Source organism: Mauremys mutica, unplaced genomic scaffold (genome assembly GCF_020497125.1).
Source record: "Mauremys mutica isolate MM-2020 ecotype Southern unplaced genomic scaffold, ASM2049712v1 Super-Scaffold_1559, whole genome shotgun sequence".
NCBI classification, from domain to species: domain Eukaryota; kingdom Metazoa; phylum Chordata; order Testudines; family Geoemydidae; genus Mauremys; species Mauremys mutica.
This window is the reverse complement of record NW_025423353.1, coordinates 442,128-513,026: the sequence shown is the minus strand read 5'-3', so window position 1 is coordinate 513,026 and position 70,899 is coordinate 442,128. Positions and strand designations below refer to the sequence as shown.

The window sequence follows — 70,899 nt, the reverse complement described above, 5'->3', positions numbered from 1 at the left end:
CTTCTTGTCCACTGTAATCCCCAGCTCCTTTTCTGCAGAACTGCCACTTAGCCAGTCTGCCCCCAGCCTGTAGCGGTGCATGGGACTCTTCCATCCTAAATGTAGGAATCTGCACTTGTCCTTGTTGAACCTCATCAGATTTCTTTTGGCCCAATCCTCCAATTTGTCTAGGTCACTCTGGACCCAAACCCTACCCTCCAGCACTTGGATTCTTTATGTGCTTTCACAGAGCGAAGAGCACATGTTCCGTGATTTCATACAGCAGAGTTTTATGCTATAGGGAGCTTTCCCTGTGTGGATCAACATAGACACACACTGTGACCCTTCTCAGGGTGCTGAGGGCCGTGAGTGTCCTTGTGGCCACCTGCCACGAGGAAGAGGGACTTTTGCATTTGGCAGCTGGATGTTAATGACCAAACTCACCAGCCTGTCAGACAGTCAAGCACCCTCCTCTGAGCTACAGCAACCTTGACAGTTGACAATAAAGGCACCTTAACCCCTCAGTTCCTTCAATGTGTCCCCCTCTGGGGTCCAGCTCCAATCACCAGATACTCGGGGTATGTCTATACTATCTGCCGAATTGGCGGGCAGCGACTGATCCAGCGGGGGTGGGGGGGGGGTGATCTATCACGTCTAGTGTAGATGCAATAAATGGATCCTCGAGTAATCTTCTGTCGACCACTGTACTCCAGCTCAGTGAGAGGCGCAGGCAGAGTCTACTGGGGAGCTGCAGCAGTCGACTCACCGCGATGAAGACACTATGGTAAGTTGATCTAAGTACATCGACTTCAGCTACGTTATTCATGTAGCTGAAGTTGCGTAACTTAGATTGATTCCCTCCCCTAGAGTAGACCAGGGCTCAGAAAAATCCCAGATCCTCTCTGCCCGAAGCAATGGTACATCCCAGGTTACCAGTTTTACTGTAGCCCACTGCTACTGGATCACACACAGCACTTGAGCACAGTTATTGAACAAAGGGAAATTTCTTTAACAAGGGACAGAGATTTAAACAAACAAATGTGAATGATGGAAACCAACTGTTACCAACAAAACAAAATCACAAAATGCAACCTACACTTTTTAATAGTTACCTTTCCTACCTAAGTAGATTGAAGTGTGAGGTGACAGTCTATTGCAGTGACTGCTAGTCCCTAGGAGCCAGGCCCTGCCTTTCTTGAAGCACCACTGGTCATTAGTGATCTCCTTGGTGAATGGACCTAGGAGATCACTAATGACCAGTTATAAAATGAATCAGTCTTTTGTGTATATTCACAGAAAGGACCATTTCCTCATTGTCATATTGTTGTTTACACTTCCACAGAGTTTCGCTGTCTATAATTTGTCTTTGATAGTTTTCCATTTCTCTTTGAAGTCTGGCCCTGAAGTATTTTTGCTGCAGGATGGCACTTTTAAGTCTGCTATTGTGTGTCCAGGGAGGTTGAAGTGTTCTACAGGTTTTTGTATATTGCTTATGCTCCAATACGTATTTTAGTCTATAAGGTACCACAGGGCTCTCTGTCACTTTTTACATCTCCTTCCAGGGTCATAGAGGCTGAAATGACACTTTTTTCCTGCCCCTGCTCCTCTTCATTTAAATGTCATATGAAAAGTTCCCATGATAACTGCTCTTCAGCACAACACGAGAACAAGTGGCAATGATAGAATCTGTAACACCGGTGACTCTAACAATAACTTTGCAATAGGAGGAATGGTATAAATGTGACGCTCCCTGGTTCCTGATAGGAAGGGCACACTAGAATTACTCATGGGAGAATGGAGTTGATAGAAAGGACAAATGAGTCCACCTCAAAGAGGTCAAACTGCAAAATGCAAAAATGGGCCACTCACTCATCTGGACAAGCTGAGGGATATCGGTGCTTCAAACGGCTTGTAAAAGTGGGAATCAGGAAAGTATTAAAGTAGTGATAGCCCTAGAGGTTTTTATGGTATTGATGCCCCTTGCAGATTCTCTGATGGCTCACATGGGCTCAGTGACAAGACAAGGTTTTCCCACACTCACTGCTTCCATTGGGTCGCATACCTGTGTGGATTCTCTGATGGCAATTAAGCTGCTGGCGGTGAATGAAGTTTTTTCCACAATCACTGCATACATAGGGCCTCTCTCCTGTGTGGATTCTGAGATGGGTAAGAAGGTATGATCTGTGACTGAAGGTTTTCCCACACTCACTGCATACATAGGGCCTCTCTCCTGTGTGGATTCTCTGATGCCCAGTAAGGTTTGAGCTGCGAGTGAAGCTTTTCCCACACTCACTGCATTCATAGGGCCTCTCCCCTGTGTGGAGTCTCTTATGAACAACAAGATGTGATCTGTAAGTGAAGGTTTTCCCACACTCACTGCATTCAAAGGGCCTCTCCCCTGTGTGGATTCTCTGATGTTGAGAAAGGGCTGAGCTGATAGAGAAGCTTTTTCCACACTCATGGCATTCATAGGGCCTCTCCCCTGTGTGGATTCTCTGATGTTGAGAAAGGTTTGAGCTGCTAGTGAAGGTTTTCCCACACTCACAGCATTCATAGGGCCTGTTCCCCGTGTGGATTCTCTGATGTTTAGAAAGGCTTGAGCTGCTAGTGAAGGTTTTCCCACACTCACAGCATTCATAGGGTCTCTTCCCTGTGTGGATTATCTGATGTTTAGAAAGGTCTGAGCTGGTAATAAAGCTTTTCCCACACTCACAGCATTCATAGGGCCTCTCCCCTGTGTGGATTCTCTGATGTTTAGAAAGGGCTGAGCTGCTAGTGAAGCTTTTCCCACACTCACGGCATTCATAGGGCCTCTCCCCTGTGTGGAGTCTCTTATGAACAACAAGATTTGATCTGTAAGTGAAGGTTTTTCCACACTCAGTGCATGTATTTTTCCTCTTTCCGCTCAGGATTTCCTGCTGGGTTGTGGTTTCCTTGACGCTCTTCTTTGTTCCCCAACAGGAAATAAATTTACCCATTTTCTCCTCTGGCTGGTTTCCTTGCTCTCTTTCTGGTCTGTGCTGAATCTCACAGGATTTTCCCTTCTCATGACTCCAGGACACGTTCCTTTTCGATCTTTGCGATAATTCTCTGTGTTTAGCCACTTTCTCAACATTTTCCTGCTGAGAATTCTGCTCCTCTTTCTCACCTACCATTGCGTCACCTGCTGTGATAAGAGACAGAAACCTCAGACAGGGATGGAAAGGGGAAGGCCAAACCAATACAAGTGCTGGAGAGAGGTCAAATAAAAACAAGAACTGAACTCCTCCAAACTCTTCCCTAAAGAGGAGAGAGGAGGGGATCAATTTGGCCCTCACATCCCATCCAAATTCACAGGGGGAAGGGAGGAAGCTACTGCCTGGTGTCTGCTAGGGTCTACAGGAAGCCATGAGCTATATTTACCCTGAGGATACGATCCTTGCTAGGGACAATAATGAACTGAGAAACCTTCCAAAGGCATTGTAGGGCATCCCAGATGTTTCCTTCAGGCACTTACAGATTCTGAGTTGGTTTAATATTTCCTCACCTGTGCAGGGAACCCTCAGGATCTCTCTTTCCTCTGAACCCTGGAGGTCTGGGGCCCATGGCTCTTCCCCTTGTTCCAGCTGGGAGATATGAGGTTTGGTAACTGGAAACCCTGCTCAGATGAAAGAAAACAAAGGAGTTCAGTTGATTTCATATGACTGTCATAAAAAACATTATTAATTTAACTTCAGTGCTTAGTGTGAGCTGGTGTGCCTGGGGCAGTCCACACTGAAAATGCCAAGATCAGAGCAGGCTGAAAAAGGGAGAGCAGATGCTCCCAAAACTGGTGGTTAACACGGAAGTTAAATTCACCGATCAGTCACCAACTGTGCTTCTGATCCCCCACACTGGTTATCGAGAAACTAAAAAGAAGACATCACACGGCCCCCTTTACTGCATTCCAGTTCTCTGACTGCCAGTCAGCACCTAGGTCCGGCACAGTGAGAAGTTATTTAAAAACTCTGCTCACATAAACAACGTGTTCTTCTGACCCCAGAGTCAGCCACATTACCAGGTCTGTATAGGTTTGGATCTTACCCAGAATACTATGATGCCAGCCAATCCTTAGCATCTAAACTAAAGGTTTATAAGCAAGAAAGCATCTAAACTAAAGGTTTATTATAAAAGGAGGAAAGAAAAAGGAAGTTGTTAAAATGGGAAAGCAGTCAGATACATTCAGAAATCTATACATCCGGTTCTTAGCAGTATTGGTGAGTTTCTGGCTTGAAAGGCTCTCTGGTACACAGCCACATCATGCAGTCCTTTGTTCCAGGGTTCAGTTTGTAGAGAAGTTGCTCCAGAGGTAGGAAGAGGGATTGAAGACAAAATGGAGATGATGCAGCTGCCCTTTATATTCCTTTCCCCATGTGTCTTCTACTTCCTGTGTCCCAAACACAAGCTTCACAGCACATGGCATAGAAAAGCCTTGGAGGTCTCAGTACACAGGCATACCCCTGCATGTCTTGCTGACTCAATAGGTGTCTCCCCTTGATCCTTTCAATGGGTTCATCGTTGTCACGGAGTGTGGGGGAGTCAGGGCCCTGCACCCCCGGGCTCCCTGCGATTCACCAGGACTCTCAGCCAGCCAGTAAAGCAGAAGGTTTATTTAGCCGACAGGAACACAGTCCAACACAGGTCTTGAAGGCACAGATAACAGGATCCCCCCTGTTAGGTATCTAGCAAAGCAAAAGGCCAGCGCAACCGAATGCCTGACACTCTGTCTCCTAGCAACTGATGGCCTGGGCACCTCCCCTGCAAAGGTGCAACTAAAGGTGTTGGAGACAAAGGGGTCAGGTGACCTCCTGGCCCGGGAAAGAAGCTGAGCAGAGAGGAGGGGCTGGAGGGGGTTGGGCAGACTGGAGCTGGCTGGGGAAGGAAGAGAGGGTCAGACAGGGCTGTGATCCCCAAAGGGGGCTATGGGGCTCCTGGGGCCCCAAGATGGTCCTAACAGGGGGGATCCAGTTATCTGTGCCTGCAAGACCTGTGTTGGACTGTGTTCCTGTCAGCTAAATAAACCTTCTGCTTTACTGGCTGGCTGAGAGTCCTGGTGAATCGCAGGGAGCCCGGGGGTGCAGGGCCCTGACTCCCCCACACTCTGTGACAACTGGTGGCAGGATCCCCCCTGTTAGGTCCATCTTGGGGCCCCAGGAGCCCCATAGCCCCCATTGGGGATCAGAGCCCTGTCTGACCCTCTCTTCTTTCCCCAGCCAGCTCCAGTCTGCCCAACCCCCTCCAGCCCCTCCTCTCTGCTCAGCCCCTTTCCCGGGCCAGGAGGTCACCTGACCCCTTTGTCTCCAACACCTTTAGTTGCACCTTTGCAGGGGAGGTGCCCAGGCCATCAGTTGCTAGGAGACAGAGTGTCAGGCATTCGGTTGCGCTGGCCTTTTGCTTTGCTAGCTACTTAAGAACTGCACCCAGCATTCCCAGCCCCCAGTACGAACAGTCCCACTTTGTCACAATCATACAGCTGATGACCCCGGATGGGCCATCAAACAGGCTGGGCAGCGCTGATGACACTATGTCTGGGGGTGTCACTCAGAAACACTACACAAGTCTGGAATACAGATATACCCTACATATCTATACCTCACAATACAAAGATAGAAACAAGATTATCAAACCTGGAAAATCATAACATTTTCATTGACACCTTACGTGGCATATCTAGCACGATTCATTGCAATTTCATCATATTGGTATTTATAATAAAATAATAATAATATAAATTCTCTCAATTCCATAGAGTGTCACTTAATAAACCAGTGAATTCCCAGGACCGGTTCCCCAGGTGTTTGAAGATGCCGAACACCTTGCTTGTGAGGGACTGAAATACCCACATAAATGTTGGGAACACACAGACAGACACTGTGCAAGTCTGTGCCCCTATGTTCACTCTTCTAGAAAATTATGATCAATTTTGTTGATAGTATGTGTCAGGGCTGAATCTCCACTCTGTCACTCCGAGTGCAGAAAGTGGGGGCCCGCCAGGATTCTAAAAATTAATTTGTGCAACTCTAGGCTTGTATTAAACCCCCAAAGTTACAGCTTTTCTCTGACCTTGGCTTGGTAAATGCTGCCACCACCCAAATGCAAAAAAACCCAAACCCTTGGACCCAGGAAGGAGCACTCTCTTCCCTCTGGGGCACCCTCAAGCCCTTTCACCTCCCCTCCGGGAAAGAGCTGAGAAAGAAAACAAAGGAAATTAGCTGTGGCTACCAGCTAATCAAACAACATGCACAAACCTCTCAGGACACCAAAAAACCAAGCCTGTTCTTAAAAGAGGTAAATATTATTAAAATTGAAAAGGAAAACAGTACATCTGGAACTTAGGTTTTTGCTAGATCTTAAAAGAAACAATTGTTGTAAGCACCCAAAATAGCTTTCTTGGGGGTTCAGCTTAAAGCTTAGACGCAAACAAAAGCATCTGGGATAGCACAGAGGAGCTCCAAAAGCCAAAATAAAAAATATAAACCTGATTGTGTTTGTCTAAACTTCCCTATCCAAATCATTTCTTCTAGGTATGGAAGATGAATTTTCAAACCTGCTTCAAGCCACACACAGCATTGCTACTCCGTGTCGCCTTCTCCAGAGAACAACAGACAAAGGGAAAGTTACTGACCCATTTAAAAAACTTCTAGCCTTTCCATTAGCTCTTTTGGTCAGGTGCCCACTCCTTTTCTTTCACCTGTGGGCTTGTTAACCCTTTACAGGTAAAGCAAGCAGAGAAGTCACACCACCAAGGATTTTACAGCAATCTGGCTGGCTGGGTGTTTATAAAAGGGAGAGCCCTCCCCTCCCCTTCATTTATCACTGTATGGCTTGTGAGGTATCATTTGAAAAGACATAATCTACTGAATAGCCTCCTTAAAATGTGTAGCAACATTGTATGTAAAGTTATGAGATTTTACAGTATGATATTACTGAAAAAGTTGCAACCCTAACCCCAAGTTCGTCAGAGACAGCAAGGCAAACAGCTGGTCAAATAGCCATTCTCCAGGAGGGGGAAGGTGTGAAGAAGACATTTACATTCCATCGCAGGGACCACTTGAAGCTCATATCTATGAGAGCCTGTCACCATGACTCAGCTGAGAACTGGATTTGTTTCTAGTAGAAAGGACTGAATTATAAACAGATGTGAGGAAAATGCATGAGACTCTCTCTCTCCCCCTCCCCTTCCCTCTGCTCATGACAACTCCTGAAGAACTGACTGTGGGCAGCAGGGGCAGGTTAGAGGGATTCCCGGCTGAAAGGAAAACCAGCCTGTCTCAGCAGATGGTGAGAGAAACATTTGTTTTAAATCTGTTTTAGCTTGTTAAGTTAAACATTAGTTTGCGTTTTATCTTGCATTTCTTTTGTAAACAAATCTGATTTTTATGCCTCGTTACTTGTAGTCACTGGAAATCTTTTTTTTTCCTTCCCCAGTAGTTAACAATCTTGGTTTATTGTTTTATCTAACCAGTGTGGTTGGATTAAAGTGTGTTGGAAACTCCATTTGGAATAACAAGGCTGGTGCATGTCATTTTCCATTGATGAAATAACAGATTTCATATGAGCTCCCACTGTTCAGTAGTGTGTTGGACAGGACAAGATGCACATTTCTGGGAGATGTCTGGGAGCAGAGAATTTTCTGGGGTTCTCCGGTGGGGTACTGTAATTCGGGAGTTGCTGACTAGCAGCACTCAAAACTGTGTAGCTGGGAGTGAGTTACATGCTGGAGACTGTGGCTGTGGCTACACTTAGCACTTCAAAGCGCGCTCCCAGCGCTGGGGCTTTGACCACACTGGCGCTTTGCAGCGCCGCAATTTGCAGCGCTGGAGAGGGTGTGTTTTCACACCCTGCTGCAGCGCTGCCAATTTGTAAGTGTAGCCAAGCCCTGTGTGTTACCTGCCCAGGAGTGGCTGCTCTCACAGTAGAGCAGTGTAAAAGGCACCCCAGCCTGGGGAACTGAGGGGACACAGCTGTTCAACAGTCCAGACTGTACTGTGCTTAATGTCACAGACACTCAATTTCAAAGTCTCCTAAAACACATAGAAAGTAAATCCATGTCCCAGAAATCGAAGTCTCCAGAGAGAGGGCAAGTCTCCCTGGCTCTGCTTCTTGCTGACAGACAGGTCCAGAGACAAAGAGAGAGTCCTGGGGAAGCTGGAAACATAAGCGTGGGGCTCAGTGGAGAAAGGGGAGAGGAAGGGCAGGGATATTACTGAATGCAGGATCTCAGCACTACTAAATGTCAGGATAACACATAGTACAGCCCACTGGAAAACATAATCCCAAATTTACATATAAAATGATGGGGTCTAAATTAGTTATTTCCATTGATTTATATAAGGGCAATAAGATATTCTCTGTATTATTGTCTATCCCTTTTTAAATAATTCCTAACATCCTGTTTGCTTTTTTGACTTCCGCTGCACACTGCTGGATGTCTTCAGAGAACTATCCACAATGACAAAAAGATCTTTTTACTGATCAGCTGTAGCTAAATTTGCCCCCATCATATTGTATGTATAGTTGGGGTCGTTTTTCCAATGTGCATTACTTTACATTTATCCACATTAAATTTCATTTGCCATTTTGTTGCCAAATCACTTAGTTTTGTGAGATCTTTTTGAAGTTCTTCACAGTCTGCTTTGGTCTTAATTATCTTGAGCAGTTTAGTAACATCTGCAAACTTTGCCACCTCACTGTTTACCCCTTTCTCCAGATCATTTATGAATAAGTTGAATAGGATTGGTCCTAGGACTGACCCTTGGGGAACACCACTAGTTACTCCTCTTCATTCTGAAAATTTACCATTTATTCCTACCCTTTGTTCCCTGTCTTTTAACTAGTTCTCATTCCATGAAAAGATCTTCCCTCTTATCCCATGATAACTTCATTTATGTAACAGCCTTTGGTGAGAGACCTCGTCAAAGGCTTTCTGGAAATCTAAGTACACTATGTCCACTGGATCCCCCCTTGTCCACGTTTGTTGACACCTTCAAAGAACTCTAACAGACTAGTAAGACATGATTTCCCTTTACAGAAACTATGTTGACTTTTGCCCAACAATTTTTGTTCTTCTATGTGCCTGACAATTTTATTCTTTACTATTGTTTCAACTAATTTGCCTGGCACAGACATTAGACTTACCGATCTGTAATTGCCAGGATCGCCTCTAGAGCCCTTTTTAAATATTGGCGTTACATTAGCAATCTTCCAGTCATTGGGTACAGAAGCTGATTTAAAGGACAGGTTACAAACCATAGCTCATAGTTCCCCAATTTCACATTTGAGTTCCTTCAGAACTCATCGGTAAATACCATCTGGTTCTGGTGACTTGTTACAGTTAAGCTTATCAATTAGTTCCAAAACCTCCTCTAGTGACACTTCAATCTGTGGCAATTCCTCAGATTTGTCACCCACAAAAGGTTTGGGAATCTCCCTAACATCCTCAGCCACGAAGACTGAAGCAAAGAATGCATTTAGTTTCTCCGCAATGACTTTTAAAGGTAATCATTGAAGATATACCAATCTCCTAGAACTGGAAGGGACCTCAAAAGGTCATCGAGTCCAGCCCCCTGCCTTCACTAGCAGGACCAATTTTTTGCCCCAGATCCCTAAGTGGCCTCCTCAAGGATTGAACTCACAACCCTGGGTTTAGCAGGCCAATGCTCAAACCACTGAGCTATCCCTCCCCCCATAAAGACTTTATCATCTTTAAGGGCTCCTTTTGTATCTCAATCGTCCAGGGGCCCCACTGGTTGTTTAGCAAGCTTCCTGCTTTTGATGCAATTAAAAAACATTTTGTTATTGCCTTCTGAGTTTTTGGCTAGCTGTTCCTCAAACTCCTTTTTGGCTTTTCTTATTACATTTTTACACTTAATTTGGCGGTGCTTATGCTCCCTTCTATAGACACCTCACTAGGATTTGACTTCCACTTTTTAAAAGATGCCTTTTTATCTCTCACTGCTTCTTTTACATGGTTAAGCCAAGCCACAGTGGCTCTTCTTAGTTCTTTTGCTGTGCTTTTTAATTTGGGGTATACATTTAAGTTGGGCCTCTAATATTGTGTCTTTGAAAAGCGTCTATGCAGCTTGCAGGGATGAAGAAGTGGGTATTCACCCACGAAAGCTCATGCTGCAAAACGTCTGTTAGTCTATAAGGTGCCACAGGATTCTTTGACAGAACCAGACTAACACGGCTACCCCTCTGATACTTGACACCATGCAAGGCACTGCATTTAGCCGTATGGAGTGGAAATAAATTTCCACCACTTGCATCTGAAGAAGTGGGTATTCACCCACGAAAGCTCATGCTGCAAAACGTCTGTTAGTCTATAAGGTGCCACAGGATTCTTTGACAGAACCAGACTAACACGGCTACCCCTCTGATACTTGACACCATGCAAGGCACTGCATTTAGCCGTATGGAGTGGAAATAAATTTCCACCACTTGCATCTGAAGAAGTGGGTATTCACCCACGAAAGCTCATGCTGCAAAACGTCTGTTAGTCTATAAGGTGCCACAGGATTCTTTGACAGAACCAGACTAACACGGCTACCCCTCTGATACTTGACTCTAGTCACTGTACCTTTTAATTTCTGTTTAACTAGCCCCTCATTTTTGCATAGTTCCCCTTTCTGAAATTAAATGCCACAGTGTTGAGCTGTTCTTCCCACCACAGGAATGTTAAATTTTGTTATATTATGATCACTATTTCCAAGCGGTCCTGTTATACATAAGAACATAAGAAAGGCCGTACCGGGTCAGACCAAAGGTCCATCTAGGCCAGTATCTGTCTACCGACAGTGGCCAATGGCAGGTGCCCCAGAGGGAGTGAACCTAACAGGCAATGATCAAGTGATCTCTCTCCTGCCATCCATCTCCATCCTCTGACGAACAGAGGCTAGGGACACCATTCTTACCCACCCTGGCTAATAGCCATTTATGGACTTAGCCACCATGAATTTATCCAGTCCCCTTTTAAACATTGTTATAGTCCTAGCCTTCACAACCTCCTCAGGTAAGGAGTTCCACAAGTTGACTGTGCGCTGCATGAAGAAGAACTTCCTTTTATTTGTTTTAAACCTGCTGCCTATTAATTTCATTTGGTGACCCCTAGTTCTTGTATTATGGGAATAAGTAAATAACTTTTCCTTATCCACTTTCTCAACATCACTCATGATTTTATATACCTCTATCATGTCCCCCCTTAGTCTTCTCTTTTCCAAACTGAAGAGTCCTAGCCTCTTTAATCTTTCCTCATATGGGACCCTCTCTAAACCCCTAATCTTTTAGTTGCTCTTTTCTGAACCTTTTCTAGTGCTAGAATATCTTTTTTGAGGTGAGGAGACCACATCTGTACACAGTATTCGAGATGTGGGCGTACCATGGATTTATATAAGGGCAATAATATATTCTCAGTCTTATTCTCTATCCCCTTTTTAATGATTCCTAACATCCTGTTTGCTTTTTTGACCGCCTCTGCACACTGCGTGGACATCTTCAGAGAACTATCCACGATAACTCCAAGATCTTTTTCCTGACTCGTTGTAGCTAAATTAGCCCCCATCATGTTGTATGTATAGTTGGGGTTATTTTTTCCAATGTGCATTACTTTACATTTATCCACATTAAATTTCATTTGCCATTTTGTTGCCCAATCACTTAGTTTTGTGAGATCTTTTTGAAGTTCTTCACAATCTGCTTTGGTCTTAACTATCTTGAGTAGTTTAGTATCATCTGCAAACTTTGCCACCTCACTGTTTACCCCTTTCTCCAGATCATTTATGAATAAATTGAATAGGATTGGTCCTAGGACTGACCCTTGGGGAACACCACTAGTTACCCCTCTCCATTCTGAGAATTTACCATTAATTCCTACCCTTTGTTCCCTGTCCATTAACCAGTTCTCAATCCATGAAAGGACCTTTCCTTTTATCCCATGACAGCTTAATTTACGTAACAGCCTTTGGTGAGGGACCTTGTCAAAGGCTTTCTGGAAATCTAAGTACACTATGTCCACTGGATCCCCCTTGTCCACATGTTTGTTGACCCCTTCAAAGAACTCTCATAGATTAGTAAGACACAATTTCCCTTTACAGAAACCATGTTGACTATTGCTCAAGAGTTTATGTTTTTCTATGTGTCTGACAATTTTCTTCTTTACTATTGTTTCAACTAATTTGCCCGGTACCGACGTTAGACTTACCGGTCTGTAATTGCCGGGATCACCCCTAGAGCCCTTTTTAAATATTGGCGTTACATTAGCTAACTTCCAGTCATTGGGTACCGAAGCCGATTTAAAGGACAGGTTACAAACCTTAGTTAATAGTTCCGCAACTTCACATTTGAGTTCTTTCAGAACTCTTGGGTGAATGCCATCTGGTCCCGGTGACTTGTTAATGTTGAGTTTATCAATTAATTCCAAAACCTCCTCTAGTGACACTTCAATCTGTGACAGTTCCTCAGATTTGTCACCTACAAAAGCCAGCTCAGGTTTGGGAATCTCCCTAACATCCTCAGCCGTGAAGACTGAAGCAAAGAATCCATTTAGTTTCTCCGCAATGACTTTATCATCTTTAAGCGCTCCTTTTGAATTTTGATCATCAAGGGGCCCCACTGGTTGTTTAGCAGGCTTCCTGCTTCTGATGTACTTAAAAAACATTTTGTTATTACCTTTGGAGTTTTTGGCTAGCCGTTCTTCAAACTCCTCTTTGGCTTTTCTTATTACACTCTTGCACTTAAGTTGGCAGTGTTTGTGCTCCTTTCTATTTGCCTCACTAGGATTTGACTTCCACTTTTTAAAGGAAGTCTTTTTATCTCTCACTGCTTCTTTTACATGGTTGTTAAGCCACGGTGGCTCTTTTTTAGTTCTTTTACTGTTTTTCTTAATTTGGGGTATACATTGAAGTTGGGCCTCTATTATGGTGTCTTTAAAAAGGGCCCACGCAACTTGCAGGGATTTCACTTTAGTCACTGTACCTTTTAACTTTTGTCTAACTAACCCCCTCATTTTTGTATAGTTCCCCCTTTTGAAATTAAAGGCCACAGTGTTGGGCAGTTGAGATGTTCTTCCCATCACAGGGATGTTGAATGCTATTGTATTATGGTCACTATTTCCAAGCGGTCCTGCTATAGTTACCTCTTGGACCAGCTCCTGCGCTCCACTCAGGATTAAATCTAGAGTCGCCTCTCCCCTTGTGGGTTCCCGTACCAGCTGCTCCATGAAGCAGTCATTTAAAGTATCGAGAAATTTTATCTCTGTATTTCGTCCTGAAGTGAAATGTTCCCAGTCAATATGGGGATAATTGAAATCCCCCACTATTATTGGGTTCTTAATTTTGATAGCCGCTCTAATTTCCCTTAGCATTTCATCATCACTATTACTGTCCTGGTCAGGGGGTCGATAATAGATCCCTACTGTTATATTTTTACTAGAGCATGAAATTTCTATCCATAGAGACTCTATGGAACCTGTGGATTTGCTTAAGATTTTTACTTCATTTGAATCTACACTTTCTTTAACATATAGTGCCACTCCTCCCCCTGCACAGCCTGTTCTGTCCTTCCGATATATTTTGTACCCCGGAATGATTGTGTCCCATTGATTGCTCTCAGTCCACCAGGTTTCTGTGATGCCTATTATATCTATATCCTCCTTTATCACAAGACACTCTAGTTCACCCATCTTATTATTTAGACTTCTGGCATTTGTGTACAAGCACTTTAAAAACTTGTCCCTGTTTATTAGCCTGCCTTTTTCTGATGTGCCAGATTCTTTTTTATGTGACTGTTTATCATCTGATCCGGCCCTTACATTATACTTCTCATTCCTCTGCTCCTGACTATAACCTGGAGATTCTCTATCATCAGACTCTCCCCTAAGAGAAGTCTGTGTCCGATCCACACGCTCCTCTGCAGCAGTCGGCTTTCCCCCATCTCCTAGTTTAAAAACTGCTCTACAACCTTTTTAATGTTTAGTGCCAGCAGTCTGGTTCCACTTTGGTTTAGGTGGAGCCCATCTCTCCTGTATAGGCTCCTCCCATCCCAGAAGTTTCCCCAGTTCCTAATGAACGTGAACCCCTCCTCTCTACACCATCGTCTCATCCACGCATTGACGTGTTACCTCTTGGACAAGATCCTGCACTCCACTCAGGACTAAATGGAGAGTTGCTTCTCCCCTTGCAGGCTCTTGTACCAGCTGCTCTAAGAAACAGTCATTTAAAGTATTGAGAAATTTTGTTTCTGCATTTTGTCCTGAAGTGACATGTACCCAGTCAATATAGGGATAATTGAAATCTCCCACTATTATGGAGTTCTTTATTTTGATAGCCTCTCTAATCTCCCTTCGCATTTCATCCTCACTATCACTGTCTTTGACAGGTGGTCGATAATAGATCTCTATTGTTATATTCTTATTAGAGCACGGAATTACTACTCATAAAGAGTCTATGGAACATGCGGTTTCATTTAAGATTTTTACTTCATTTGAGTCTACATTTTCTTTAACATACAGTGCCACTCCCCTCCCCACCCCCCGAGTATGACCTGCTCTGACCTTCAGATGTATTTTGTACCCTGGAATGATTGTGTCCCATTGATTATCCTCACTCCACCAGGTTTCTGTGATGCCTATTATGTCAATATCCCCTTTTAACACGAGGCACTCTAATTCACCCATCTTATTATTTACGCTTCTAGCATTTGTGTACACGCACTTTAAAAACTTGTCACTGTTTATTTGTCTGCCCTTTTCTGACGTGTCAGATTCTTTTGTGTGTGAATGCTTCTCGTCTGATCTGGCCCCTACTTTATCCTCTTCCAGCCTCTCTTCCTGACTAAAACTAGAAAAATCTCTATCACTACACTCTCCTCTAAGAGAAGTCTCTGTCCGATCCACGTGCTCCTCTGCAGCCATTGGCTTTCCCCGCAGCTCTTAGTTTAAAAACTGCTCTACAACCTTTTTAATTTTAAGTGCCAGCAGTCTGGATCCACTTTGGTTTAGGTGGAGCCCATCCTTCCTGTACAGGCTCTCCATCCCCAAAGTTTCCCCAGTTCCTAATAAATCTAAACCCCATCTCTCTACACCATCATCTCATCCACGCATTGAGACTCCGAAGCTCTGCCTGCCTACCTGGCCCTGCGCGTGGAACTGGGAGCATTTCTGAGAATGCCACCATAGAGGTCCTGGATTTCAGTCTCTTTCCTAGCAGATTAAATTTGGCCTCCAGGATATCTCACTTACCCTTCCCTATGTCATTGGTATCCGCATGTACCATGACCACTGGCTCCTCCCCAGCACTACACATAAATCTATCTAGATGCCTTGAGAAATCCGCAACCTACGCACCAGGCAGGCAAGTCACCATACGGCTCTCCCGGTCATCACAAACCCAGATATCCTTGTTTCTAATGATCGACTCTCCCATTACTAACAGCTGCATTTTCTTAATGACTGGAGTTCCCTCCCCCGGTGAGGTAACCTCAGTGCAAGAGGTTACCCTAACACTATCTGGAAGGAGGGTCCCAACTATGAGAAGCTTTCCCTCTGCTCCCGTTGACTGCTCTCATTCCCTGGGCCTTCCATCCTCCTCAACAGTGCGGGGGCTGTCTGACCGGAGTTGGGACAATTCTATAGTGTCCCGGAAAGCCTTATCAACATACTTCTCTGCCTCCCTTAGCTCCTCCAGTTCCAACACCCTGGCCTCCAAAGCCTCCACACGGTCTCTGAGGGCCAGGAGTGCCTTGCACCAAATGCACACATACATACATAACATAAGAACGGTCGTACCGGGTCAGATCCAAAGGTCCATCTAGCCCAGTATCCTGTCTACCGACAGTGGCCAATGCCAGGTGTCCCAGAGGGAGTGAACCTAACAGGCAATGATCAAGTGATCTCTCTCCTGCCATCCATCTCCATCCTCTGACAAACAGAAGCTAGGGATCCCATTCCTTACCCATCCTGTCTAATAGCCATTTATGGACTTAACCACCATGAATTTATCCAGTTCTCTTTTAAACGCTGTTATAGTCCTAGCCTTCACAACCTCCTCAGGTAAGGAGTTCCACAAGTTGGCTGTGCGCTGCGTGAAGAAGAACTTCCTTTTATTTTCTTTAAACCTGCTGCCTATTAATTTCATCTGGTGACCCCTAGGAAGCTTCTGTTGATTATGCTGCACTTAACCCTCAGTTTTAATTGAGCAAACAGGAGATATCTGACACTGTGGGATACGGCTCCTGTGCTCTGTTCCCAAAGTGTTCCGCAGCAGGGGAGGGTCTCTGGTAATGTGTGTGTCACTGGCATATTGGGGTGATGCTGAAACTGGGCAGAGTAGAGGTGGCATTGTGGGGCTGGCGTAAACCTTCTCTCTCCATTTCCCCTTCCAAGAACCGAGGCGACAGTAACCCTTACCCAGTGAGGTCACATTCTCATAGTTCTCCTGCATGACATCCCAGTAGAGGGCTCTCTGAGTGGGGTCCAGCAGAGCCCACTCTTCCCTGGTGAAATACACAGCCACCTCCTCGAAGGTCACCGGCCCCTGAAAGAGCAAGAGTCCAACACTCAGTACCTGCTGCCCCATTCACAGCCCCACTATTTGTGAGGAGAGGAGCCCATCAAAGGGAAGCCCTGGGTGGATTGCAGTCAACAAAGTCCCACCCCCACCCTGCTCAGAGCATCCCAGAAACATCAGAGTGAGGGGACAAAGAGAGCCCCTTATCTCTCCCAGCAGATCCATCACATACCTACTAGCCACAGACTGATAGAGGAGAGGGAGCCCCTAGCAGGGACCAGGGAGAGATCCCTGGTAGGAAGCCCAACACCCTCCTCATTGTGAGGAGCTGGATATGAAGGGAGGGGAATCTCCCCTAACCCTCACTAGTGGGTGCCCCCTTCATATCTCACAGCAGCCACTGGTTAGTCGGGTCAGGCTCCAGCACTATGAGTCTGGTCAGTTTTCCCAGCCCCATTCAAGTGGGTTATTTTCTGCTCCACAAACTAGAGCATTTACACCTCTGAACCTCATGGGTCTGTTCCTAGAATCTAAGCCACTTATTAAACAACTCCCAGCAGGTCTGTCACACCCTGTCCTCCTCCCTTTCTCCACCCTGTGCATTTCCTGCCCCGCTCCAAACCAGACTGTGCAAACCTTCCCATCTCCGCTGTATTTGGTGTCCATCTCCCTCCTGTAGGAACCCACCAACCCCCCCTCAAAAAAATAATCCCTACCTGAGCTGGCTCCACTGCAGCCATTTCTCTTCCCTGTCCCATGGGAGGATGAGATGAGCTGGAGCGAAACATGGACGTCATTCTGCAGCCCTGGCAGGACGAGAAGGGCAGTTGTGGAGGTTTCAGAACAGGCTTTAGTTAATTTCACATCACAATTCCCCCAGGCCCTTTCCCTCCAGACAGGCATCCTAGACTCTGCCATGCTGGGAACATGCTTGATCTCTTTATTACAGTGTAGACCTGGCCCCTCCTGCCAGGCTAAGCCCACAGAGACATTTTTAACCTCCCTTCTCCCTCCCCTCACCCCGTAACAAAGTCTCTGAACACCAGGCTAGAAAAGAGCAGAACCAAAGGAGTCACTGTGGGGGATTCCCTCGGACACTGACCCCACGGCAGCCACACCCCAGCAGGGGGAATATGGAGTCAGGAACTGGCTTTTCCTCTGTCTGAGCCTTTTCTTGTTCACTGGAAAGTGGTTCTGCCCAGGGATGCTGCAATACATGTGTCTAGGTGGACTAGAGAGCTGGAAATCTCTCCCCCCCCCCCACTCATTTCTCCCACTGCCCCTTTCAGTCTCTCCTTCCCCTGTCCTCTCTCCCTGCCCCTCTCCGGGACAGTCCCATTCCTGGGGGCTTTGCTCTCCCATGGCTGGATTTTCTCCTGGCAATTGCTAATGGGAGGAGAAATGACCAGGGGCTGTTTGTGCAGAGTCACTTTCTTGCCAGTCCCCAGCACTTTCCCTGAGGTCTTTCAATAACCCAGAGTCCGTAGCTCAGAATTTGCATTAACAGGGCCCAGGGCTGCCCTAGGGGCCTAGTACTAGCTGCAGAAAGTCATCCCCTGGGCCAGGCAGAGAAGAAGCTTTAATTAAGGTCACATCCCAGCACAGAACCCCACTGGGGGAGCAGCAGCTGCTAAGCCTGGTCTCCCAGATCACAATGGAGGCTGCAGCATCCGACCCAGGAAGCTGAACCCCAGTATCCTGGGCAGAGAGGGACAGAGCGTTTGAGCAGCTTCCCTCCTTTAGCTCCCTGGGGAGAGCAGCTAATGAGAGCCCCTCCTCACAGGGAGAATTGCTGATCTCATTTGCCCCACTGTCCATCTGGAGTCACTCCTTGTCTTTCCATGCAGTAACTCTGGATTAACAATGGTCTCAGTGAAACCAGATTTCAGAAAGAAGGAGTCCAGAACGCTGTGGAAGAGACCATTGTGTGGCATTTCTAGCCCCTTCCCACCTGCCTCACCCATCAGATCTAGTATAAGGACTCGGGGCACAAATTTTTCCAATGGAACTGGAAGGTCCTGGAGTTTTCAAGATGTTTGATAAGTGGCTAGAAAGTTATCATGGTGACTGGGCCTGACTGGGGAATGCTGGGCAGTGCGTGGAGCCAGGATTCTGGCACAAGCTGATGAGCTAGAAGGAGCATGGTTAGTAGCAGCCCCCAGAGCCTCCATCCAGGGGCCCCCAGACATCCCCAGTACCCAGAGCCCAGACCCCGCAGCCAGAGTCCCACCAGATATTCCCTGGGACCCAACCCCCAAAATCCCTGAACAGGGACTCCAGATACCCCTCAGCACCCCACTGGCCAGAGAACCCCCACCAGACCATCACTGGCAGGTTAGGAATCCTAAAGGTTCCCCCCACCAAGAGCCCCCAACAGCCAGGGACCACCCCCCCAGGGGACCCCTCGCTCGGAATTCAGTCCCTCACTGCCTGCCCAGGATTCCCCTACTGCCTGCCAAGGACCCCACCTGCCCTCCAGCAGGACCTGCCAGGCTGTTTGCCTGGGACCCCCTGATGCTTTACAACGGGACCCCTCCCTCTGCTTGCCGGGCATCCCGACCTAGCGCCTGGCACTCCCCCACCCAGCTCTGTGCATTGGGCACGACTGAGCCCCTGGCACAGCACCAGGCTCCCTCCAGCCCCCTGCCCCGCCTCCCCAAGAGACGCCCACCCTCACTGTTCTGCACCAATGAGTCCCCAGCGATACCCACCTCCAGGACCCACAGCCTCAGGGCTGGGCACATCAGAACCCACCCCCCCAAACCTCCAGAACCCCCTGCCCAGTCACCCAGAGGCCTCCCCCTCCCACAATGCCCCTTCAGCTCCAGCTGCAATCTCCCCACACAGACACCCCATCCCCTACCCCAGCAACAGTTACCTCACTGTGTCTGCTAAGTGGATAGAAAGTTATCACTGCCCCCTGCTGGCCAGTCACCCGGGCAGAGGGATCCCTGGGGGGTGCTGCTTTAACAGGAGAATGGAAGGGCAAGAAAGGTCCATGCCCTGTCACTAGCTACATCTTCGCACTGCGGGAAGCAACCCCTCCCAGAGACCATTTGTCATGGGCTTTGGGATACTTCTGGACCCAGGCTGCACTCAGAGTGACCTCCTCACCCAGTGCCAGCTGGAGAAAAGGAAAGGGTCCAACCGACTCTCCTGTTACCAGCTGGGAACCACTGATCCCCCAAACAGGGGGAGGCCTCTGGATTTGATGGGTATTAAATCCGTTTAGAGAGGAAAGTGGAAAATCAGAGGGATTTTATATCAGTTGTTGATACGAGGTAAAATCTGAGTGTTTCACATCAATATTTGATAACTGAATAGAGAGAAAATGGGCAACATTTGCCAACATTTTATATCCATGTTCAGGAATCTGAGAAAAGGTGTAAATCTGAGATTTTCTTAGTATTTTATAATTAGAGAGACAGGGAAAAATCTCAGGCCATAGTCAATTAGAAATAGACAATTAGAGAAAAAGTGGGGCTTAGGATAATTTTTAGATTTGCAGAGAATACATATCAGAAACTACGCAATTGATAACATGAGAGAAGGGGAGGGATAGCTCAGTGGTTTGAGCATTGAGCTGATAAACCTGGAGTTGTGAGTTCCATCCTTGAGGGGGCCATTTAGGGAACTGGGATAAAAATCTGGGGATTGTTCTTGCTTTGAGCAGGGGGTTGGACTAGATACCTCCTGAGGTCCCTTCCAATCCTGATAGTCTATGAACACCGCTGAGGTCTGAGGGGATTTTATGTTGCTGTTAAATAATTAGAGGGAAAGGGGGGACTGTTGGACTGGATTTTATATTACTATCCAATACATATACACAAAGTGATGGCTCCCCCCCACCATTCCCACGGGCAGCAGGGAGCCCTTTGAGGAGCTGCTTTAAGAGGGCAAAGGGGGGGTGGGGGAGCTGGCAGGTCCCTGGATGAGGGAAGGGGGCAGCAGTGGGGGATGGGCAGGTGACTGGTGGCTGTGGTGGGAGTTGGGGGCAGTAACTGGGAAACCGGGGTCCGGGCAGCCCCCACGGGGGACACGTGCCCCTCCCGCCCTGGCAGAGAACCGGCATCTCACCCCCCCCCCCCACGCCAGGGGCAGCCACGTGCTGGGGACTGACCCAGGGCAACAATTTCCCACCCGGACAAGGACAAATCGCTGCAGGTAAAACGGGGGGGGGGGAACCCCCCATCGGAGAGATTTTAAATGGACATTGGAGACTCATGGAGAGACCGGGGGGGGGGGGAAACAGGGGAGCCGAGAGAGCGGATCATGGGGGGGGGGCGAATCTCCCCGGATGTTACAGCCCGAGCGAGACCCCGAGCGAGACACGGGGCAGAACCGGAGAGACTCTGTACCGGGGGCGAGAAGCGCCAACAGGGACAGGAGCCAATTAACTCCCCGCCCCCCACCCCCGAGCATCCCACCGACCTGCCCCCCCTCGGGCTCCGCCCCCCCCATATCCCGCCCCCCGTAACTCCGCGGCTTCTCCCAGGTTCCCCGGGGCAGAGTCACGTGCCCGCTCCTCCCCCCCGGGGTCTCTCACTCACCGGCTCACACGGAGGCGGCAGCAGCAGCTTTGTTCTCCCGCCCCCAGCGGGGCTCGCACGGAGCATGCGCAGTTCCAGCTGCTGACCCCTCCCTCACCTGGGCTGAAGAGGGCGGACGCGCCCCCGGGGCAGGCTGGGAAATGTAGTTCCGGACTCTCCCTGGACCGGAAGTGACGTCAGCGAGGGAGGCGAAGACGGAGCGCGAACGCGCGCGGGGCGCTGCGGTTCTGCCTGGCTCGTGCGGGGCCGTTGCAGCCTCTCCCGGGCCGGAGAAGGTTTGTGCCGCTGGGACTCTGGGCATGCGCAGATCGCGGCGGGAGAGACCTTCATTAACCCCACCGTGCCCGGCCCGGGCCCCGCCCCCGCTGCGGAGCTGCAGCCTCCAGGTCCCGGGGAGGGTTAGGGGGAAGTGTCGGTGCAGCCCGGACATGGCCGGCGGGGGGGGGGAGCCGGTGACCCCCGAGGAGCGGGGAGAGAAAGGGGGGGGCTGAGATCCCCTCGGATTTACCGCTGCCCCCCCCGTGCGGACCCCCCGCCCCCCCCGCCCCGCCCCCTTTCTCCCTAGAGAGCCACGAGCAGCCCCCAGGGTGACCCCCCCTCCCCCAACCCCTGAGAAGTTCCCTGTCCCCCCCCCCCCCGATTGTGCCCCATTTTCTCTCCCCTTCGCCAGTGCCCAGCTCTCCCTGGGGCTGGGGGGGCTCTGGGGGTGTCTGGGCCCCTGGCCAGGGACTCTGGGGACTGGGGGCCAGGGAAGATCTGGCAGGACCCTGGCTGGGGCTGTGGGGGGGCTGGGGCCCCGGCTGTGGGGTCTGGGCTCTGGGGGGTGTTGAAGGGCCTTAATGGAGAGAAAAGATTGGGTATTAAAGCAGAGAAAGGCCTAACAAGCCCCAATGGCTGGACGGTGAAAAGAGACAAATTCATATTACAACTAAGACACAAATATTCAACAGCGAAGATGATTCACCACAGGAACAAGCTACCAAGGAAATTGGTGGATTCTCCATCTCCTGATGTCATTTAATGAAGACTAGATGCCTTTCTGGAATGTGTTTGCCCCAAAAGTAGCTATTGGGTCATACAGGAGGCCTGTGATATGCAGGGGGTCAGATTAGATGCTCTAATGGTCTCTTCTGGCCATAAAGTCAACAAAACACTCAAATCCCGCCTGGTGCGGGGAGCCAGGTTTGCTCTTCAAATTCTGTCGTTGATACATTTCCAGGCCTGGGAATGTCCCACAACAGCATTGAATGGGAAGCTGCCTGCAGAACAGTTACACTGCACAGAGCTCCTGTGGAGGAGGGGTGGGAATTAGTAACATTTTGAGGATCGTTTGGGAAATGAGCCTTTGCTGACAAGGTTTGTCTCTGTTCATATTTCACCTTCAGGTGTTATGTTGAGGGATCTTTAGTATATTTTTGGGAGGTTAATAACTATCTCCTCAACTTTATTTACTCAACTTAAAAATTGGTGTCACTTGATTTTTGCATCTCCCTGTGACAATACAACTGACACGTGTGGCTTTCTACTGGGGGTCATGATGTTAAAGTTGGGGAATTCAGTCTCTGTACTTCTGGGAGGGGGTGTTGCTTTTTTATAGCTGCCTCACTGCCAGGCACACCGGGCTGTTAGCTGCACCCACTGTCCTTGCCAGGGGCCCCTGCTGAACCCTGGGCGGCTGCACTGCCATGCTGGAGTGACTCTGCAGGTGGAGAAGCTGCTGTGAAGCAATGTAGAGCAGGTGCAGGAAGGAGCCGGGGTCACTATTCACATTCTGAACTGCACAGTTTTCCAAATTTGGGAATAGATTCATAGATTCATAGACTTAAGGTCAGAAGGGACCATTATGATCATCTAGTCTGACCTCCTGCACAATGCAGGCCACAGAATCTCACTCACCCACTCCTGTAACAAACCCCTAACCTATGTCTGAGTTATTGAAGTCCTCAAATCGTGGCTTAAAGACCTCAAGGTGCAGGGAATCTTCCAGCAAGTGACCCCGTGCCCCACGCTGCAGAGGAAAGCGAATGTCCGATAACAATTCTAAGGGGAAGGTGAATGCAGAGCAATGACATTGGAGATACCCAGACCTCCAATGGGGGCAGCGTGGAAATTAATAATGGGAAGATCATTTGCGAAATTAGTCATCACTGACAAGCTTTGTCTCTGTTCCTATTTCACGCTATGGTGTTAGAGGAATCAGTACAGATTTTTTACTATATTAATTAAACACTTAATTTTATTTAACCAAGACAAAAACTTAGTGTCACTTATTTTTTCTCTGTCCTAGCAAGAAAGAATTCAATTTTGTGACTTTCTGGAAAGTGCAGCGAGATTAAATGTGGGGAATTCAGTCTCTGTGTTTGTGAGCTGATGTTTTCCTCTCACAGGTCAGTGCCTGCATTGAAATACCAAGAGGGATATAAGGGCTGGTGTACGCTGGGCACTTCACTGGCAGAGCGACGTCTCTCAGGGTGTGAAACCCCCCCTCCACCCATATAGTTACAGTGACCTAAGCCCTGGTTAGATAGTGCTAAAGAAAAGGAAGAATTGTTCTGTCAATGCAGCTCTTACAGGGATGGGAAAACCTCTCCACTGACTGTCTACTCCAGAGTGCTATAGCAGGTGCCACAGCAGCATTTTAAGTGTAGACAGAGTGAAACTAGATTTAGCTCCAGTTTGCACTGTGGATGCTCAGGCACTAAAACTAGAGTAATCATAACAACAGTGCAGTGCTTGCGTAGTTGACAGGATTTGAACCTACACGGGGCAACCCCAAAGGATTTCTAGTCCATCGCCTTAACCTTTCAGCCACAACTACTTGATATACAATTGTTTCACTACACGATAATTCAGTTCTCACTGAATTGTCACTTCAAATTGTTTGCTCAGACCAGCTTCCCCAGCACACTCATGGCTGCGCATGAGTGTAAGTGTGTCCTTAGGTGAACAGCGAGAATTCCTGCCCATTTCCCTTCCAGCTGGAGCAGGATGAGAGTGTGTTTGTGTTAATGACATTGCTGTAGATTGTTGTTCATTCCCCACTCTGACAATTCAGACATTCCCTTTCCCATTCAAATCTCCAGCACATCGTTCCAATAGCAGGCGGCAGGATTTCTCTGGGGCACTGAAATTTTTTCAGGGGGCTGGTGCATGAACTCAGCATTGCATTCCACCCTTGATGTTTCATGGACTAACAACAGCAGCAGAAAGGAAGAGCCGAGCCAATATCTCCCTGGCAGGGATGCAGGTGCCACGTCCCCTCTGTCTGACCATCGCATTGCAGGAGAGAAGGGTTCCCTGGAATCGAACGCCCTGGCTCAGACCAGAGACACAGGGAGGTTTTGCTGTTCACGGATCTGTGCAAAGGAAATTGTGTCTCTGTGTGAAATTGAGGCAGGAAATGAAACACCCAATGCCCTAAGGAATGTGGGTGAAGGACTCGGGCTGAGCAATGATTTAACAGGGGTTTGTTTCAATTTATTGGCCTGATTAAAACTATGGCGAAAAGCCCCCTGTAACAGGGGCTGCGGGACAGGACAGGCAGTTCTGCGCGGAGTGTTCAGAGCTGCCCCCTATCTGCCCTTTCTCTGCACCGCCCCTGCTCCCAGAATGCACCAGGCCCTGGACTGAACTCTTCCCCTGCCGGCCGAGCTGGTTTCGTTTGCTGTGATCCTGTTGGCTTGGCAGGGGGGGAAGTGACAGTCCCACCGCAGAGCCAACGCCCCCCTGTCACCCAGCCCCCTGACCCCCAGCAGTGCAGGTCAGCCAGGAGCTGGGCCTTGCCAGGCTCTCAGGGGCGTCTCCCCTGCAGCTGGGGGCTCTCCCCAGCGTGGTCTGTGGGAGCTCGCGCACTAACGGGGCAGCGGCAGCAGCCGCGTTGTGGGTTGGGCTGGTGACCCGGGTCCATCTCCTGGGGTCGGCTGGGTTCATGCTCAGGCGACTGGCCCCAGCCACCGGCCGAGCCCCACGGCCACGCTGCTGCTGTTACCGCACTAGCCCCTCACGCCCCCATTCCCTCACTGAAGCCAGGAGAAGGTTTGCAGGGACGAGGTGGGAAGGGTTTGACCCCAATATCCCAGAGCTGATTCTCCTCACAAAGGGGTGTGTGCGTGTGGTGGGTGCCGTGTGCAACACCCTGTGCCCATGAGGAGGGGACCGGAGCTCTGCCAGCAGGAAGATTTATCCTGCAGGAGCCCTGCCTCCCTCCCCCAGGGGTTCCCCTGGAGCAGAGAAGCTTTGAATCCTCACTGGAGACTAGAGACGCCCGAGCAGCACAAGCTGCCTGGCAGAGGTTCTGGATCAGGGCCTCACGGGCACATTGGGTTCATTCCCTCAGGGCTGCCCTGCCCAGGGCCAGGGCTGCTCTCACTCCCCGGCACAGAGGGGGCTGCAGGCTCTTTGCCAAGCTGGGTCCCAGCTCAAGGCAGATTTAACACTAGCAGGGGGCCAGGTAGGTGCCGGTGCCGCTCAGGGAGGGAATCTGGGCCAAAGACTGATTAGAAATTGGGTAACACTAAAGTGGGACTAGAAAGACCCTTGCTGGGACGTGGCGGGTAGGTAGCCCCCATTGTGTACCCTGCCCTCGCCGAGAAGTCTCTGGGAGAGTGGATTCTTCTTAATGGGCCACCAGCACGTCTCGTTGGTCCTGATGTCGGCTGCTCCTTTGCTGATACTGACAAGCTAGTTGTGGGCCTTCCCCACTCACCCCATAGCTCCGGGATGCACAGACAGCAATACTGGTGTGGAAGAAACGAACGCCACTCTTAGGTTTCAAGATCCTTAAGATCACTGACTTGCCCACACAAATGTCAGGGAGTAGAACTCAGTGGTAGAGTGTTTGACTGCAAATCAAGTAGTCCTTGGTTCAAACCCAAGTATCCCCTTGAAAACCTGCTCCTTCAACAAAAACAATTATTTCCATTTTCATTATGTTCAGGAGCTCCACTGACTAGGGATGCCTGAAATGAACAGAAACACTCAACATTTTCCTGTGCAAATGCATAAGAACCTAGCAAACATGTCCCTCCAATGAAATCAGTTCCAATCCTCTAAGTGTCTAGGTTTGTTTTCATCAATGAAACAAAGGCCCATGAAGACACATTTGCAGGTCCTTGGCCTCCATGGGCTACAATGTGCAGAAGAACAAGAACCACGTCCACTTGGGAGGCATGGACTAGTCTGTGTTACATTTGGTAAGTAAGTTGCCATTGGGACTGAAAACTCTACTGGGGGTGGACAGGAGCCTGTTGCAAAACTAAAATAACGAAGATTTACCAAATTCCCTGTTACACATTCAATCCTCTCTTTTTTCTATTCTATTAAACTGGGAGCAAGTTACCAGTGACCCAGGGCTGGGGCGGAAGGAGGGTGCAAGTGGCGGGAGGAGCCCAGGGCTGGGGCAGCAGGGCAGGTGTGGGTGGGGGAGCACTGGTAGGGGGGAAGGAGAGAGTCGAGAGCTGGGGCAGCACAGGATGTGTGTGGGGGAGAGCCCAGGGCTGGCTTGGCAGGGACGTGAGGGTCAGGGGGTAGAGCCCAGGGCTGGGGCAGCAGGGGGGTGCGAGTGGTGGGAGACCCAGAGCTGGGGAGGCAGGGGGTGCAGGTGTGGGGAGGGGAGAGCCCAGGGCTCAGGCAGCAAGGAGATGCGGGGGGCAGGCAAAATTTTTTTTGCTTGGGGAGGCAAAAAACCTAGAGCCAGCCCTGCCTCCACATACCGTGAGGTAGGTAGGAGCCAGGGGTGGATCTAGGAATTTCGCCGCCCCAAGCATGGCAGCACTCCGCGGGGGGCGCTCTGGCGGTCGCCGGTCCCACGGCTCTGGTGGACCTCCTGCAGACGTGCCTGCGGAGTGTCCGCTGGTCCCGCGGCTCCGGTGGAGCATCCGCAGGCACGCCTCGGGAAGTCAACTGGAGCCGCCTGCCGCCCTCCCACCAACCAGTGGAGCGCCCCCTGCGGCATGCCGCCCAAAGCATGTGCTTGGCATGTTGGGGCCTGGAGCCGGCCCTGGTAGGAGCGGATCATTAGTATCCCTACTTGAAAGAGGGAGAAGCTAAGGCTGAGAAAGGAGAATTGACTTGTCTTAGGTCACACAGCCAGTCAGTGGAAGAGTTGGGAGTAGGACACAAGAGCCCTGATTTTCAAACTAATCATCAGATATTGAATTTCAGACGTTGAATGACCTGAATAAAGTGCTCTCAGATGAGCTCCAGACCAACAACAGTGCACAGTAATTATTCAGCAAGTATTTGAGGAGAACTGCAATGTTAGAGAGAATCATGAACTGCTCAGAGACCATTAATGCAGAGAAGCAGCAAAATTCATCAAACATAGAACTGGTTATGACTTATTTCCTTGGTCTTAAAAGAGAACAACAAGGACCTGAGTCTCCTCCCTGTCAATAACCCCCTGCTCAGCCAATCAGGGTAGAGACAGGACGGGAGGCTGAGGGTTCTCACCAGAGAGCCCAAAGGATGGCCCAGGTCACCGGTGGGGATCACTGCCTGAGCACTATTTCAGCCCCACATTTTTGGGTGGACCTTCCACAGTGGGAGCTGCCGAGCACTCCCCCGCAACACACACACACACACACACACACACACACACACACACCTCGCTCCTGGTGTTGGGAGGGGAACAGGAGAAAGGACAAAAGAAGCAAGAGATGAAGAGAAAGGAGGGAGGGATGGATGGAGGAAAAGGTGAAACAAAAAGGACAAACCCTAATGTCCCCACTGATTCTATGGGACAAAATCCCAAGTGTGAAATAAAATTCTGCCTCCTTAAGCTCGTGTTTTCCATGCCTAGAATTCAACTGTCACCAGATGGATCAGACCGAAAAGGTTTCAGACCTCGAGGAGGCTCTTACCTTCTAAACAGCGACGGCTGTTTTCTAGTAAAATCACTAAAAGGGAAGGAGAAAACTCGAAAGAGGTTCCTCCTGGCGCTCACGTGCCTGAACCCGAATACTCTCTCAGTCCTCAAAGAGAGACCTGGAGAAGGAGACTTGCTGAAGCAAAGCCACAGGGTCTCTGAGGTTTCCCTGGCCCCTCGCCCCTGTCCTGCCTGGCTGATGTCAGCATCTCTCTGTGAGGTCACCACCTCCCCACCACCTTTGACCAATAGTCTGAGGTCCTGCAAAAGGCCTTTGTGATGTCACTGCCACATCCCTCCCTTGCTGTGCTAATGTCCTGCCCCTGCCCAGGCACTTTGGAGGTTTGAGCTACTCCCTGTGGATCACCCCACTCAAGGAGCGTTCGTTCTAGGAAGCAAGCCGGCTAGACAGGAAAACATCAGACGCTGCTCCCAATGCTACACTCAGTTTTTCAGAAAGTAGTCTACTTTATGGCCAGAAGAGACGATTAGAGCATCTAATCTGACCACTTGAGGATCACTTAAGCTGCAGTTAAGCACTCTACCACTGAGCTATACAGCCACAATGACCTGAGAAGGACAAACCCTGCTTCATCGAGCTCCTTTGCCATTCCCAGACCACAGGTGGTTTTAAAAATGGGGTTTGATTAAACTTCTTAAATGTGGCAAACACCACAGCTTGCGCACCCACCGATATAGCTTCTCCCACTGACATAGCTGCCACCTCTTGCAAAGTGGCTTACCTACACCCACAGGAAAACTCTCTCCCCTCAGCACAGACCAGTGGTTCTCAAGCTGTGGGTCAGGACCCCAACGTGGGACGTGACTCTGATTTAATGGGGTTGCCAGGGCTGGCATTAGACTTGTTGGTTCCTGGGGCTGAAGCCAAAAGTCTGAGCCCCACCACCCAGGGCTGAATCCCTCAAGCTCTGGTTTTGCCCTCCCCTAACTGGGGCAGGGCTCAGGCTTTGTCTCCCCTGCCTCTGCCCAGTGTGGAGGGGCTTGGTCCCTCTTTCCAGGGCCATGTAGTAAGTTGTTTTTTTTTTTGGCAGAAGGGGGTTACAGTGAAAGGAAGTCTGAGAAACCCTGGCATAGAGCCTCTGAATATGTCTAGACTTGGCTCCCTGTGGCAGATCAGTCACTGAAAGTGCAGCCATGGAGACACCACACACCAGCCTTGCCCAGCAGGCAAGAATCAAACCTCTACAGACAAATGCCTGTTGCTTTCTAACCCATCACCCTAAGCCCTCAGCCACCACCACTTAACAAAGAGGCTTTTCTACACGATGGTTCTGGTCTCACTGAAGGGTCATTTCCAATTGTTTGCTCAGACCAGCGTTAGGGGAAATGGTGCCCTGGGCAAAGCTTGTACTTTGGCACTTCCCCATTGCCCCTGGACGATCCCCACTCCCCCTTTACCGCTATCTCCTGCACTCCCAACCCTTGTACCTCCTTCACCCCTAACTCCTGCCCCCTCCTGTGCCCCCTTTGCCCTTAACTCCCTGGGCCACCAGCCATTGCCCCTCTCCTGCAGCCCCTTCACATGGTTCCAGTGCTGGGGGCCCCGCACTTGTTCTCCCTTTCCCTGGGCTTTGGCATCACTAGCCCCTGCTTAGCCAGTAGGGTTCAGTGGTTCCCAAAATGTGGGGCATGACTCCTAGGGGGACACAGAGGAACATTCATGGGGGCACCTCAGGGCCTGAGCCAGCCCCCATGGAGGGAGCAGCACTCAGCCCCACTCTGCCCCAGCTCTTCCCCAACCCCACCCTCAGCCTGGGCCTTTGGCGCCCAGCTTGGCCTCAACCCCCTAACCCCTGTCTGCACCCCTCTCCCCAGCAAGCAACAGCCCCACTCCCAGCCTCGGTTCTTGACTGCAGCTTCCGAGGGGCCACAGCCATGGCTAAGAGGGCACAGTGTGAAATGTTTGGGGACCACTGGTTTAGGGTGATGTTCTCAATCACTTCTACGAAGTCCAATAAAAGCTATTCCTCACCCACCCCTCCATTAGGACGGACTAGGTGTGTTCTGCTGCCTTTCACTCATGCAGGAAGGATAATAACCTTTCATTCCACTCAATCCTAAAGTGATTTGTAACCCACCACCAGCCAAAACTGGTCATTTTGGGAAAGCGGCCCCATCATGCTGCATAGCTAGGCAGAGTAGGTGTCTATGTAACACGGTCTGTTCCTGAAGTCTTTCTCCCAGCTCCTCACTAGATGTGAGGGGGGAGCTCATTCAGCCCCTGCTTCCGCTTAGTATTTAAAAACTCCTTATTGTCCTTAGCTCTGCTGGCCTTAGATTTCTCCTCCTGTCCCTTTTCTAACAACTCAGATGAGGTGGCCGAGTGGTTAAGGTGATGGACTGCTAATCCATTGTGCTCTGCATGCATGGGTTGGAATCCCATCCTCATCGGATGCATTTAGTTTTCACCCCTCCTTTGTAGACAACCATCTCCCCCTTTGGTACAATGACAGATCAAACAATGTTGCTTCTTGCAAACAAAAACCTTCTCAGAAACTCAGAACTCCCTTGCTTTAAATAAAATGTCTAAATCCCAGTTTTCTTAAAAAAAGAAATTCTCTAGTGCTGCATTTCTTAGTTTTTATCTCAAAAGGGAACATCCTCATCTTCTCCCCCAAACACCCTGGGACCTGCCCAAATTATTAAAATACTCCCATCCTGAGCAAGGCCACAACCGTGAACCAGAGCTAGTGTCTAGGCCAAGCTGATCTGAAGGAGGCAACTCAAACATTTTCTCCCTGCTTCCCTTGGCAAGGTCTGACTGAGAAAACAAAATTCCCCAAACTGAAAATTTTCTGCTGAAAAACCAATACTAGTCTGTTTGGATAATTTGGTTTGCAAGTATTATTGTTATTATTCTCTTCTGATTTCTGAATCAGTTGAGTTCAGTCTTTGTCCTCCAGGTGTGTTTCCACCTGCTGAGGTGTGGGGGAGAGAGGCCAAGTTATGATGTCTCTTCCCCTCTTTCATAGTTTCTTCCAACTTGCTAGGAAGCTCCTTTGCTACAATATGAGTCAAGCAGTGTCCATTGTCTCTGTGCTATCTCGGAGAAGCCTGCATTGTACACGGTTCCTGGGATAGTCCTTGGGAGTGTGGATCCCTTCAATGGGCCAGCAGCGAGTCTGGCTCCTCCCTTGTCACACCTGAAAGGCTGGTGGGGGGCATTTCTCAACCTCATAACATATTTCAGTAACAGAGCAAAACTTCATAACTTCCCAACCAATGCAAGCACACACAATCCAACAAGATATTAATGTTCAACAGATCAAGACTTTTGAAATGATACATCACAAGGCAGACTTTGTACAAACCATGTCATCATTATATGAGAGTGGTGAATATGGGGCTTCCAGGTGCTGCTCTGAGCACAGCGTGCCACACCTGGGTTTACATTGCAATGGAGACGTACCCTTAGAGTCCATCTCTCCTGGGATAAAGATGGCCCACACCTGACTCTCTGCCAATCCCCACTGGGCCCTGAGAAGTGTTGTTCGTGTTTGTATTCTATAAAGCAAAGGAGCAGATGAAGTTTTGCTCCCAAGGTGTGTGTGATTCTTTGGACAGGTCTACACTACAAAATTAGGTTGGTGTAATTACATTACTTAGGCTGGCAATGCAGTTCTATCAAGCTAATCCCGGTATAGATAGTGGCTCAGCTGTCAGAACTTTCTGGAGCTATGAAAGGGGAGGGACCCAGCCTCTGTAGCAGGAATGCAGGGCAGTTGAGTTCACGGCAGGCATGGTGGGATACTGGTGGAAACCAGTTATGGTGATATAATGACCAGCAGCATTTACACTGACAATTTGTTACTTTAAGTTTGCTGCAAAAAGCACTAGGCCTCTCGTCGAGTTGGTTTTATTTTGTCACCAAAACAGGGCAATGTTGTCGCCAGACGTGGTATTGCAGTGTGTGCACCAGCCAAAAACTGCTGACCGAGGGAGCGTTGTGTGTTTTTCACACAACTGAGCAATATAATGATGCTGAAGTAACCTTGTAGTGCAGACCTGGCCAAAGATTCACACACACAAACACACACACAGCTTGCAAGGAAAACCTCACCTGCTCCTCTGCTTTGCAGAATCCAAACACAAGCAAAGCTTTTCAGGCCCCAGTGGGGATGGCAGGGAGTCAGGGGCGGGCAGACACTGGGTTGTTGCCACAAGCAGGCACCATGGCTTAGCTGGCTAAAGCACCTGCCTTGTAAACAGGAAATCCTGGGTTCAATTCCCAGTGGTACCTTGTTGACTAACTCTTGGGCAACCTAGTATTAGCTACTGTGGGAGGACAAAACACAGAGCTCTTTGGTCTGTCCAGCCCTGTAAGGTTTTTTAAATCATTCTCACAGGCACTGATAACAGACTTACTGAAAGTTTGGGAGTTAAGAGCTGATAGGTCAGTGTTCCAGCCTGTCACAGATGATCCTGCTTCCTCTGGGACAGAGGCAGGTCTGGGCTCTCATGCTGCATGGCTCATTGTGGCTGCTAGAACCTGTGGGCAGCTCATTTAGTTTAAACCAAGGATTGAGTCCTGCTTTGTGCACCGTGTGTGACAATGAAAATCCTAAACCGCCCTTTGAAATAACGAATGCAGCAGGATGTGTTATTGTCCCTGCCCCAAAGGAGACAGACCAAGGGAGAAATGCCATTGAGTCCAGGGTAATACTCCACTGCCATCTTACCTTGTTTGCTTGCTAAACTCCCTCCCAACCTTGAGGGCTCCCAGAGCCCGGTATTGATCCTGAGCCGAGATGTCTACGCTGCAAATTTACCACCCCACGGCCCTAGCCTGGGAGCCTGCACTGGCACGGGGCAGCCGTGCGTGTTTCATTGCAGTGTGGACATAGCCTAGCGTTATGTCTACACTGCCATTAACACACCCAAGTCACTATTCTCAAACCCTGGGTCAGTTGATTCAGGCTTGTGGGGCTTGTGCTGCAGGGTTATAAATTACAGTGTAGACACTTGGGCTTCAGCCCAGCCTCCGAGACCCCACAAGGGGTGAGGGTCTCCGAGCCTGGGCTCCAGTCTGAGCCCAGATGTCTACGCTGTAGTTTTTAGCTCCACAACCTGAGCCCGAGGAGCCCAAATCAGACCATCCAGGCCAGCGGGATTTTGTCACAGTATAGATGCCGTCTCAGGATATGTCTACACTGCAATGTAAGCCCAGGGTTAGTAGAAGTCATGTCAGCAGCCTCAACACATAAACATAAACCACGAGGGAAAGACCCACCCCCCAGAAAAGCTGGGCAGTGTCCTTCTCCCTACGGTTCGTAAGTCCAGCAACCAAAAGTCCTTTAACATGAGCCATCCCCTCTCTGCACCCCACTCACAGCTGTTGTCCTTAGTCAGTGCAAGCCCAGAGGTGCCTCTGTAGAGTTCACCTGCCATCCTGGGTGGAAAAGGGGGAAAATAAGAAGGCACCGTATGTCCCCTGCATAGCAAGTGCTATTGAATTGAGGGTGAGTCCCTCTATCGGGGTCTGCCAAGCTCAGTTGTGCTGCCCTCGATTCACACAACAAGGATAACAACCCTTTATTTCTCCTGCCCCTGTAACATGGAGACTGGGAATCCAACACCAGCCACAAGTGATCATTTCGGCAAGCAACCCAACCTATTTCCAACATACTGTAAAATCCACATGCAGACTCCTACAGGAAACCTTGCAAGAAAATCTTCCTGAGGGGGTCTGAGGCACCTCCTGCTGGAGGGAAGGAGGGGCCTGTGGGTTGGGATTGAGGAGCACTGGGAATAGGAGGGGCCTGTGGGTTGGGATTGAGGGGCACTGGGAATAGGAGGGGGCTGTGGGTTGGGACAGAGGAGAAGGGTGAAGAGGAGCAGGCTCTGGTTGGGAGTGAGGAGCAGTGAGCATAGGAGGGACTGAGGGTTGGGACTGAGGGGCACTGGGAAAAGAGGGGACATGGGTTTAGGCTGAAGAGCATCTTCATTTGGGGATCCAGCAGGACAGGGGAAGGCAGCAGGTGATTCTAATTCCTTAGGGATATTCTGTGTGTTTGTACGTGTGTGTGTGTGCAGGGAAGGAACATGCTCTATGCCCAGAGGCCTTTATTCCTCCAGGCTGCAAGGACAGAGGGGCTGTCAGGAAGTTGCCCCTTCAAACCCACACACAAAAAGGCTCTTCTGAAGAAAGGGAAAATCCTGCAGAGAAAAAGTAACATCAAAGAGGACTCCAGCAAGACACCGTAAGATCTTGGTGAGTAGTTTATCACCTGAACAGGGACTTTAACCCTGGACCCTCAGATTAAAAGTCTGATGCGCTGCCAACTGAGCTAGCCAGGCTCACATAGGAAAAGAGTAAGTTGGTGCAGAGGAGAAACTTGTCAAGAAAACAAGAGCGGGAAACAATAGGGGAAACCTGCTGCTCTCTCTGGCCTGGTGAGGGGGCTGTGCTGATCGGGTGTCCGCACTAAGCTCAGCATCAATATGGTGATCCCGGGGAAGCTTGGGGTCCCCAGGTTGCCTAACGAGGGGTGAACCGGCCCAGGTCGGAAACGGAGCAGGTCAAAACTCCTGTGCCGATCAGTAGTGGGGTCGCGCCTGTGAGTAGCCCCTGCAGTGTAGCCTGGGCAAGACAGTGAGACACGGTCTCTTTTTAGACAGACACCCCTCCCCCTGCAGAGCCTGGATGGGGGGATGGGAGCACCCATTGTGGGGATCCTGAACTGGTGGGAGGGAGGCACCATGTACCAGGGATCCCAAAACACAGAACAGGGACACCCACACACCAGGTGTCTTGCAGCAAGAGCTGGAGTCTTGAATTACAAACTGCAAGTGATGGGGAATTTACCACCTCCCTTGCGGAACTTGTTCCACTAGATAATTAGCCTCACGGCTAAAAAATGGTCATTTCCAGTTGGGATTTTCTGACATCGACTGCGAGCCAAGGGGTCTTGTTCAGTCTTTGTCTGGTGAATTAATGAACCCTTCAAATCACATATTCCCCCCTCTGGGAATTTGTAAAACACTTAAACCAGTGATTAAATCGCCTCTTAACCTCCAGTCAATGAAATCAATTGAGCTTCTTCAGTCTCTCGCTGTAGACATTTCCCTTGTTTTTAAAGGCAAAAATCCTGATCTTTCCAATGGGAGCTGCTGCTTCAATGTTCAGTTTGGGGAGGGGTTTGGCTGCGCTCAGAGATCTGCCCGCGGGTTACAATCTGCGATCCGAAGGGTCGAACGCAAACAGCGTTTAGATGGGACCGTTAGTGCCGCCCCCGTGTGGCCAAAGATGAGAACTGACGAGCAGAGTTTACAGCTGGAGCCTGGGACGCTCCTGAACAAACTGGGCACAAAGCCTCTCGCGTGGGATCCTCGCTGTGCAGCAGGAGGCAGAGGGAAGCTGATTGTAAGGGGTCAGGGCCGCACCCTGCCAGGCTGGGCCGGTGTCCGCGCTAAGCTCGGCATCAATCAGGTGATTCTGGGAAGTTCGGGGTCCCCAGGCTCCCACAGGAGGGTGAAGCAGGTCACCCCTGGAGCAGGTTAAAGCTGCAGGGTGACAGTGGGGTTGCTGCCCCTGTGAACAGCTGCTGTAGCACCACCTGGGCAGGACAGGGAGAGCCAGTTATACCCCCCCCCCCCCACAGCCTGTATCGGGGGATGGGAGCGCTCACATCCTGGGGACCCACCCACCAGAGATCTACTGTGGGGGGGAGATTGGCACCCACACACCCAGGATCTTGTAGGGGGGGACAAGGGCATCCACACTCCAGGATCCTCTGCAGAGGGACGGACACCCACACATCCAGGATTCTGTATGGGGGGCAGAGGTACCCGGACACCTGGGTGGGGGAAGGCGGCACCAAAACGTCCGGGATCTTACCTGGCAGGACAGCGGCGCCTGCAGCTCGACATGAGACGGGGGCGGGGGGAGCAGGAGCATTTCCCAGTTCCAGGCTGTCCCCATCTGGCCAAGGCACAGAGCTCACAAGCAGAGTTTAAAGCTCCAGCTGCCAAACAGCAAAACAAGCTGGGCCCTGTGGCTGGTGCCTGTGATCCCGGAGGCTGAGGCTGGCAAATCACTTGAGCTCAGAAGTTCTGGGCTGCAGGGGGCTCTGCCGATCAGGTGCCCGCACTAAGTTCGGCATCAATATGGTGATCCTGGGGAAGCTTGGGGTCCCCAGGTTGCCTAAGGAGGGGTGAACCGGCCCAGGTTGGAAATGGAGCAGGTCAAAACTCCCGTGCTGATCAGTAGTGGGATCGCGCCTGTGAATAGCACCTGCAGCATAGCCTGGGCAAGACAGTGAGACATGGTCTCTTTTTATACAGACACCCCCCGCAGAGCCTGGATGGGGGGATGGGAGCACCCGCACGCTGGGGATTCTGATTTGGGGGGAGAGACGCCCCCCTGAAACACGGATCTTGAAAAGCGGAACAGTTCCCAGATGGGGGCAGGCAGGGGAAACCCACTCCCTCCACGCAATGTTCTTATCTGGAGGTGAAGCCAAGGAAACCACATGGAGCATTCTTATCTGGGGAACTGGGGGGACCCACTTACCACCAGGGATTCCTAAGGGCAGGAGGAACCGGGACTCCCACCTCTGTAGCATGGGGGTGGGTCGCCTGCTGGGATCATCTGGGCTTATTTCACCTCGTCAGCTCCCTGGCATTGCCTTGGGGGCCCCTTGTTCGCTGCCTCTGGTACCCAGTTTAGCTTCCTTCCTGAGGGCTGAAACGCTTTGATCTATCTAAGGTCTGTGGGATCAATATGTGTCATGGTGTAATTCTGTGTTATTCGGGGGTCAGACTAGCTGAGCTAATGGCCCCTTCTGCCCTTAAACACCATGAAAACATTTCCCTGGTTTCTCCTTGCGCCTGACAGACACCACGGTGAGGGGCCCAATAGAAGATCCTGGACACAGCGCTCTGGCTCTTACTTTACTTGGGGACGTCAGCGCTTTCCTAGCAAAGCTGCTGCTAAAGCGCTGGATTTGGGGAACGGTTCGGCTCCGATTCAGAGATCTGCCTGCGGGGTGTGAACCTGCCACGAGGAGCGGGAAACGCAACCAGCAACGGGAGCCGTTGGCTGAGCTCCAGGCTGCCCCCGTGTGGCCAAAGCTTAGAACTGAGCAGCGGAGTTTAAAGCTGGCGCTGGGAAGGACCTGAACACACGGGGCACGAAGGCTCCTGCGTGTAACACTTGTTGGGTGGGCAGCTGGGCGTAGCTGATTGCCAGGGTTCAGGGCTGCAACCCGGGGTGCTGAGCAGGTGTCTGTGCTCAGGTTGGCCTCGCTGTGATGGTTTCTGGAAAGTTTGGGGTCACCAGTCTCCCTAAAGAGAGAGGAGCCAGGTCAGCCCACGAAAGGAGGCTAGCAAAACTCTGGTACCAATTGGCCGTGGGACTGCCCCTGTGAAGAGCCACTGCAGCCTCGCCAGGGAGAGCCGGTCTCTCTTTATGCAGCCCCCCACCCGCCACCATTCCTCAGGATGAGGGTTGTGCTCAAAGATCTGTGCCCCGTGTTTTCACCTCCATGTGAAGCGCACAGTGCAAATAACCCTCAGCGCATCAGCTCAGTTCCAGGCTCCACTTCCACCAGCTCAGGCAAGATGGTGCAGAGGAGCCCCTGGGTGGCTGTGGCCTGGGGAGGCTTTTGATTTTTCGGCTTGACTGCTATGGGCAGCAAGGCCAAAAGTCAGATGGCCGACTCTCCCGTCCACCACGCTCATCAGGAGCCCTTAGTCGACAGGCTCGGAGAATGCGGGCAGCGTCCCCCACTACCTCTCGCATGCAAAGCGAGCGCTCTGCCGCTTGAGCTAATTCCCTGCAGCTGGCCTGACTCTCAGGCACCGGGCAAAAAAAGGCAAGAGCTCTGTGGCCTTAAGCAGAACACAGCCTGAAATGGAGGGGAGGGGGACGTGCTACCCAGAGCTGGGGAAGGGGGTCCGAGTCCCAGCCACGCTCCTCGGCACAAACACCAACGCTCCCTCCCTGGAGTGTGTCTGGGCTGAGAGTTAGCCCCTGAAACAAGCACCAAACTTCAGAAGACAATGCAGGGATAGATCACTTGACGATTGCCTGCTCTGGCCATTGCCTCTGAAGCGCCTGGCATCGGTTACTGTCAGAAGACGGGATAGTGGCCTAGATGGACCATCGGTCTCACCCAGGAGGGCCGTTCTTATCTTCACCACTTTCCTCTAACCCAAGCAAAGCCCGGAGCAGGCCCAGCTCAGCAACTCTAGCAGACTCCCTGGACCCTGGCCCAGCATACAGCAAAGCGACCCTGCCTCCGCCAGGATAGACAGCCACCGACTCCCTCTTCCAGACCAACGCAGCCCTTCCCCGCTTTGGCTGTCTCCAAGCTGTCTGCGTGCTCTGCTCTGCTCCACGGCTACCATGCTGCCTGAGATCAGGAGGCTGCGAGGTCTCACGGTCTCAGCTGAGCTGGTTTCGCGTGCCACCCCGCCCATCTCCTCATTCCCTTCATGGACCCCTGGGATGTGAGTAATTCTGTATTTGAGTGGCTCTCCCTCCCGGCCAATGAGCTTGGCGGTGACTAGCAGGGAGGGAGGAGGAAAGGGATTGTGCTCCAGTGAGAGCTCAGAAAGAAAGGTGCAGGTCCCCCACTAGAGCCCAGCCCAGCAGAGCAAAGCAGAGCAGAGCAGGCTGGAGAATGTGTGTCTGGGTCTGACTACTTCTCCCATGCTCTTCCATTTGAGCTAACTTCCCCCAGCTGTCTCCAGCCTCCCAGTCAGCGCAAGGGGGAGAAGGGCCGGGGAGGAAGAGCTTTGTGCTCCGCAAGGGCTGGCTTTCTGGGAGGCCAAGCGGGGAGAGGGATGGAGGCCACTGGAGGAGCTGAGCCGGCTGACTGTGCATGGCTTCTAAAAGAAGGGCAAGAGAAGGTCCGGGGGCTGCCTTGCCGCTGGAGAATGCGGGCATTAATCCCGCTGCCTCTCGCATGCAAAGCGAGCGCTCTACCACTTGAGCTTATTCCCCTACCTTGGCAGGTGGCGTCTCGATCCATCCATTTGATAACGGAAGCCACATCGTTCCCCGCGCCAGCCAGTGACTCCTTCCAAAAGGGTCAGGCAAGGCAGCCCTCACCGTTGGCCGGCTAGCTCAGTTGGTTAGAGCGTGGTACTAATAATGCCAAGGTCATGGGTTCAAGCCCCATGCTGGCCACTCCAGGAGGGAGAGGGTGGCTTCTGCTCTTTTGGCTGACTGCTACGGGTGGCAGAGGCCAAAACCAGGTGGGCCAGGAGCGGGCAAGAGCCCTGCTGGGCGCAGGCGCTGGGCAGGACCAAGCTTCTGACACATCCTTGGGCTCCCCTCCCTGGGCTCCTCGATCCACCTGCTGCCTGAAAGGAACTTGGAGACGGGTGGGCCCGGCCGGCTGCCTTCCAGGCTCATAGGAGGCCAGGCTTGAGCTGCCCGCCCGCGAAGCCAAAATCGTAGGCCTGCCAGCTCGCCCCCATTGTCCACAGAGGGTTGACCTGATGGCCCGAATTCTTGCCGGTCGCCAGCTCCACCCAAATGTACCCGACGCCGGATCACGCTCCCCAGCCCAAGCCACAGAGGAAGGCTTAATACTCGGCACCCCAACCTAGGGGAGAGGCTTCACACTCCGCCGGCGCAGGGTGACCTTTGGGACTCCCCTGGACACCATCCTCCCACCGCCCACAGCCAGACCCCCCAAGCCCACCCCTCCGACAGGAAGGAGCAGGAGGACCACTCCGCCCAGGGGCACCACCACTTGAAGTCAGCTTCACTTGCTTTCTCTTCTACCCCTTTCCTCCCAAGTTATGCGTGCCTCACGGGAGCCGGCCCTGGGAAGACGCAGGCACGGCACTCTGACTGGCGCAAGCCAAACGCCCACACCGAGAGTTTTGCACGGGCTCTTGAGGCACTGGAGGAACCCCATGCAGACGCACTGACGGAGCTAAGCTTTACGGCCAAGGGCCCTACCTGTGCAGAAAGCCAACTTGCTTGTGAAAAAGACTCCTCTTTCGGCTCCCCTTCCAAACTTCCAAATGCCTCCAAATGGGAAAACACACACACTGAAACACCCAAACGGTCCTAACGCTGGGGCCAGGCGAAAAAGAAAAGCAAGGAAAAGATTTCTAAATGGCCACCCTGCCAGAGTCGTACAGCTCCGCAAGTGAAACCCGTGGGAGGGACATTACACAGAAAAGGGGAATGGAAAGCTGCCCAAATTGAGATGCTGTGGAAAGCTACAGCCCCATCGCTACTCCTACTCTGCACACTTCTTGCAACAGCTGGTGAACGGCCAGGTGCTTTTCGCATCCAAGCCCACACCAGGGGAAGACCTTGAGAAGTTTCCCGTGGCTTGCCTGGTTCAGCTGGTCAGAGTGCGGCACTCGTGGAGGCAAGATGGTGCAGAGGAGCCCCTGGGTGGCTGTGGGCCTGGGGAGGATGGATTTGATTTTTCGGCCTGACCGCTACGGGCAGCAAGGCCAAAAGTCAGATGGCCGAATTTCCCGTCCACCACGCTCATCAGGAGCCCTTAGTCGACAGGCTGGGAGAATGCGGGCATCGCCCCGTCATATGTTTATTCCCCACTTCGAACTTTAGCATCCACAAGATGGGGACCTGCATGGGCCCCTCTCAACTTAAATCCTAGTTTAGATCTGGTAAAGCTGCCACCCTCTAGAAGTTCCAGTGTCTAGCACACGCCCTGTTCCCCCAAACCTTCCCTGGGGAACACAGATCCAAACTCCTTGACTCGTAACCCTAAGGGAAATAAACCATTCCCCCACCTTCTTCCCCCTCTCCTAGTTGTTGGGAAAGATACCTTGATTCAAACTCCTTGAATCAAACAAAGAGGGATTCACTTTTCCCCCTCCACTTCCCCTGAAAATCCAAACAAGGGAAGAAATCAATCAGGTTCTAAAAAGAAAAGGATTTTATTAAAAGAAAGAAAGAAAGTACACTATCTCTGTAACACCAGGATGGAAAAACCACGAGGCGTGCTGCAGGATAGCCCCTCCCCACCAAAAAGCAATGCCGTGACCCGGATTTGAACCGAGGTTGCTGCGGCCACGGCGCAGAGTACTAACCACTATACGATCACGGCCAGGCGCTGGGGGTACAGGAAGCAGCACACTGGAAAATGCTCAGCTCTGTGCTCTCGGGGCGGCCACCTACCTCGCCGGCGGCCACAGGTCTTTCTCAAGCCTCCCCATTACAGTCACAGGTCAAATGCTGAGCAAAGGAAAAAAGACAGGAAGCCAATCCCATGCCTGTCCCTTTTTCTGTCTTCCTCCACCCCTGGACCAGGTCCCTCCCCGTTTGTCTGGGTCATTGTCCTCATGCCCCTGGCCAGCCTATTTCCCTTTGCCGCTCTGAAACGTGCCAGCCCCGAAGCTGGGCCCGGGGGCGGAAGGCCAGGGAGAGGCTTTGGCTAGGGCCAGCGTGTCCTTGCGAGGTAATTGTCTCTCTGGAGATGAAAGTCATCAGTGCGGGGTGCGAAGGGAAGTGGCCGTCGAAGGAGAATGGAAGGCATGTGGTGGGCAGGCCAGGGATTTCTTTGTTCCCCCCTTGAAAAGGGGTCACCCTCCCCGTCGGGGAATCGAACCCCGGTCTCCCGCATGACAGGCAGGGATACTCACCACTATACTAACGAGGAAAGGGGCACGGGGAGCAGCCCCAGCTCCCACAGACCAGCTATGGTCAGCGTACACCTACACCGTCGCATGGGCCCCAGCAGGCAACAGCACCCCTGGCCCTCTTCTGCTTCCCAAAGGCTTTGGCCGCAGCAACAGCCCTGGGAAAAGCCCTGGCCCTCCTCACCTGCCCTTGCCCAGCAGGACGCCTTTCGGGGCCTACACAGCTCCTCACACAACACCCGCCTGGGACCTTGCCCTCCCCTACCAGCTCAGCAGCACCTTTTTTCCTCTCAAAACCTCCTCTTGCCACCCTCCCCCTTCCACACTTCACACTCACCTCATCACAAACTCACCCACGGCCCCTTTGGCTTCCCAAGCGCCTCTGGAGGGACGCAGCTTCCCAGGCATGCAGATCCGGCTGATGGCTCCCAAGTGTGCAAGTCCGTCCCCGCAGAGCAGCCTCATAGTGTGACCTTGAAGAAACTGTGGAAAACGGGACAGGGGTGGGGGGGTAATAGGCTCCTATATAAGAAAAAGTCCTCCCGGACCTGCCTGTCCCTTTAAACATGGGACATCTGGTCACCCTGGAGCAGTCCCGCACTCCTGCTCCCCGGTTGGTGCGTTTGTAACCCGGGGGCTGAAGCCGACGCGAGAAAGGGAATTGAGCGAGCTCGGAGCTCTCCGGCGCCACCTGTTGGGAGCAGAGGGAAATGACAGAGCGGCGTCCTGGCTAATTTAAATATCACCTGGTTCTCTGCTGGGTGGCTCCACGACAGAGCTCGGGTGTGGCCTGAGTGTGGCAGCACCTTATCTGCATATTAAAAGCGGCAGTTTGGGGCCATTGGGGTAAAATATGAGTAAGTTTTGGGGTTGGGACCCACATGTTTAGTGCAGGCTGTGGGGAGCCGGGCTGAGCAGAGCCTGCCTCGACGGGGTGTGTGGTCACCCTGAGCTGGGAGCGTGTGGCCAGACATGGGGAAGGGGCTGCGGGAGAAGCTTGGTTGTAGGAAGCAGGAAGTGTCTTCTTTCTTTTTTGGTGAGGTTTTTATTACCTAATGAAGAGCAGTGGTGGGGGAGGGGAATTGAGACTCTGCTTTGGGGGTTGCTGTGGGGTGTGACACGAGCCACCCGGTGCTGGCTGCTGCTGTGGGGCATAGGACAGGTGGGGGGTGGGGGGGCTGTTTGGGGGCTTGAGATGAGGGGCGGTTCCTGGTTGGCTGGTGCTGTCCTGCCTAGTGTTTTTTGACAGCTAATCACCCATTGGCCCTTGTGTGGGGCGGGTCTCTGAAAGCTGGTCTCCCATTGGGCCCTCCCCAACTGACGTTTCTGACAGGCTCAGCTCCCATTGGTGACGTTGTCTTACAGCGATGCGGGGTGGAGCCGCCAGGGCCTTGTGCGCTCAGAGCTCAGCGCCGCCCGCGAGAAGCGGCGCGAGGCCGCGCGGGGCGGGTCCCGCTGCCGGGCGGAGGAACCGAGACCGCAGCAGCGGCGCCGCCTCCCGTCTGGCGAGAAGCCGCAGCACCGGGGTCACAGGGCGCGAGGCGCTTCCGTGCGTGGCTGTTTTCTGCCGGTCGCGGGGTGACGGTTCCTGCCCGTTGGGGCCGCGGGGTCCTGATGGCAGTGGGGGGCTCTGGTGTCCGCCCACCCGCGGCGGCTGGGAGCTGCGGGGCCACCTGCAATGGCCGGGGGCTGCGGCTTCTCCTCACCCCCCCGCCCCGGTGACTGGGAGCTCCGGGCTCTGCCTGCGGTGTCTGAGCGCTGGGGGCTCCTCTCCTGCCTGGGGCGGCCGGGAGCTCCCGGGGCTTCGGCACTGCAGGGTCTGTTAGCAATGACGTGGGGCTGCAGGGTCCTCCCGCCATCAAGGCCTGTTGGGAAATCCTGGGTCCGCTCACAGCGGCTGGGAGCTCTGGGGTCCACTCGTAGGAGCTGCAGGGTCCATACACAGTGGTGTGGGGCTGTGGGGGCTCCCCGGCCACCCATGGCTGCTGGGAGCTCCAGGGTCTGCCTGTGGGAGCTGTGGGGAGATGAGGGGTTTGGGGTGGAGGAGGGGGCTCCAGGCTGCAGGGTGGGGCCGAGGGATTCAGAGTGCAGGAGGGGGCTGTGGGTTGAGACAGGGGGTTGGGGTCCAGGACGGGGTGAGGGCAGGGATGAGGAGTTCCAGGTGTGGGAGGAAGCTCTGGGCTGGGGCACGGGGGTGAGGGCTCTGGGGCTCTTCCTCCCTCCTGCCTTTCCATGACTATGAAACCTGGCCCTGACACTCCTTTCTTCAAGCGCCATGTGGGCAAGAGAAAAGTGTGGTAGAAAGCACAAGGGCCAAACTTGTGGGCATCAGAAATCCCAAACACCCAGTCAAACCATAGCCACTTCTAGACCCCATTCCAACCAAAGACCTGGCTCCAGTGGGTATAAGTCACTCAGCAAAAGGTAAACAACTCATTTTTATACAGCTGGAGATAGGAAAGCGCTTGGATCTCCAGGGATTTACCATAAGGTCCCACTGAGATTTGAACTCAGATTCCAGCATGCCAACCATTACACCATGGGCCCAGCTTGTGCTAGTTTCTCTGAACATTGGTGACCCTATCATAGAATACCAGGATTGGAAGGGACCTCAGGAGGTATCTAGTCCAACCCCCTGCTCAAAGCAAGGCCAATCCGCAGACAGATTTTTATCCCAGATCCCTAAATGGCTCATCTCAAGGACTGAGCTCACACACCTGGGTTTAGCAGGCCAATACTCAAACCACTGAGCTCTCCCTCCCTCACAGGCCCAGGTTGTGTAAGGGGACTGTTGGCCCTTTACTAAAACTGAGTGGGATTTTTTTGGTTGGCTAGTTCCCAGTCCCAATAGAAGGGGGAAGGGTCAATGGGAAATCAGGACCCTGAGACTGACAGGCCCCTGGGGCGATGGTCACCAACTGGTAGGGAACAAGTGAGAATTTGTTAATGAGTAAAATTCCTGGTGAAAATTGGCAAAGCTGTGGAGAGTTTGAAAAGTTCCAGTGAATTTACACATGAAGATACAAACAGAGAGACAAACAGAGAGAAAGAGAACATCACAGACTGCACAGGCCCACACAGACATAAACAAAAACCAAACCCACACAGCACACAGAGCCATATACACATAAGGGAAAGCCACACAAAACAGAACAAATCCAAACCAAAAAATACAGCAAAAGCCCACAACAGGAAAGCACAAAAACCACATACCAAAACAATACTTAGCAAAAAACAATCTGCATGCAAAAGTCATACAGACACCCATGCATTCACACAAAACTATGCAAGGCATCTACAAAAATCACACAGGACCCACATGCACATCAACACGACAGACAAAAAAAAAACCCCAACATACAGAAAGCCAGGCAGGATTTGAGTCTCACAGCGAAGAGGGTGAGCACACAGGTGGTTTGGGGAGCAAAGACTGAGGGGGAGTCGGGGGCAGTGCTCTGGGCTCTGCTCGACTCCTTCTAACACAGGCGGCTGGTGGAGAGCAGAGCCTGGTAGATCTGTGGAATCTGCCCTGCTCTCTGTAAAGCAAGGGGACCTTGGTGTCTTCTGAGCTGCGACTGTATTTTCTGCAGGGCAAAATGATTGGCAGAAGCCATTTGCTTAAAGGAAATTAGTGTTGTAGCTGAGGTTTAAACTCACAAGTTCAGCATGACTCCACTCAGCACTGCTCTGTAAGTACTGGGCACTAACCCATTGCACCACTAGACCCTCTTTCCAGGGGCTTGTCTCCATGTTTCATGGATGGATTAGCGGAGTGGGGGGGTTGCATTAGCTAAAACAAATCCATATTAAAGGCTGCAGGATGGCAGCAGCAGAGGTGGGGAGCCTCCTTCCATGTGATAGAGCTGGTTCCCCCTTCCGTTGCTGAGGGGAAGGTTGGTGCTTTGAGCCCACCCGTTGCTGGAACGTCTCATGGGTGAGATTAACGGGACTCTTGGGAAGGGAGGGGAAGTATTTTCTATCCCTGCCTAGCTCCATTGGTCTCCTGTGGCCCTTTCGGCTCTCTGCTCCCCTGTTGGGGAGATGCAGAGACAAGCCCCCATCTGGGTGAGTCACCGAGAGGCTGTGTCCCATGGCGTGTGTGGGGGGAGGGGTAGGGGTGGGATGGGGCTCAAGGGGAGAAGGTTGTGTGTGACAGTGTGTGGGGGAGGGGGAGGGTGTGTTCCTTAGGATAGAAATGATGGAAAACACAGGGGCAGTGACAGCGAAGCCCCGTGTCTGAGTGTTATGACCCTGTGTGTGCTGCCGTTCACCTTCCCCTCCTATGGGCTCAGCTTTCATTGAATCCAGCATTTTTTCACCTGTCCTCACCACAGAGGTGTCCCAGATGCCTCAGCTACCAAGTGTCCCTCTGAGAGATGCCGAGGACTGGAACTGATTTCAGCTGCTGGACAGCTCTGCTAGGTCTTTATTCATTTGCACAGGAAAATGCTGAGAGTTTAAATTCTTTTCAAGCCCCCTGCCCCCATTCAGCGAACTCCTGAACATACTGGAGATGGGTCTGGAAATCGATTTTCATTTGAAAAAGTTTTTAAAGGGAATCATTTGGCTTGGAAGTAGGAACCTATTACCCTGCAGGGAAACATTCACTCACTGACCTACACTCACAACAGAGAGTGTCCTGTATAGCCCAGAGCAGGAACAGTTTTTAACCTGGGGGTTAGTAAACGTTATCTCTATACAAACACCACAGCTTACAAACTCCCCACCCCCGCTCTGTGTCACCAGAGCACAACAACAACTCTCCCTGGAGCACACACAGCTCCCCAGCTCCCTGCCCGTCAGTCTCTCCAGCATTGCTCCAATCCCTTAAAGCAGAGTCTCAACCACAATTTACCTTAGGGCCAGGGCCAGTCCTGCAGTCCTCCCAGTGGGCCAATAATGTCACTCATACTGCCCAGAACCCGCCCCCCAAAACTCCGCCCCTCACCTGCCTAAGGCTCTGGGAGGGAGTTTGGGTGTGGGGAGGAGGTCTAGGGTGCAGGCCCTGGGTTGGGGCTGGGGATTGGGGTGCAGGCTCTGGGAGGGAGTTTGGGGGTGGGAGTGAGTATATGAGGAGGGGGTGGGGGTGCAGGCTCAGGAAGGGGGTCAGGAGTGTGGCGCTTACCTGGGGCTCTAAGGCGGGGCGAGCTGGGGGGCCTCCACATGCTGCTGCCCCCAGGCATCACCCCCACAGCGTCCCATTGGCCACAGGGGTGATCAGGCAGGGGCAGCGCGCGGAGGCACAGCCCCACCCTGCCCTGCCATGGAGAGGGGCCGGCAGCCACTGGAGCGAGCAGGCAGACGCTGCTCAGCTCCGCTGCACTGATATGGCCCCTGGAGGGGAGCGCCTGGGAGCGGCAGGTGGGGCCAAGGGAGTGACCTGTTCCCAAAACTGCTGGAGCCCCACAGGCGAGACCTGGGAACCAGGACTGCCAGCCAGACAAACACCTTTAAGAGGAGGCGTCCCTCTCCCTGTCAAAAACTGATCTTCCTCCTTCAGTTCAGTGACAGCCTGAATTGTTCCTTATCCCAGCAGAGCCAGAGGACTGAAAGCAGCAACATCAAACACCTGTGTAGCAGCAATGGACATAAACACTCCCTGGTATCTGAGGAGATGTTCAGCTTTGCCCTTAGTCAACTACAAGGCTAAAGGGAAAGGAGGTGGCACCAGATATAAAGAGTGAAACACGACACATCATAGTTATGCCCATGGTGGCTGCAAAATCTTTTGATGTACTTCTTCTTATCAGCAGTGTATTGTTTTCTCTGGAGTCCGGGCCTTGACCAAGAAATTTGTAAAATAATCAACTGCCCCTGGTGAAGGCAATGGACTTGACACCCACTGGGGTGTCCCTACACAGGTACAAGTACTAACAACAGTGGCTGCCTTTTAGTCATAGATTTTAATCAGGGCAATAAATTGAAACAAACCCCTGTTAAATCATTTCTCAGCCCGAGTCCTTCACCCACATTCCATAGAGCATTGGGCCACCATGTGGACGTTTCATTTCCTGCCTCAGTTTCACACAGAGACAAAATTTCCTTTGCACAGATCCATGAACAGCAAAACCTCCCTGTGTCTTTGGTCTGAGCCAGGGCATTCGATTCCAGTGAACCCTTCTCTCCTGCAATGGCGATGGTCAGACAGAGGGGACGTGGCACCTGCATCCCTGCCAGGGAGATATTGGCTCAGCTCTTTCTTTCTGCTGCTGTTGTTAGTCCATGAAACATCAAGGGTGGAATGCAATGCTGAATTCATGCACCAGCCCTCAGTGCCCCAGAGAAATCCTGCCCCCTGCTATTGGAACAATGTGCTGGAGATTTGAATGGGAAAGGGACTGTCTGAATTGTCAGAGTGGGGAATGAACAACAATCTACTGCAAGGTCGTTCACACAAACACACTCTCATGCTGCTCCAGACGGAAGGGAAATGGGCAGGAATTCTCACTGTTCACCCAAGGACACACTTACACTGATGCGCAGCCGTGAGTGTGCTGGGGAAGCTGGTCTGAGCAAACAATTTGAAGTGACAATTCAGTGAGAACAAAATCTTCATGCAGTGAAATGGATGCATATCAAGTAGTTGTGGCCGAGTGGTTAAGGCGATGGGCTAGTAATCCATTGGGGTCTCCCTGCGCAGGTTCAAATTCTGCCAACTACGCAAGCACTGTGCTGCTGTTGTTATTATTGCAGTGTTAGGGTACGTCTACACTACGGGATTATTCCAGATTTGCATAAACCGGTTTTGTAAAACAGAATTTATAAAATCGGGTGGAGCGCGGCCATACTAAGCACATTAAATCGGTGGTGTGCGTCCATGGTCCGTGGCTAGCGTCGATTTCTGGAGCGTTGCACTGTGGGTAGCTATTCCCTAGCTATCCCATAGTTCCCGCAGCCTCCCCCGCCCCTTGGAACTTCCGGGTTGAGATCCCAGTGCCTGATGGGGCAAAAATCATTGTCGCGGGTGGTTCTGGGTAAATGTCGTCAGTCACTCCTTCGTCTGGGAAAGCAACGGCAGACAAGCATTTCGCGCCTTTTTCCCCTGGATTGCCCTGGCAGATGCCATAGCATGGCAATCATGGAGCTTGTTTTGCCGTTTGTGACTCTCACCGTATGTGTACTAGATGCCGCTCACAGAGGCGATTCAGCAGCGCTACACAGAAGCATGCTTTTGCTTTTGCATGACAGCAGAGATGGTTACTAGCCATATTGCACCATCCAAACCTTTCCATAAATTGGAACTGAGGATGATCATGGCTACCAGTCCTTTTGTACCATTTGCTGCTAGTGCCCCTGGCCAATCAGCCAGGGGCGCAAAAGCCAAGATTGGTTACTAGCCATATTGCACCTTCCATCCTTTTGTACCATTAGCTGCTGTCATAAGTGCCCCTGGCCGATCAGCCAGGGGCACAAAAGCAAAAATTGGGAATGACTCCCTGAGTCAATCCCTCCTTTTTGGTATCTAAAAATAGAATCAGTGTTGCCTAATATAGGCAAGTGTGCTAGAGAACCACCGTATCATAGAACCAGAGAGCACAGCTGCTCTGTGTCAGAGCCTGCAGAAATTATTATCTGTATGCTATTCACAGGGGGTGCTCCTGTAACAACCCCACCTGTTGATTCCGTTCTTCCCCCAGCCTTTCTTGGCTACCGTAGCATTGTCCCCCCACTTGTGTGATGAATTAATAAAGAATGCAGGAATAAGACACACTGACTTGTTAGTGAGAAATGAGTGGAAGGCAGCCTCCAGCTGCTATGATAGTCCAGACAGGACATTAAGCAGTGTGTAGAAGAGAAGCCCAGCATCCCACTGCTAGTCCAGGGGCAACTGAATCTTTTCTTTACACATGAAGAGTGGGGGCTGATGGAGCTCAGCCCCCTGTTGCTATGATGAGGATGGTTACCAGCCATATTGCACCATTCATCCACCAGAAAAAATTAGGGCCAATAGGCTGATGACAAGGACGGTTACCAATCCTTTTGTACCATCAGCTGAGGCTGATGATGAGGATGGATTTCCATCGTATTGTACCATCAGCCGCCCATGGCGGGGGGGGGGGAGCAAGAATGTTGGTGTTGAGTGCTGCACTATCGCGTCTATCTGCAGCATTCAGTAAAGATAGGGTGACATGTAAAAGAGTCAGAGGATTGTTTTACCTTTCGCTTCTGGGGGTGGGTGGGGGGTGGGTGAGTAGATTGCCAAGCTATGCCCTGACCCGCGGACACTGTGTTTGACCCTAGAAGCATTTGGAGCTCAGCCAAGAATGCAAATAATTTTCGGAGGCTGCAGGAACTGTAGGATAGCTTCAGTCCTCCAGTCCATGCGCATCCATTTGATTCTTTGGCTTTCCGTTACGCTTGTCACGATGCAGTGCGCTGAGTCCCTGCTATGGCGTCTGTCTGGAGATTTTTAAAAAAGGATTCTGAATTTCATCTTCTGTAACAGAGCGCTGATAGAACGGATTTGCCTGCCCTTACAGCGATCACATCCGCATGGTCCATGCGGGAGCTCTTTTTTTATTTTGATTTCGGACTGCATCGCCACCCGTGCTGATCGGAGCTCCACGCTGGGCAAACAGGAAATATTCAAAAGTTCGCGGGGCTTTTCCTGTTTACCTGACCACTGCATCCGAGTTCAGATTGCGGTCCAGAGTGGTCACTGGTGCACTGTGGGATAGCTCCTGGAGGCCAATACCGTCGATCAGCGTCCACACTAACCCTAATCCGATATGTTAATACCGATACTAGCGTTACTCCTCTCGTTAGCGAGGAGTACAGAAACCGGTTTAAAGAGCCATTAAAATCGATATAAGGTGCCTCCTAGTGTGGACGGTTTTGGCGTTAAATCGGTTTTACGCTCCTAAAACCGATTTAAACGCCTAGTGTAGACCAGGCTTTAGTGCCTGAGCATCCACAGTGCGAACTGGAGATAAATCTAATTTCACTCTGTCTACACTTAAAATGCTGCTGTGGCACTGCTATAGCACTTTGGAGTAGACAGTGACTGGAGGGATTTTCCCATCCCTCTAATAGCTGCATGGACAGAACAATTCTTCCTTTTCTTTAGCACTAACTAACCCAGGATTAGGTCACCTTAACTCTATGAGTTTGTGTGGGGGGTCACACCCTGGGAGACATCGCTTTGCCAGTTCAGTGCCCAGCGTACACCAGCCCTTAGATCCCTCTGGGTATTTCAGTGCAGGCACTGACCTGTGAGAGGAAAACATCAGCTCACAAACACAGAGACTGAATTTCCCACATTTAATCTCGCTGCACTTTCCAGAAAGTCACAAAATTCAATTCATTCTTGCTAGGACAGAGAAAAAATAAGTGATACTAAGTTTTTGGCTTGATTAAATAAAATTAAGTGTTTAATTAATATAGTAAAAATCTATACTGATTCCTCTAACTAACACCATAGCGTGAAATAGGAACAGAGACAAATCTTGTCAGTGACGACTAATTTCAGAAATGATCTTCCCATTATTAATTTCCACATTGCCCCTATTGGAGGTCTGGGCATCTCCAGTGTCATTGCTCTGCGTTCACCTTCCCCTAGAATTGTTCTCGGACATTCGCTTTCCTCTGCCGCGTGGGGCACGGGTCACTTGCTGGAGTATTCCCTGCACCTTGAGGTCTTTAAGCCACAATTTGAGGACTTCAATAACTCAGACATAGGTTAGGGGTTTGTTACAGGAGTGGGTGAGTGAGATTCTGTGGCCTGCATTGTGCAGGAGGTCAGACTAGATGATCATAATGGTCTCTTCTGACCTTAAGTCTATGAATCTATGAATCTAGTCCCAAATTTGGAAAACTGTGCAGTTCAGAATGAGAATAGTGACCCCGTCTGCTTCCTGCACCTGCTCTACATTGCTCCACAGCAGCTTCTCCACCTGCAGAGTCACCCCAGCATGGCAGTGCAGCCGCCCAGGGTTCAGCAGGGGCCCCTGGCAAGGACAGTGGGTGCAGCTAACAGCCCGGTGTGCCTGGCCCTGAGGCAGCTGTAAAAAAGCAACCCACCCCCCCAGAAGTACAGAGACTGAATTCCTTAACTTTAACATCATGACCCCCTGTAGAAAGCCACACGTCAGTTGTATTTTCACAGGGAGATGCAAAAATCAAATGACCAATTTTTAAGTTGAGTAAATAAAGTTGAGGAGATAGTTATTAACCTCCCAAAAATACACTAAAGATCCCTCAACATAACACCTGAAGGTGAAATATGAACAGAGACAAACCTTGTCAGCAAAGGCTCATTTTCCAAACAATCCTCAAAACCCTTGTCCTGAGGAATTGGGGGGGGGGGGGGCTGCATAAAGAGAGACTGGCTCTCCCTGGCGGGGCTGCAGCGGCTCTTCACAGGGGTAGTTCCACTGCTAATTGCTACCAGAGTTTTGCAGGCCTCCCTTCCTGGGCTGACCTGGCTCCCCTCTCTCTAGGGGAAGTGGCGACCCCAAACTTCCCAGAAACCAGCATAGCGAGGCCAACCTGCACACAGACTCCTGCTCAGCACCCCGGGGTGCAGCCCTGAACTCCGGCAATCAGCTACAATCAGCTGCCCACCCAACAAGCGTTACACGCAGGAGCCTTCGTGCCGCGCGTGTTCAGGTCCCTCCCAGCGCCAGCTTTAAACTCCGCTGCTCAGTTCTAAGCTTTGGCCACACGGGGGCAGCCCGGAGCTCAGCCAATGCCTCCCGTTGCTGGTTGCGTTTCCCACTCCTCGTGGCAGGTTCACACCCCGCAGGCAGATCTCTGAATCGGAGCCGAACCGTTCCCCAAATCCAGCGCTTTAGCAGCAGCTTTGCTAGGAAAGCGCTGACGTCCCCAAGTAACGTAAGAGCCAGAGCGCTGTGTCCAGGATCTTCTCTTGGGCCCCTCACCGTGGTGTCTGTCAGGCGCAAGGAGAAACCAGGGAAATGTTTTCATGGCATTTAAGGGCAGAAGGGGCCATTAGCTCAGCTAGTCTGACCCCCGAATAACACAGAATTACACCATGACACGTATTGATCCCACAGACCTTAGATAGATCAAAGCGTTTCAGCCCTCGGGAAGGAGGCTAAACTGGGTACCAGAGGCAGCGAACAAGGGGCCCCCAAGGCAATGGTAGGGAGCTGACGAGGTGAAATATGCCCAGATGAGCCCAGCAGGTGACCCACCCCCATGCTACAGAGGTGGGAGTCCCTGTTCCTCCTGCCCTTAAGAATCTCTGGTGGTAAGTGGGTCCCCCCAGTTCCCCAGATAAGAATCCTCCATGTGATTTCCCTGGCTTCACCTCCAAATAAGAACATTGTGTGGAGGGAGTGGGAGGAAGGTTGTCTGGCAGATCTGTAAAGGGGGACTGTGTCTCCCTGTCTGGCCCGGCTCCTGGGAGGAAGTGATCTCAGTGTGTCTGGCTGTCTCCATTCCTCCCACCCATAAGAATCCCTGGTGTGTGGGTGCACCCCAGACCATTAAGGATCTCTGGTGGGTGGGTGTCTCTCTCCCCCCTAGTCAAGATCTCTGGGGCGTGGCTGTATAAAAAGAGACTTTGACTCACCCAGGCTGGGCTGCCATCATGGAACAGACCAGGTCCTTCTGTGGAGAATAGTGACTTGGGTGTGTTAATGGCAGTGTAGACATAATGCTAGGCTATGTCCACACTGCAATGAAACACCCAGCGCTGTCCCGTGCCAGTGCAGGCTCCCAGGCTAGGGCCGTGGGGTGGTAAATTTGCAGCGTAGACATCTTGGCTCAGGCTCAATACCGGGTTCTGGGAGCCCTCAAGGGTGGGAGGGAGTTTAGGAAGCAAACAAGGTAAAATGGCAGTGGAGTGTTACCCTGGACTCAATGGCATTTCTCCATTGGTCTGTCTGCTTTGGGGCAGGGACAATAACACGTCCTGCTGCATTCGTTATTTCAAAGGGCGGTTTAGGATTTTCATTCTCGCACACGGTGCACAAAGCAGGACTCAACCCTCGGTGCAAACTAAATGAGCTGCCCACAGGTTCTGGCAGCCACAACGAGCCATTTGGTGTGAGAGCCCAGACCTGACCCTGTCCCAGAGGAAGCAGGATCATCTGTGACAGGCTGGAACACTGACCTATCAGCTCTTAACTCCCAAACTTTCAGTAATTCTGTTATCTGTGCCTGTGAGTATAATTTAAACAACTATACTAGGCTGGACCAAAGAGCTCGGTGTTTTGTCCTCCCACAGTAGCCAACACCAGGTTGCCCAAGAGTTAGTCAACAAGGGACCACTGGGAATTGAACCCAGCATCTCCTGTTTACAAGGCAGGCGCTTTAGCCAGCTAAGCCATGGTGCCTGCCTGTGGCAACAACACAGTGTCTGCCCACACCTGACTCCCTGTCATCCCCACTGGGGCCTGAAAAGCTTTGCTTGTGTTTGGATTCTGCAAAGCAGAGGAGCAGGTGAGGTTTTCCTTGCAAGCTGTGTGTGTGTTTGTGTGTGTGAATCTTTGGCCAGGTCTGCACTACAAGGTTACTTCAGCATCATTATATTGCTCAGGTGTGTGAAAAACACACAACGCTCCCTCGGTCGGCAGTTTTTGGCTGGTGCACACACTGCAATGCCATGTCTGGCGACAAAATTGCCCTGTTTTGGTGACAAAATAAAACCACCTTGACGAGAGGCCTAGAGCTTTTTGCAGCAAACTTAAAGTGACAAATTGTCAGTGTAAATGCTGCTGGTCATTATATCACCATAACTGGCCTCCACCAGTATCCCACCATGCCTGCCGTGAACTCGCCTGCCCTGCATTCCTGCTACAGAGGCTCGGCCCCTCCCCTTTCATAACTCCAGAAAGTTCTGACAGCTGAGCCACTATCTACACCGGGATTAGGTTGATAGAACTGCATTGCCAGCCTAAGTAATGTAATTACACCAACCTAATTTCATAGTGTAGACCTGTCCAAAGAATCACACCCACACCTTGGGAGCAAAACTTCACCTGCTCCTCTGCTTTACAGAAGCCAAACACAAGCAACACTTGTCAGGGCCCAGTGGGGACTGGCAGAGAGTCAGGTATGGGCAAACACATTGCTTTAAATAACAGCAGGTACCATGGTTTGGCTCGTTACAGCACCAGCTTTGTAAACAAGAGTTCCTGGGTTCAACTCCCAGTGGTACCTTGGTGAGTGGCTTTTGGGGCACCTGGTATGGGCTACTGTCAGAAGACAAGATTCAGAGTTAGATGGACCTATGGTTTAAATTACACTTGCAGGCACTGATAATAGAGTTACTGAAAGTTTGGGTGTTAAGAGCTGATAGGTCAGTGGTCCAGTACCCTCAATGTGGTTTTAGCTGGAAACACACCTGGAGGACAAAGACTGAACTGAACTGATTCAGAAATCAGAAGAAAATAATAACAATAATACTTTCAAACTCTCCCCAAACAGATTAGTATTGGTTTTTCAGTTTGGGGAATTTTGTTTTCTCAGTCAGACCTTGCCAAGGGAAGCAGGGAGAAAATGTTTGAGTTGCCTCCTTCAGAACAGCTTGGCCTAGACACTAGCTCTGGTTCACTGCTCTGGCCTTGCTCGGGTTGAGGGTATTTTAATAATTTGGGCAGGTCCCAGGGTGTTTGGAGGAAATGACGAGGATGTTCCCTTTTGAGATAAAAATTAAGAAATACAGGACTAGAAAATTTTTCTTTTTTTAAGAAATCTGGAATTTAGACATTTTATTTAAAGCAAGAGAGTTCTGAGTTTCTGAGAAGGTTTTTGTTTGCAAGAAGCAACATTGTACCAAAGGGGGACATGGTTGTCTACAAAGGAGGAGTAATGACTAAATGCATCCGATGAGGATGGGATTTGAACCCATGCATGCAGAGCACAATGGATTAGCAGTCCATCACCTTAACCACTCAGCCACCTCATCTGAGCTGTCACAAAACAGCCAGGAGGCGAAATCTAAGGCCAGCAGAGATAGGGACAAAAAGGAGTTTCTAAACACTAAGCGGAAGCAGAGGCTGAATGAGCTCCCCCCTCACATCTAGTGAGGAGCTGGGGGAAAGACTTCAGGAACAGATCGTGTTTGCACAGACACACCTACTTTGCCTAGCTATGCAGCATGATGGGGCCGCTTTCCCAAAATGATCAGAAGAACAAGAGCCACATCCAGCTGCAGTTCAGGAATCTGATGACCAAAGAGCCAATAAATGTTCTGAGGGCTGGTATAAAATGCCTTCTAGTGAGCTATTGAACAAGCTCAACCTGTTTAGCTTATCAAAAGAAGATTGAAAGGTGACTTCACTGAAGTGTTGAAGTGCCATATTGGAGAGAAAAGATTGGATATTAAAGGGCTCTTGAATCTAGCAGAGAAAGGCATAACAAGCCCCAATGGCTGGAAGGTGAAAAGAGACAAATTCATATTACAATTAAGGCACAAATAGTCAACACCGAGGATGATTCACCACAGGAACAATCTCCCAAGGAAAGTGGTGGATTCGCCATGTCCTGATGTGATTTCTAGTCTTAGCTGCCTTTCTGGAATGTGTTTGCTCCAAAAGTAGCTATTGTGTCATACAGGAGGCCTGTGATATGCAGGGGGTCAGATTAGATGCTCTAATGGTCTCTCCTGGCAATAAAGTCGACTACTTTCTGAAAAACTGAGTGTAGCATTGGGAGCAGCGTCTGACGTTTTCCTGTCTAGCTGGCTTGCTGCCTAGAACGAACGCTCCTTGAGTGGGGTGATCCAAGGGAGTAGCTCAAACCTCCAAAGTGCCTGGCCAGGGGCAGGACATTAGCACAGCAAGGGAGGGGTGTGGCAGTGACATCACAAAGGCTTTTTGCAGGACCTCAGACTATTAGTCAAAGGTAGTGGGGAGGTGGTGACCTCACAGAGAGATGCTGACATCAGCCAGGCAGGACAGGAGTGAGCGGCCAGGGAAACCTCAGAGACCCCTGTGGCTTTGCTTCAGCAAGTCTCCTTCTCGAGGTCTCTCTTTCAGGACTGAGAGAGTGTTCAGGTTCACGTACGTGAGCTCCAGGAGGAACCTCTTTCGAGTTTTCTCCTTCCCTTTTCCTGATTTTACTAGAAAACAGCCATCCCTGTTTAGAAGGTAAGAGCCTCCTCGAAATTTGAAACCTGTTCAGTCTGATCCATCTGGTGACAGTTGAATTCTAGGCATGGAAAACACGAGCTTAAGGAGGCAGAATTTTATTCTGCACCTGGGATTTTTTCCCTTAAAATCACTGGGGTCATTAGGGTTTGTCCTTTTTGTTTCGCCTTTTCCTCCATCCATCCCTTCCTCCTTTCTCTTTGTCTCTTGCTTCTTTTGTTCTTTCACCTGTTCCCCTCTGAACACCAGGAGCTCTGTGTGTGTGTGTGTGTGTGTGTGTGTGTGTGTGTGTGTGTGTGTGTGTGTGTGTGTTGCGGGGGAGTGCTCGGCAGCTCCCATTGTGGGAGGTCCACCCAAAAATGTGGGGCTGAAATAGTGCTCGGGCAGTGATCCCCACTGGTGACCTGGGCCATCCTTTGGTCTCTCTGGTGAGAACCCTCAGCCTCCCGTCCTCAGTCTCTACCCTGATTGGCTGAGCAGGGGGTTATTGACAGGGAGGAGACTCAGGTCCTTGTTGTTCTCTTTTAAGACCAAGGAAATAAGTCATAACCTGTTATATGTTGACAAATTTTGCTGCATTAATTGTCCCTGAGCAGTTCATGATTCTCTCTAACATTGCAGTTCTCCTCAAATACTTGCTGAATAATTACTGTGCACTGTTGTTGGTCTGGAGCTCATCTGAGAGCACTTTATTCAGGTCATTCAGTGTTTGAAATTTACGATCTGATGGTTAGTATGAAAATCAGGGCTCTTGGGTCCTATTCCCAACTCTGCCACTGGCTGGCTGTGTGACCTAAGACAAGTCAATTCTCCTTTCTCAGCCTTGGCTTCTCCCTCTTTCAAGTAGGGATAATAATGATCCGCTCCTATGTAGCTCAAGGTGGGTGGAGGATGGGGATGCATTGGAGAGCGTCACTAGGAGTATCAGAGGGGTAGCTGTGTTAGTCTGGATTTGTAAAAGCAGCAAAGACTCCTGTGGCACCTGGCTAAGTAAACAGAACAAACCCCAAATCCCCCCTGTGCTTTGGGAGCCAGGTTTGCGGTGAGAATTCTCTAGTTCAGATGACTTCACACCTGGCCATTGGGATTATTTACCAGTTTCTCTGGCATTGGGGCAGTTTTGTGCTCACAGCTGTGATGGCCGAGTGGTTAAGGCGTTGGAGTTGAAATCCAATAGGGTTCCCCTGTTCAGGTTCGAATCCTGCTCAGAGCAAGGCCTGTGCTGTAGCCAGTCTCTTACCCGGGGAATACCTATGTACAACCCCCTGAGACACTCTCAATTGTCTCCCCACCCCAAGTAAATCCTGTTCTGCTCCTTTCATAGAGATCCCTGGGACACCACCTCACACTGTGTCCCTGAGGGGTCAGGCAAACTCTCAGCACCTGAAGCCTCTGCCACTCACCTGGTGCCCCATAGATCAGCCATAGCCCTGGTTCTGCTCCTCTCTCTAGAGTGCGAAAGGAGCCAAGTCAGCGACGCTATGGGGCTGCAGAACCAAGAGAGAAAAATATAGGTGCTCAGTGCCCACTGGCAGCCAACTCCCCCTCCCCTACAGGCCTTGCTGACAAGCTCCTCCTCTTCCCCTTCAGCACCTCCCACCTGCCAGTGATCAGCTGTTCAGTGGGGTGCAGGAGGCGCTGGGCGGGGAGAGGGAGGAGCAGAGACAGGAAGAGGTGGGGGAGGGACAGGGGTTGGGGGAAGGGGTGGAGTGGGGGCAGGGCCTGGGGAGGAAAGGGGGGATTTGTCCCAGACCCTGGATCCCTGTATTACAGTGACAATAGAAGTGACCAGCCTTGCGGGGGAGGCTGAGGGAGTTCCGCACTCACCAGGTCTCTTCTCTCCCCCACGGTGAGCCAGACACTGCTCTCTCCTGGCTCTCACTCTAGCAGCTGGACGCCAAGGAGCCATTTCCCCACAGGAAGTGCATTGAGTGCCCCTGTGGTGCTGGGGGGCTGGCGCTGCTGCTGCCTGTTGGGCTGGCAGGGGGGCTGATGTCTGCACAGACTCTCAGCTGCCAGGCCGGAGGGGGCACTTGGGACCTTACCAGACTGGCTCAGTGAAGACGGGGGGTTGACTGAGCAATACAGACGCTCTCCAGAGCACGGAGCAGCATCCACCCATGCAGCCAGGCAATGAGCATTTCCCACAGCCTGGAGCTGAGGGGGAGGCGGCAGCTGCTGTTCCAGCTCCTGGGTGACAGGCCCTGTCAGCCAACAGACACTTCTTACTCCCCACAGCTAAGGGCGTCGGGTTCCTCCGGTGGGGGTGTGGAGCAGCTGTTCGTTTTCCTGTCCTTTTTCTGTGCAACTGCTGACAAAAACATCCCAGACAGAGAAGCAACAGGCCAAAATACTACCATGTATCTGCCAAAGTATTTCAGTTGGGAGAGTGTTAGACTGAAGATCTAGAAGTCCTTGGTTCAATCCCAGGCTTTGGCAGACCCTTTAATCTCTCTTTGTGCAGGGGTGGCTTGTTGTCTGGGAGCACAGCAGTGTCTGCACCCAAGGTGAGTTCCTGAGCTTGGGCTCTGCAGTAGGAAAACATAGAATGGGCTTCTGCCCCTAGTTGGCCCACCTGACCTTTAACAAGGAGAGATGGGAGCTGTCTTTCCCAATGTGGCAGGAAGAGAGTGAGGAAGGGCAGCCCTCAGGAATGGTGCCAGAGAGCTGCTGGGCAGTGACAGGCAGGGATTGGGGATGGAAGCTCCTCTGCCCAGCTGAGCAAGGGCAGTACCAGGGAAGGGGCATCTGTAAAAGTGACCCAGCAACACCTCTCCTCCTCTGGGCACCTGGAGCAGAGGCGGCTGGTGCTGATGGCTCCAAGGGAAGGCTTAAAAGCCACAGAGCAACTGAGGTCAGGGCTAGAGGAGGGCAGGACCATGCCTATGTGTGGCCTTCAGACAGGCACAAAAACTCCCAGCCAGGCTGCTCCCTGCCATGCCAAACCCCCACTGAAGGTCGCCAGCATGCGGGGCGGCTGCTGATGCTCTGTGGCCAATATCACAAGATGGTAGGAAAGCAGGGCCACCCCCCTGGTGGGGCCTCTTACCATTCCCACTCCAGGTGCTCACTTTGGCAGTGGGGCAGGAGATTTTACCCCAAGAGGCTTTTCCCCAGCTGGCGAGAAGCAGAGAAACACCCAGGCTCCCAAGGCGCTATGTAGCAACCCCCTCAAGCACAGGGACAGGCGCACACTTGGAAGAGGGAAACTGCTCCACACGCTAGCCTGGGCAGCCACCCATTTTCTTTGGCAAGTCAGGAATGGCAAAGGCGAGACTGGAAGCACCTGGGGCTCATGTCCCAGCCTTTGTGACGTCCACCCCCCAACTCCTTCCCGGGGCTCTAGCTGAAGCCAGAGCATTGGCCGGAGCGGCCAAGAAGAGGTTCCAGCCCTGCAAGGAGCAGGACGTTCAGCCCAAAGGTAAAACTGCACAAGCACAACCACGAAGGGACTCGAACCCTCAGTCTTTGGATCCACACTCAGACGCCTTATCCATTAGGCCACATGGTAACATGAGAAAAATGCCTCAAAAGCACTTCTTTGGAAAAGGCGACATTGTGTTTCTCAGGTCATCTGCTGAGGGGGGCCGAGACTCTCTGGGCACAAGAAGTCGAGTGCCCAGTGACACGTGAGACTTAATTCTATGGGTCTAGGTGAAGGGTTTTTACAGGGAGGCTCAGGCCTGGGGGATTGGGGTGCAGCGGACGGACCGGCTGTCTAGGTGTGGAGATGTAGTCGCACTGAGGCACAGGAGGGAGGAGGAGGAGGAATCCTGCTGACAGGCAGTGGCTGTGCAGAAAAAGAGGAGGGGTTCCTGGGACTTTTTTTGCCTCTCTTTTGCCTGCCTGCTCACTCTTGTGCTGAACGGTGAAGATGCTCTTAACAAGCCCAGGTAGCTCATCTGGTAGCACATCAGGCTCTTAATCTGAGGATCCAGGGTTCAAGGCCCTGTCTGGGCACTCAGCTTTTAAGTTGCCTTGTGTGCCAAGAGCCAAATGATTCCTGGTGCTGTTCACAGCCACACAAGGATTCCCAGAAGCTGTGGCCATTTCCTGGAAAGATTCCTTTCCTCAGGAATCAGGAGAGAGGCCACATCCACAGGAGCAGGCCTGGAACATGCAGTCTCTGGCTGGCAGGAAGCGCTGTGGGGCCAGGTGCTGAGAAAGCCCAGAGGGGGAGCATCAGAGATGAGGGGAAGAGAGACAGAGAAGCAATGAGGACAGAGCACAAGTGTACAGGGGGTTCAGGCCTGGCTATTGTGGGGAACTTCCCTGGTTTATACACGACCCTGGTGCAATTGGCTGGAGAAAGGATCTGAGCTCTTACCCAGAGGCTGCCTGACCCCAAGGACGCTCTTTTACTCTCCTCTGTGGCAGAGACCTCGTAACGCCAACAAGGCTGGGCCCAGGAATCCTGGGGGGTTTGATGACCCCCAATCTTGTCATGATCACTTGAACAGGGCTGCAGTGTCTCCACTCTGGGCACTTCCCTGACTCGCTCCTCATTGCATGTGCTTCAAGCAAACACCATTTATTACCCAGCAATCAATGTAAAACATAAGGAAAGATGGGAAAGGAAAACACGTCACCCTGTTCTGTGGCGCAGGGAGATCACAACCAGCGTCTCTGGAGTGTCAGGGCAGGTCACAGTCTCTCCCTCACATGTCCCAGGCCTCCTCCCCAGGCCCTGGCTGTGCTGCAGGGACACCACGGGCTGGACACTTGCTCTGGCAGTGGCCACGTGCTCTAGGTGACAGGCCCCTTGTTCCCAGTGTCAGCCCCCATGTAGGGAATATGATCCCCCCACCCCCGAAAGTCTGGCCTGCAAGATCTCTTGATGGGTGGCATCTCTTCTGCCCAGGGTCCCCCTCGCTCTCCCACGCTGCTCACTGCACCCACCTCCAGCCCCAGTGCTGCTGCGGCTCTGCCTCCAGCTCCCTGGGCTGCTCCTCTGGCTCCGCTTGCTGCAGCTCTTCTCCCAGCACAGATCTGCTCTGGTTCTCCCTGGCTGGTGCAGCTCTGCTCCCCGGCTCTTCTCGGGCTCCTGCTCTCTCCTTAGCTCTGCCCCACTCTGGCCCAGGCAGTTCCAGCTCCCACGGAGGATGGGACCCCCTGGCCTGGTGACTCCCTCATTACACTGCCTGGCCTGTCAGTGCGGCTAACTTGGAGCTTTGGCCTCTCCCCATTGCCCCTGGGGACTGTCAGTCTCAGGGTCCTGATTTCCCATTGGCCCTTCCCCCTTCTATTGGGACTGGGAACTAGCCAACCAATCCCCCACTAAGTTTTAGTAAGGGGCCAACTGTCCCTTACATGAGCCAGCCCTGTGAGGGTCACTGATGTGCAGAGAAAGCAGCACAAGCTGGTCCCATGGTGTAATGGGCAGCACTCAGGACTCTAAATTCTCCAGTCTGAGCTCAAATCTCAGTGGGACCTTGTGTGGGTTTGTGGTGAAGCCCTGGAGCTCACAGTGCTCAACTTCCCTGTCTCCAGCTGTGCAAGAGCAAATCTTTCCCCTCCTGCTGGGTGACTTGCCCACTGGAGCCAGGTCTTGGGTTGTGAAAGGCCAAAATTGGTTGGGGCTCTAGAACTTGTTACCCTGATGCCTGTGGTTTGACCAGGTGGTTGGGATTCTTGCTGCTTCACATGAGGCCCACAAGTTTGGCCATTTTGCTTGCAGCCACATGTTACCTCTTGTCCACCTGGCACTTGAAGGAAGGAGGGCCAGGGCCAGGCTTCATAGTCAGGGCTAGGCAGGAGGGAGGCAGAGTCCCAGGCTGGAGCCCAGCACCTCTCCTCCTCTGGGCACCTAGAGCAGAGGCGGCTGGTGCTGACAGCTCCAAGGGAAGGCTTAAAAGCCACAGAGCAACCGAGGGCAGGGCAAGAGGAGGAGAGGACCATGCCTATGCATGGACAGCAGACGGCCACAAAGACACTCGGTCAGCCTGCTCCCTGCCATGCCAACCCCCCACTGAAGACGGGCTTAATCCACTTGCTGATCAGGAGGAAAACTTGTCAAAATCTGTGTGCGAGGAGAACCCGCTTGGCTCGGAAGGGATGAGGAAAAAGAGCAAGTGAAAAAAATAACTTGTGAGAGAGAGAGCGAAAAGAACGTGAAAGGCAGAGAAAGAAATAAAGGGAGAGAAAAAACATTAGAAAAAGAAGGAAAGAAAGGAAGAGCGTGAAAGGTAGAGGGGAAAAAAGAAAGCAAGAACATACAAGCTAGAGAAGGAAAGGAATGAAAAAGAACGAATTAACCACAAGCGCTAGTTGAAGCTGGAATGGGAGAGTCAGAGAAAGGACAGACTGACCCGTTAAGTAAGGTTGCACCCCAGATTCTCCATGTTGGGGGCACAGGCCTCCCATTTCCGTCCTGGCCCTGCTTGGGTTGACCATCCATAGGTGCCTACTGGCCCTCCATGCTCCGTGGAGGGGGAAAGCCCCCCCATACTTCCCCTCGGGACACGGGCTCTCCCCAGTCATGACTCCCTTCCCACACGCTCCTGGGAATGTGGGGAAGGTGGGGGGAAGGCGTGTGCTGAGCAGCACCGTGGGTGTCTCTCTCTGGGGTGAAGGAAGAGGATATTTTTTCTACCAGAAGGAAAGAGCAGGGGGCGGGTGCATTTGTGGAGCCAGGGGGCACACCAGAGAGAGGAAGTGAATGCAGCCCAGCGTGAGCCCAGTGCCAGTTGGAGCTAAGACGCCCGTACCTGGAGGACCATCTCCAGAACCTACCTTGATGGTGCCGTCCATCGCCGCTCCCACACGGAGCTCCCCGCCTAGACCTCCCTGGACGAGGTGAGGTGGTGCATTGGCAAAGGGGGCTGTTTGAGAGAGAGAGAGAGAGAGAGAGAGAGAGTGTGTGAGTGTGAGGGTACGTCTACACTACGGGACTATTCCGAGTTTGCATAAACTGGTTTTGTAAAACAGATTTTATAAAATCGAGTGCGCGCGGCCACACTAAACACATTAAATCGGTGGTGTGCGTCCATGGTCCGAGGCTAGCGTCGATTTCTGGAGCGTTGCACTGTGGGTAGCTATCCCGTAGCTATCCCATAGTTCCCGCAGCCTCCCCCGCCCCTTGGCATTTCCGGGTTGAGATCCCAGTGCCTGATGGGGCAAAAATCATTGTCGCAGGTGGTTCTGGGTACAGCCTCACCCCTCCCTCCCTGAGCAGCAGACAACCGTTTCGCGCCTTTTTTTTGCTTGGTGAACTGTGCAGACGCCATAGCACAGCAAGCATGGACCCTGCTCAGCTCCATACCGCAATCGTGAATGTTTTAAACACCTCGCGCACTCTCGTGCAGTCTATGGTGAACCAGGACCTTCAATCCGAGGCGAGGAGGAGGCGGATACGGCAGCGCGGCGATGACAGTGATGAGGACGTAGACACAGAATTCTCTCAAACCGCGGGCCCCTGCGCTTTCGAGATCCTGATGGTAATGGGGCAGATTCTATCCATTGAACGCCGATTTTGGGCCCGGGAAACAAGCACTGACTGGTGGGACCGCATTGTGTTGCAGGTGTGGGACGATTCCCAGTGGCTGCGAAACTTTCGCATGCGTAAGGGCACTTTCATGGAACTTTGTGACTTGCTTGCCCCTGCCCTGAAACGCCATAATACCAAGATGAGAGCAGCCCTCACAGTAGAGAAGCGAGTGGCGATAGCCCTGTGGAAGCTTGCAACGCCAGACAGCTACCGGTCAGTCGGGAATCAATTTGGAGTTGGAAAATCTACTGTGGGGGCTGCTGTGATGCAAGTAGCCAAAGCAATCACTAAGCTGCTGCTACGAAAGGTTGTGACTCTGGGAAACGTGCAGGCCATAGTGGATGGCTTTGCTGCAATGGGATTCCCTAACTGTGGTGGGGCGATAGATGGAACCCATATCCCTATCTTGGCACCGCAGCGCCAGGGCACCCAGTACGTAAACCGCAAGGGGTACTTTTCAATGGTGCTGCAAGCACTGGTAGATCACAAGGGACGTTTCACAAACATCCACGTGGGATGGCCAGGGAGGGTTCATGACGCTCGCGTCTTCAGAAGCACTACTCTGTTTAAATGGCTGCAGCAAGGGAATTACTTCCCAGACCAGAAAATAACAGTTGGGGATGTTGAAATGCCTGTCGTTATCCTGGGGGACCCAGCCTACCCCTTGATGCCATGGCTCATGAAGCCATACACAGGCAGCCTGGACAGTGGTCAGGATCTGTTCAATTACAGGCTGAGCAAGTGCAGAATGGTGGTGGAATGTGCATTTGGCCGTTTAAAGGCGCGCTGGCGGACATTACTGACTCGCTCAGACCTCAGCCAAACCAATGTCCCCTATGTTATTACTGCTTGCTGTATTCTCCACAATCTCTGTGAGAGTAAGGGGGAGACCTTTATGGCGGGGTGGGAGGCTGAGGCAAATCACCTGGCCGCTGATTACGCGCAGCCAGACACCAGGGAGATTAGAAGAGCACACCAGGAAGCGGTGCGCATCAGAGAAGCTTTGAAAACGAGCTTCATCAATGGCCAGGGTACAGTGTGACTGCTGTGTTTGTTGATGAACAGCCAACCCCCTTGATTGACTCAGTCCCTGTAAGCAACTCCCCCACCCCCTTCGAGTACAGCTTACTTATGCAAATAAAGTCACTCTCATTTAAAAAGCATGAATTCTTTATTGATTCATTATAAAAAGAGATAGAGAAGTAAGGGTGTGGTTTGGGAGGAGGATAGGAGGGATGGAGAAGGCCATTAAAAAAAATTCACAGTAACGACAGCCTTCTGGTTGGGCTGTCCACGGGGGTGGAGTGGGCGGGTGCACGGAGCCTCCCCCCATGCGTTCTTACACGTCTGGGTGAGGAGGATGTGGAACATGGTGAGGGATGAGGGTGGTTATACAGGGGCTGCAGCGGCACTCTGTGATCCTGCTGCCGTTCCTGAAGCTCCACAAGACGCCGGAGCATGTCAGTTTGATCACGCAGCAGCCCCAGAGTTGCATCCCGCCACCGCTGATCTTCCTGCCGCCACCGCTGATTGGTCTTCCTGCCGCCACCTCTCATCTTGGTTGTCCCTCCTGTCCTCACGTTCATCCCTCCTGTCCTCATGTTCACTGGCCTCTTTCCTGTAATTTGAAACCACGTCCTTCCACTCATTCAGATGAGCTCTTTCATTGCGTGTAACTTCCATAATATCCGAGAACATCTCATCTCGCGTCTTCTTTTTCCTCCGCCTTATCTGTGCTAGCCTTTGGGATGGAGGAGGGATGGTTGAAAAATTTGCAGCTGCATGAGGGAGATAAATATTTAGAAAGATACATTTTACAGAACAATGGTTATACTCTTTCACAGTGAAAAGCAGTATTCACCTAGCACATGTGATTTCCCTACAAGGTCGCATTTTTCATCTTAATAGTGAGTGCCTGCAGCTCTGGAGTTACAGATCTCTCAGACACAGGTCCAGGCATCAGAATTCAGCTTGCATGCGGCCATGGTAAGCCACTGTCTTTCGGCTTCTGCAGTGGTTTACCCCTCCCCCCAACGCATGGCTAATACCACGCTAGCTCCCTGCTAATCAACACCCTTCCCACCCCCCACCCCCTGCGTGTCTGGTACCTTGGGGAAGATCGCCGGTGACCAAACACAGAAAAGATCATCGGCATTTCACTCCTCCCCTCCCCCCGCTTCGCTACGTGCAGGAAAGTTTTTTTTTAAGCTGATGCATTCCACGAACCCAGTAGAAAAATGGCCACCCCCCTTACTTAAATTCCTGATTTTTAAACAGGTTATCCTGAACGATATCACTTTGCTGTGGATAACAGAACAAGATAAAGAACGGATGCTTCTTGAATGCCAGCAGTCACCGGGACCATACGCTGCTATGCTTTGCCACGCAATGATACCTGATTACTTGCTACATGCATGGCGTGGTAAAGTGTCCTACCACGGTGGGTGGAACAAGGCTGCCTTGCCCAGAAACCTTCTGCAAAGGCTTCTGGAGTACCTACAGGAGCGCTTCATCGAGATGTCCCTGGAGGATTTCCTCTCAATCCCCGGACATGTTAACAAACTTTTCTAAGTAACTATACTGTCTGCGAATGCATCCCAAGTCCTCAGGGCAAATCAATCATTAAAAAAGGCTTGGTTAAAAAAACAATGTTTGCTATTTGCAAAGGTACACTCACCAGAGCTCCCTTCCATGGCGTCATTGTCTGGGATAGTGGCTTGTGAGGGCTGGGAGGACGGTAATTCCGCTTGTGAGGGCTGGGAGGATGGTAATTCCGTCAGGGTGATAAAAAGCTCCTGGCTGCTGGGGCTCACGGAGTGCTGTGTGCTCTCTGCTAGGTCTTCCTCCTCTTCTTCATCTTCATCTTCCCCGTCTGCATAATCCTCAGCCATGGAAGAGATTACAACCCCCACCTCGGAATCCACGATCAGGGGTGGGGTACTTGTGGCGCAGTCCCCTAAAATTGCATGCAGCTCAGCATAGAAGCGGCATGTTTTTCGACCTGCCCCGGACCTTCCGTTTGCTTCTTTGGTTTTCTGGTAGCCTTGTCTGAGCTCCTTAACTTTCACTCTGCACTGCACTGAGTCCCGGCTGTGGCCTTTATCCGTCATAGCCTTAGAAATTCTTTCAAATACTTTTTCATTTCGTCTTTTGGAACGCAGTTCTGTTAGCACTGAATCCTCTCCCCAGATAGCGATCAGATCCAGTACCTCCCGTGCAGTCCATGCTGGGGCTCTTTTACGATTCTCAGGAGACTGCATTGTTAACTGTGCTGATGAGCTGTGCGTGGTCACCTGTGCTGATGAGATGAGATCTCCACGCTGGGGAAGCAGGAAATGAATTTCAAAAGTTCGCGGGGCTTTTCCTGTCTACCTGGCCAGTGCATCCGAGTTCAGAATGCTGTCCAGAGCGGTCACTGGTGCACTGTGGGATAGCTCCCGGAGGCCAATGCCGTCGATCAGCGTCCACACTAACCCTAATCCGATATTTTAATACCGATACTAGCGTTACTCCTCTCGTTAGGGAGGAGTACAGAAACCGGTTTAAAGAGCCATTAAAATCGATATATGGTGCCTCCTAGTGTGGACGGTTGTGGCGTTAAATCGGTTTTGCGCTCCTAAAACCGGTTTAAACGCCTAGTGTAGACCAGGCTTGAGTGTGTCTAATTTTGGGAAGTGAAGTCACAAACTGCTGGGGTTGGTTTCCTGTTGGTGTGAGCTTTTTTGGGGTTTTTTGGTCATCTTCTTGTTTTAGGGCTAGGGCTGGGTGGCTTTTTGTGCTGCCATTGATGAGGGCAGTGGCACAAGGGGCTCAGGGTGGAGAATCGGGGTGAGGGAAGGGTGCACGGGAGGTCACAGGGAAAAGAATCACATTTAGCCCTTGCACGGCAATGGTGGTGCACTCACGCACTGCCACGCCTTCTAGTAGCACGACTATTTATCTGTATAACAGCAGCACCTACAGAGACCGGCACACAATCAAGGCCCCCATTGTGCCGGGGGCTGCACAGACACAGAGACAGTCCCTGCCCCAGCTGAGATCAGGCCCCGTTGGCCCAGGCGCTGCCCAGACACAGCGAGAGACAGGCCATGCCCCAGAGAGTTTACAGGCTCCACATCCAAAAAGTGGGAGGAGAAACAGAGGCCCAGTGTCACACAGCAGCACTGAGAGTAGAACCCAGGAGTCCTGGCTCCTCCTGCTCTAACCACTAGACCCCACTCTGCTCCCAGAGTTCGGGACAGAACCCAGGAGTCCTGGCTCCCTAAAAGGGAGGGAGTGGGGTCTAGTGGTTAGAGGAAAGGAAGATGGGTGTCAGGACTCCTAGGTTCCAGTCCCAGCACTGGGGTTAGAGTGGAGTCTCGTACGTTAGCACAGGTGGGGCTGGGAGCCAGGACTCCTGGGTTCTTCCCATCCCCCCCTCTGCCCGAACCATCTTGCACAGCAGGAGGGGGCTGGGCAGGAAGTGGTGATAGGGTGAAAACTACCAAGAAATGCAAATCCTCAAAGGAGCCTGTGTCAGGAACCACGGCCCCCTTACCACCTCTAACCCCCGCCCCTTGGCTGGCACTGGATCGTGCCCCCTGTGCCCCCAATCCACCCCCTGTGAGCCCTGGGGGGCAGGGAATAGCCATGCTGCTGGGCCCCCCATCCAACTGAAGTATTCAGTGTCGCAGTGACCCAAGGTGTGTGCACAGAATGGGGATGGTGGGTGGGTGTATAGACTGATTTTTGCATGTGTTTGTGTGGTTTTTTGCAAGGGTTTTGTTTGTGGGTGGGTGATTACAGCTGTGGGGGTTGTGTTTGAGGATGTTGGCTGGATTTGTGTGGGTGTATGTGTATATTTGTAATTGTGTGGGTGGGTGGGTGGATGCATATATGTGTTTGTGTATGTTTGCAGTTGTGTGTTTCTGTGGGTATGCATGCTCTGCTGCCCTCTGCCGGTGCAACAACCGTTTCTCTGTATGTCACAGCCCCCATACTGTTGACCCCAGTGGTGATTTCCCCATCTTACAAGGGCTGGCTGGCCTGACACTTCTCCCCTCTGTGGAGTGCGGCAGGGGCTGCAGCTCACCCCCTGTGGGGCAGGAGGGCCCAGGTGTGGGGCACTGGGCTCCGATGCACCTGGAGAGCAGCTCAGATGAGGTGGGGCAGGGCGTGTGGTGTCCGTTCTGTGTTGCCTGGTGCTGGGCCATTGCACAATCCCCAGCCACGCCGCACAGCGCACCCCGAGAGGGAGTGGGGGGCCAAGCAGACGATCCAGCACGAGGGGGGAGAGGATATGTGGTTGGGGGGAGGAAAGGCCTTGGGCCACACTGGGGGAGTGCAGAGCAGGGGTGACACCCCAGAAACCTGCCGCAAAGGGATGGACAGGTGGGCTGGGTGGATAGAAGAAGCAGCAGGACTAAAATCTAAAAGGGGAGTGTGGGGTCTAGTGGTCAGAGGGGGGGAGGGGGGTTGGTGGTCAGAATTCCTGGGTTCTATCTCCAGCCACGTGAGGGGAGTGGGGTCCAGTGGTTAGGGTGTGTGTCAGGGGGAGAGCCAGGACTCCTGGGTTCTCTCCCTGGCTCTGACTCTCTCTTGTGCAATCCCTCGGCAGTTACCCAACTCACCAGCATGTGGGAGCGAGGGGCTGGGGCCGGGTTGCGACATGGCCCAGTGTCCCGTACTGCCCCTTTGTTACCCAACCCCGGGGCAGGGTGGGGGATGGCCTGGGAGACCCGCTAAGAAAGGCGCTTCTGGTGGGTCTGTGTGTGGGTCACGCTGCCCCCTGCTGGATAGACCCCCCTCTAGGTCAGACCCTGGGAGCCCAGCCACCTCTGTCGCCACAGCCATGTCTATTGGTCTCCTGGAAAGGTCCATTCTCATTGGTAGCTGTCCAGTGGCAGTGAGTTCCACAGGCCTCGGCACACGCTGTGTGGGGCAGGAGGTCCTTGTGTTGGGAGCAGTGGGAGTGAACTGTGTGCGGTTGTGTCTCTGAGCACAATTGTGAATATTCTGGTTTGTGTGTGATTGTGAGTGTGGCTGGGGGTGTGATTGTTTCTCTCTTTGGGGGTTGGACTAGCATGTCCCACTGGGTGTGTTGTGTGTGAGTGTTCTTGGGATTGTGTGAGTCCCTTTGTGCGTCAATGCCAACACACACACAAACACACACAGACAGAGCTGGGCTCAGCCCCACGAGCAGAGGACAGCAGGGACACACACAATTTCCCATCACGACCCGGCACAGTGCTGGTGCCCCCACACGGGGGTGGGCAGTGACTGGGCGGGGGCAGATGTGCTGGATTCAGAAGGAAGCACTTTGGGAAAATTCAGTCACGGCCCTTAGCAGAGCTGGGACACATACCCAGTGACCCCTGCACCACCCTGGGAGGGGAGTGGGGTCGAGTGGTCAGAGCAGGGAGGGGGCTGGGCACCAGGACCCCTGGGTTCTATCCCTGGCTCTGGGAGTGGAGAGGGTCTAGAGCAGGGGGACTGGGAGCCAGGACTCCTGGGTTCCATAGGGGGGACTGTTTTTTCTTGTGCTTCCCTCCCTAGAGATCCCAGCCCAGCCCCCTAGTGGAGAGTGAGTGGGAGCGGGGGAAGTTGCTCTCCCACTTCAGAAACATGATTCAAACCCCGCCCCAATTGGCTGTGACATCATGGAACCCCCCCCTCCCCACAGCAAACAGTAGAAGCCCTGCCCACCAGAGAAGGGGGGCTCTAATTGCACCCACAACAAGCCCACTCATGGTTGCAAAGAAACGCCACACAACCCCCTGCTAGGACAGGATCTGCTGCTCCCACCACTTTCCATGAGCTGCTCCCCACCAGGCACCACACCCCATTCACACGCCTTTGGTCA

At 51.7% G+C, this 70,899-nt stretch overlaps 6 non-coding genes across 6 annotated transcripts; 4 read left to right on the top strand and 2 right to left on the bottom strand.

Moving 5' to 3' along the window:
- Window positions 1–30,244: 30,244 nt before the first annotated feature.
- TRNAS-GCU lies at window positions 30,245–30,326 on the top strand. The gene has a single exon. It is a non-coding gene; the product is annotated as a tRNA-Ser (tRNA).
- An 8,669-nt stretch (window positions 30,327–38,995) lies between these two features.
- TRNAI-AAU lies at window positions 38,996–39,069 on the top strand. Its single transcript has one exon. It is a non-coding gene; the product is annotated as a tRNA-Ile (tRNA).
- Window positions 39,070–41,461: 2,392 nt separating this feature from the next.
- Window positions 41,462–41,533, bottom strand: TRNAD-GUC. Its single transcript has one exon. It is a non-coding gene; the product is annotated as a tRNA-Asp (tRNA).
- Window positions 41,534–48,092: 6,559 nt separating this feature from the next.
- Window positions 48,093–48,174, top strand: TRNAT-AGU. Its single transcript has one exon. It is a non-coding gene; the product is annotated as a tRNA-Thr (tRNA).
- A 7,133-nt stretch (window positions 48,175–55,307) lies between these two features.
- TRNAS-GCU lies at window positions 55,308–55,389 on the bottom strand. The gene has a single exon. It is a non-coding gene; the product is annotated as a tRNA-Ser (tRNA).
- A 2,314-nt stretch (window positions 55,390–57,703) lies between these two features.
- Window positions 57,704–57,785, top strand: TRNAS-UGA. Its single transcript has one exon. It is a non-coding gene; the product is annotated as a tRNA-Ser (tRNA).
- Window positions 57,786–70,899: the final 13,114 nt, after the last annotated feature.